The sequence below is a fragment of the Chelonoidis abingdonii genome, chromosome 13 (assembly GCF_003597395.2).
Source record: "Chelonoidis abingdonii isolate Lonesome George chromosome 13, CheloAbing_2.0, whole genome shotgun sequence".
Lineage (NCBI taxonomy): Eukaryota > Metazoa > Chordata > Testudines > Testudinidae > Chelonoidis > Chelonoidis abingdonii.
In genome coordinates, this window is record NC_133781.1 from 2678006 (window position 1) to 2749244 (window position 71239).

Here is a 71239-nt window from a genome sequence, read left to right on the forward strand (position 1 = left end):
CATCACTGGTTGTTCTTCACTCTCCCACTGCTGAACGGAGCTCCAAAAGAAAATGACTTGGAACAAGGGTAGGGAACCCAAGCTGCAAAGGAAGTGCAGCTTGTGCCTTTAACATCTGCAAGCCTGCTTGTATCATCAGTCAGGATGAAAATTGTTAATTCCTATCCAATCTTTCTAGGTTTTTAGGCTTAGTTTGTGGTTTTGTTTGTTTACTAGGTAATTTTGCTTTGAGCTATTTGATATCACTTATAATCACTTAACTTCAATTTTTCTGTAGTTGATAATCCTGTTTTATGTTTTAATCTGAACCAGTGTGCTTTTGAGTGAAGTGTCTGCGGAAACTCTGCAGCCAGAACCTGGGATAGGAGGATAAGGGAACAGATGGACACACACACAGAATTTTTCTGATTATCATCTCACTGACCCTCCCACCAGTCACTAGCTCAGTCTGTGCAGAGGCAGGTGATAATGGTGATGTCACCAGTCCTTGATGTGGTCTTTCAAGAGGGTCACTACTACTCCCAATTGGCTTTTCTCAGTTGGCCCCTGGGATCTGATTAGGCCTAGCAGTCTGCATCAGTTCCTTTGGGCTGTGTCTGTAGAGACAGCCCAATATAGAGAGGACTCCATTGTCCCAGCCCTTTCTGCCAGTGCCTCCTCAGCCTCTCTGTGCTCTCTCCTTTTATAGCTGGTTTTGTCTCCCTTACTGGTTGCAGCTGTGGGTGCCTGCTTCTGTTATTGGCAGTAGGGGCAGTGGGGGGTGGTCTGGCTGTTTGCTTGCAGGCAGGAGGGGCTCCCCTCCCCCTAAAAACCTTTGCGGGGCATGGGGTTTGTAGATTTCCCTTTACAAGTACACAGGAGTGAAAGTGTATCGTTTTTCAGGCCTGCTCTAAAATGCTACTTCTGAATATCCAGCACTTTCTGTGCTCACCTATTGGATACAGCTGCCCAGACTCCCATCTCCCTCCTGCTTCTGCAAGTCCCTAGCCCGGCTTCTCCACTAGAGAGCCCATTTCTAATCAGGTCCTTTGGAGGAAGGGATGAGGAAACAGACACACATCTCTCTCTCACCCACAATCTCTGTCAATCCTGGCTCCTTATCTGGTGGGGAACTAAGTAAAACCAGCCCATCAGGGCTGTGAGCAGAAAATCTCCTCCCTCCCACAGCAGCTCCCCCAGGGCAATGACTCAGTGCCTCCCCACTAGCACACAGAGGCTGAATGTCCATTTGATAGTGGCTCAGGGGCCAGGTTGGAATGTGCTGGGATCTCAGCCTGGGCCATAGTGGGGCAGGTGACCCCATCTCACAGAACCACACCCAGCAAGGCCCGCACTGATTTTTTCCCTTTTTGTCAGCCCAGCAGAGAGGCCAAGGACTCATTGGCCCACAGAGACCAAGCTCCTGTCCCCCGGGTGAGGGCTGGGGCCCAGTGGCCGAGGACAGCGGGAGTGAGGGGATCTTGCACTAGGGTTCCAGCACTGCGAAGGGTGTGGGATAAACAGAGAGCTCTAGGGGTCCCTGGTTCAGTGCTGGGTGTACTGGCCAAGAGGGCAGCTGTCACACCTGTTCTTAGCCTGGTGGATACTGCTCTATTTCCCTGCACTGTCTCCCCAGCTCTCAGGGACTCCTGGCTCTTTGCAGATGGCAGCAGGTGTGCAGGAAGCTGGGGCTGGGGCTCCTGCGCTGTATGAGGGATGGGCTAACCAAAGAACTGCAGGCCCCAAGGCTCTCAGGCCACTTGTCCAGTCTGGCTTCAGGAGGGGATCTGGGGACAGACAGCGGGGGCCTGGGTGACGCTGGGAAGCAGCCACCTGGGATCAGAAATGCAACTGCAGATGCGGTGAGACTAGCACTTGACAGGGATGTGGTTAGTTACAGGGTATAACTGGTACAATGGGTTACAGGGTACCGTATAACTGGTACAATGGTGCAGTTATTTAATTCATTGCACTGAGGAATTCATACATTCTTGCAGCTGGATGGTGTGAACCTAAATTATGTATCTGCTCCTGTTTTGCTGGATAATTTCTAGCCATCAGTCACACTTCTTCATTCTGCAGCTGTTCTGTGTGGCTGGGCACTGCATCCAAGAGTCTACTGCGGCAGAGTGGCTTTGAGATCAGATTCAACAGTGAATTTGGGTAGTGGCCTTCTGGAACCAGAACAGGAGCTGCCACTGCAATGGGAAAGGCCTGCTGAGCTGAGATGCTGCTGGGGAAGCAAGTGGTTACTTCATGAGCAGCCCGATACAATAGTGTTACAGAACCTGACTCCTACTGTGGTGAGATACATTGTCATGATTATGTAAGGCAAACTAGTTACCCAGTTGCAGATTTTCTTCTAACCAGTCAGTCTTCCTGCTTCTTGGCAGTCAGAGGCTGTCAGCTCTGGTGGATGGGCTCAGGGAGAGGATGTCAGTGCTCCTGGGTTTTTTTTTTGTTTGTTTGTTTGTTTTGCTTGTGAACGTATTGCCTGAGAATTGTAGCCATGTAGTCATGTGACATGCAGTTACTTTTGGCTAACAGAAGTGGCCTCCAGGAACTTTGAGGAAGAGGCTGGAGAGATGAATCCCTCAGTCCATGTGACCTGCAGCTGACCGTCTCCTGCGAATTCCCAGACTGCTGAGTGGAACTGGGGAAGGGGGGATGCTCTCCAATGACAAGGACAAAGCACCTGGGCTGGGGTATAGTGAAACAAGCCAGAAGCCACGCGCACAAATCGTCTCACTTCTACTGAGTGCTGTTTGTGGGTGCAGGCACGTCCCATCTCTTATGGCTAACCATGACTGTGTATCCCCAGCCCTAGAATGCAATCTGGTATTGGACACCTTTGCAGCCCATTGTGCTAATAAGTTAACAGAGAAGTTGCACAAGGTCAAAACGGGGACTAGAACTAAGGTCTCTAGTGTGGAAGCCCCAGGTATTGGCTACTCATCCCCACTGGCTTTAGTCTAAACGTGTCAAATAATCTGTTCTTTGGATCCTGTTAACGATTACGCCACACCAGGGGTACCAGAATAGGGTGGGCAGGGGGCCATGGCCCCACCACTTTTAAAAGTGAGAGGGTTATGCCTGCCCTCTTTTTAGTGGCCATAAGGGGGTGGGACAGTGGGAGGGGCAGAGAGTGAGCAGGGGATGAGGCCTTGTGGGGAAGGGGCAGGCAAGAGTGGGGCCTTGTGGAGAAGGGGCATTGCAAGAGTGGGAGCTTGAGGGGAAGGGGTGGCACAGAGACATCAGGAAAGGGGCAGTGCAGGGGGCGGGATGATGGTTCAGGTATTGATATCATTCCCCCTTCCTCCCACACACACTTTTAAGGAGCTTTCCTTACCCCTCCACCACAGTGAAGCCAGCAAAGGTGAGTCCTGATCACAAATGTTGTGCTGATGACTAGCAAATACTTGTGTAACCCACTAGAAAAGCATGTGTCCTGTCCCGGCTGGTCCATACGCAGTACAGCAATTATTCCCAGAGCTGAAGTGGTGGGGTGTGCATTGGGGATCTGAAGAGACATGATTCAAATCCTGTAGCAGATCCAGAGGGAGGGGAACTTTGTAGTTCTGTGTGTTTTGTATTTGTTTCTATATTGCTTTAAAAAAAAAAAGCATTAATGGTTTATTTTAGGGTTGTCGATTAATCATAGAAAACTCATGCAATTAACTACAAAAATCATTGTGATTAATCATACTGTGAAACAATAGAATACCAATTGACATGTATTAAATATTTTTGGATGGTTTATCTACATTTTCAAATATATTGATTTCATTTACAACACAGAATACAAAGTACAGTGTTCAGATTATATTTTTATTATAAATATTTGCACTATAAAAATGATTAAATAGTATTTTTCAGGTCCCTCATTACAAGTACTGTAGTGCAATCTCTTTATCATGAGTGTTGCACTTACAAATGTAGATTTTGGGGGGGGGTTACATAACTTCACTCAAAACCAAAACAATATAAAACTTTAGAGTCTGCAAGTCCACTCAGTCTTACTTCTTGTTCAGCCAATCGTTAAGATAAACACATTTGTTTACATTTACAGCAGCTAGTCTAAGCCACCCCCTTGCTGCTGCAGCCTCATTGCTATTGGTAGTGTGCTAGCTTCAGCAGTGTCCGCATGTTTACATTACCCAAGAATCAAACCGCCCAGGTGCTGTTGAGACATACCCTCAATTGAACTGGGACATTCTTAATATAGGCAGGGTCTGGATGAGCTCTCCCCAACACGTAGTGATGGGCTGGGGAAGGGGACTTTGTCTTTGGTTGCTGAGGCACCCACCCTGCCTAGGTGCTCAGCATGATCGGGCTGATTTGCCCAAATGGTCACTTTTGGCTGGTGTTGGCTCACAAGTCACTTTGTTATTGGGGGCTGGGGTACTAAAGGTTTGTTATCCTTGTGTGAATCAAGGCCAGCAGAACTGTGCTTGGCATACCCTGACTGAGGGACTTATCTTCAACTAACTGCACTCGGTAGCCAGGGGACATGGGTGCCAAAACCCAGTGGAGTCATGAGAGTATGGTTATGTATTTGTGCCTGCGGGTGTTGGCCCCTGACACAATTTGATCTTTACTGTGTAATAACAGAGCAGATTAAGACTCAACTGGGAGTCTTGTTACACACCAACAGAGCTGAAATCACTGATAATCAGGACTCACCATTAGGCCTACTGTGAGACGGTCATGAAAGCTTATGCTCAAATAAATTTGTTAGTCTCTAAGATGCCACAAGTACTCCTGTTCTTTTTTCCCCTGATACAATAGACTGCCCTGACGTTGCTAGCAATGAGGCTTTCTGCCTAACAGCTGAAATCATTGACAGCTGTGCTAAGTGGTAGGACCCCAAGATGTCCCAGAGAGTATGGGATAGTGAGCAGACAGCTGACCAAGTGGCTGGTGAAGGGTGAGTGGCTGACCAGGCAAACCATGCCACAGCAAATGGCTGGACAGCTGAGTGAGCAAGGTGCACCACCCCAGCCCAACCCCCCGCCCCATGCCAGGGGGAGAGGTGAACTCTGCAGATGCACCTCTGAACTCTGGGTCTTCACTGTGACTGGGGTGGGGGGAGAAGGGAGGGGCACGTTAAAGGAACTTTTGGTTACTGGCCTAAAGACCCTGAGGCAAAAGGACACTGCCCAGTGACCTGTGAGGTAGGTGTATGCACTGAAGCCACAATAGGTGGGAACTAAACCCCCTTGAGTTATTTCAGTGACAATGTGTGTGCAGAGGAGCCTTGGCTTAGCTGTGTCTTGTTGTACATCTAGACACCGGCCTGGGACCAGCCGGACTACAGGGGTTATGTAGAACCATGGAACCACAGGCTCCATGGAACCATGGGTTAAGGTCAGAAGCACGTGGTTTGTGCTAGTGACAAGGCATGAAAACGTCAGCAACACATTAATCCAGAGCAACTCTTGAGCTGAAGGGTGATATTATGATAAATCTCCTAAGCTTTATGGCATCACAGTCTAAAGGTTACAGCCCAGCCAATCCAAAACACCAGCTAAGAGCTGGAAAGAAGATTTTAGGTTTAATTTTTGCAAAACTGTAGACCAAAGAAAAAGTAACAATCCCACCCCTACCCTGCCCCATTCCAGCTTCCCCAGGCTCCTCCAGTCATTCTCCTTGGGCCTATACTGAGCTCTTCGTCACTATGTGGACTGGTTCTGCTGGGGGGAGGAGGGGTGGAAAATACGGGCCAGGAATTCTAGTTTCATTTTTTTTCTGGCTCTGGGGAGAGGAGCGTCGGGAGAAGGGACGGGATTGTTCAGCACACAAAGCTGCATATGCTGAAGTCCACAATGAGCAGCAATCTGCTCCTCTGCACAGGCTCTTTCTTTGCTGCTGGAATGCCCAGGAAATGTTTCCCAACAATTCACTTACTGCTATAGGTCTAGATTCAGACTTGGATTGTACCATTGGTCCTTTGACCTCAGCAGTTAGCCAGTGCTTGGGGCCTTGCAGGTTCTTTCAGTGGGTGGAGAAGTTGATTATAGGAGTCAGGTATTTATCTTTGGTGCAACCTTTATTATTTACAAAGAATGCCCACACATTCCTGTGCCCTGAACATGGTAGAAACAAACAGCTGCAGGCAGTTTCCTTACTCAGAAATCCACATCTGCTGTTCCAAGGAACCCTGTGCTTGAAGCAAGCACTGCGTCGTAGTTTTCTGCCAGGATCCCATTCATGACTGCATCTCTTAGCTTTCCGCCTACACGTGCCAAGCTGCCAGTTCTCAGCTAGCTCCAGGGAAACCCCTCATAGGCTGGGTCTACACTTAAAACATAGATCAGCCTAGTGACATCATGCAGAGCTATGGAAAATTTTGTACCCTGAGTGCCACAGCTAGATTGACCTAATCCCCAGTGTAGACAATGGAATTCTTCCATTGACCTGGCTATTGCCTCTCAGAAAGGAGGATTAATGAGAAAGGAGGCGTTACATGGAGAAACCACTTCTGTTAGTGTTAGAAGCATCTACACTATGGCACTTCAGCGACACAGCTGTAGCTCTTCTGTAGTAGCAACTGTAGTGTAGCCATTCCCTTATTCTTCCTGAGGCCTGTCTATACTTAAAACTTAGGTCGGCCTAGCTACAGCGCTCAGAGCTGTGAAAACTTTCATACTCTGTGTGATGTAATTAGGTCAGTCTAACCTCGGATGTAGACGCAGATAGGTCAATAGAAGAATTCTTTGTTGCTCTAACTACTGCCTCTCCCAGAGATGGCTTAACTGCATCAATGGAAAACCTCCTTCTGTCGATGTAGGAAGTGTCTACACTAACCATTCATTTCTACTGGATATTGGGATGAATGCACAATCTCCAGTCCCTGGGTCTTCCTCTCCCAGGCTCCCTGCTGGTGTAGTGCCTACAGCTTCTCCCCAAAACCCATTAATTAATTCTGTGTCCCTGCCACCACCACATCTGCCTGTACTCAGCCCAGCTGTTAATTCTGCTCCCCAGCCTAGCATCACTTCTATTCACAGCCCCTCCACCAGTTGTAACCCTGCAGGCCCCACAACTGCCCCTCAGGACCCCTCTGCTCCTCCTGCAGTTCCCGGGGTTCTGCACTCCCTCCCATCCCTGGTGCTGCAGGGGTAGGGGTGGAGTCGGGGCAGGGGGGGGTGCAAGCACCCACCAGCACCAGAAGTTGGCACTTATGGTTGGGTAGACTGGAGCCTTCCAGGTCATAGGGGCAAGGTTTACTTGGCTAGAGAAGCTCATTTTTTCATTCTCAGTGGGCTGTTCCCACCATGTCTCAGTGACACCGTCTAACCCACGATCCCCAAAGTCCTCCTGGATCATAGAGGACAGTGGCAAACAGGCTGCACAATCCCTGGGGCAATGAAATTTGCTTCTCTGCCTCACTCACTGAATGCTCTCTATGGTTTGACACTCCAGAGGCTGCAGAGGTGAGACCTGATGCAACCTCCAGGATCACAGAGACTGCACGATAGAAAGTCCACAGGAGGAGGTCATGAAGACTACACTTTCTGAGGGTAGAGAGGCTGATTTCAGGGTCCCCAGTGAGATGTTCCTCTCCCTCTCCCTCCCCCCACCCCCGTGTCTCAGGGGCCTTGTCACCAGCATTGCTAAATGTCACCCGCCCCTGCTCACAGTCCAGACACACTGGGATCCTGCTGGGGACCCGGCTCAGGGGCGGGGGGGGGGGTCACAGGGGACGTGAGAGCCTGAAACTGACCCCTGCAGCACTGCACAGCCCAGATCCCCTCCCCCTCAGGGTTATGGCTGATCCGTCTCTTCCTCCTCACAGACTCTCTGGCAACCCTCACAACCCCATATCCCCCAACCCCCACCTCCCAGGAATGTCTCCCCAAGGTGAATCCCTCACAGCCCAGCACACAGGGCTCAGTGTCAAGTCTCTCAGGGGTGTCAGGCAGATCCTGCTGCCCATCTCACACTTTTCCGATCCTCAGACAGGATGTGTGGAACCAGAGTCACATTCACTGGGGGAGAGAGAGAATCAGACCGTTAAGGGCAGGTTTCATGCCTGGGGGAGCCTGGAACCATTTTGCATGCTTCCCAGCACCCCTGTTCTTCTGGCTGGGATAGTCCTGGATCCCAGGGAGCTGCCTCTGTCCTGGGCACCCGAGACTCAGCAGGGATGTCACTGTGATTCCTCTGGCTGTGTCATGAGCCCCCCCTTCATTAGTTTCTCCTTCATTGCAGAAGCTTCAGCTCAGCTCCTCCTGTTACGGACCTCATAGTCCTCCGGCAGCTGTCCCAAAATGCCCCATTCCCTGTGACTGACACAGATCTGGTCACAGTTGTAAACTCTACTGCCCAAGGGTCACAAAGACTGGAAGCCACCACCTCTATGTGTTTTTGAAATGCCTTTTCCTGATTGCCCTCCTTGACAAGGACAAGGAGCTTGCAATTGTGTGCAGCTAACCATGCAAATGCCATGCACTAAACGTGCTCCCGCCAGGAGTAGACTGGAGGTATTTGATCTCCTGGGCCAGTGGGGGAGAAGAGGCTGTGCAAGCCCAGGTATGGACCAGTTGTAGAAACATGGATATCTGCGAACAGACTGCATAAGGGCTGCAGGTGAAGGGATATGACAGGGATCAGCAGGAATGCCACATGGAATCAAAGGAACTGCATCAGCTGGCCCACAAGGCAAGGGAGAGCAACAACCAATCTGGTGCTGAGCTGTTACACCGAGCTGCATGCCAGCCTTGGAAAAGACCCCGCAAAACCACTGTGGATACCTCAGATGAGCCCAAGACAGAGACCCCTGCTATGAACAGTGAGGAGGAGGAAGTGCAGGGATGAGGGAGGAAATGCAGCAGGAGGCTCCAGCCAAGCCGCAAGCCAGGACCTGTTGAAGACACCACCAGCAGTCTAGCCAGTCTGCCAGGCAAGCATGGATGGGCCCAAGGAATGCGAAGGTACCTTGGGAAAGTGTGACCATGCATTTTTCCTTGTAATGTTTACATTTAAAGATGGTGCCTGGCCCATCCCCAAGATAACAAGCCACAGGTACCGACTTTTCGTTGTTTTAGTCATACAAGAAGTAAAAGTACAACAAGCAGAGGTAGAATTGACACATGCTTTTTATTCCCCTGCTAGGTTAAGGATAGGGGAAGGAGGGGCACTTTGTTTATGTACATAGGGATGTCCTTTGTAGCCTCCTGAGACATCTTGATTAAACTTTTATGGAGATACTCTGAAATCCTCTCCCAAAAGCTTCTAGGGAGGGCTGCCTTATTTCTTCCTCCATGGTAGAATACTTTGCCATGCCAGTCCTTGATGAGTTCAGCTGGCACCATTGCAGAAAACAGGCTAGTGGCATACAGGCCCACGCAACTTCAGGACATCAGTAGGAGCTATGCTTTCTGTTCCTTTGTTACCCTCAGGAGTGAGAGATCAGCTAAAACCACCACCACCTGTGGAACATCGTGTCAGTCTTCAGTGGCATTGCCTTGCACTTGTTCCCATGGAATAGGGACTGAAATGTTATTCCTCCTCCTCCTACCTCCTCACTCACCACTCGTGGGGCCATACACACTATGACTGGGGCTGCAGAATGGTGCAGTGCGGAGGCGCTCCACAGCTGATGTCAAACTTTCTTCTTGGGAATAAGGGATGGGAGTTTTGAGCCTTCTCTCTCTCTTTCCATTGTGACTGTAAATCCAGTGACATATCTGTGTTTAATCATCTGTTCTGCCGTTGCAGTCTTAAGGGGTCTCCTCTCTACCCCCCCAGAATGCGTGACACTGATGAGGAGAAAGCAGACGACTAGGGAGGGCATAGTCAGTAAGGTCCTGCAAAGCCAGTGCTGCAATGGCCTGTGAGCAAAGGGCCTGGAGGGCCAATATGACCAAGACTGGGGAGAAATAAAGAGAGGAGAGGAGAGAGAAGTCCCAACAGGACAAGGAGAGGGAGTTGCACCTGGACAACATAGATCTTCTCAAACAGCAGACCCAAATGCTGCAGACACCAGTTGACCTACAGGTCCAAAAATCCCAGACTCCCCACCCTTCGCAGTCCTTGGAGAACTCCATACTAGCAGCTCCCTACATCCTCAGTCTTCCGTGTAGCATCTCAGGCGACATCCTAACCCCGACCACTCCATGCTGGGGGACAGCAAGGAAAACCACAGCTTCAGGTACACTGACCTGTGCAAAGCATGGTTTGCCCATGTGTAGCCACAACAGCCTGCATTTGCCTGCTGAAATGAACAGAAATATTTGCTGCCTTTCCAATTTTAAAGTTCCGCTCTGTTAATTGATGTTAAAGCTTTGTTTACATTGCCTGCATTTTTTTGAACGTCCTTTTTCTGCACTGCTTTTTGCCACTTAATACATTCCTATGTTTAGAAAATAAAATTATCTTTATTAGTTCCCAATACATAGTGCAGAATGCATAGAGGTACTAGGAATTGTCTAGCAATACCCAATTGATGTGGGTCTCTCGTGTAGAAATTGTTTCCATTTAATTAAATAACTGAATATTAACCAGTCCTGATAAAGAATAACTCTATAATCCAGTGGTTGGTGTAGTCACCGGAAAGGTGAGAAACCCCTAAACAGATCTCTTCACCTCCCCAGACAGAGGGGAGAATCGACCAGGTTCTCTTACATACCAGGTGTGCAACCTAACCCCTGGGTGAAAGGTGATAGTTCTGCTCCCACTTTGTTGGGAGATAGGCATTCTCAGAGAACAGTTCCTGGATCAGGCAGGAGATGCAGAGGAGCACCTATCTTCCCTCAATTTGAGGATGGGCTTGGAGCTTCAGCATGAGATAAGCATCTGAGCAGCTAGAGCTAAGCAGCAGGGTGCCTGCTCTTAGGCATCAAAGGAACTTTTACAGCAGTAACCTAGGAGCCCAGGCATTTTTGTGCATTGCAGAGGAATCTAAAAGTCCCCTGATGTGGGCAGGACAAGTGAAGCAATTATGATGTTTAATACCAATACAGGACACTGTAGGAGATGGGGAGGCGGAGGGTTCCCTGCTGGGCTATGAGGGTCTTCCCTTCCCTGTAGACTTGGTGACTAGGTGGGCCTGACTTCAGGGCTACACAGGCATGTTGAAAATCCCCATTTTCTTCCCACCTCTGCCCAGCTTCATCCCAGGAATTGGTAACCCCTTGCCCTCCCCCACCACACCCTTGTTCACCTCTCATGTTACTTACACTCTTTGCATTTCAGTGATGGCTTCACCCCACAAGGATATTTCCTGTCTCTCTGTCCCGTGTAATGAGTTCCAAGTTCTCAGCATCAGCTGTACAAATGCTGCATTATCCCACAGCTGTATCTCCCACACCTGGCTCCATCCCATGTCACTGCAGGGATCATGCAGTCATCTCCTGCTCTGTTTCATTCTTTGCCTTTCGGATGGGGACTGACATTTGCCCATCAGTGTTTGTGCCAATGATTATTTATTATTCCCATGGTTCAAAAAACACTAAAATCTCATAGCAAAAGGTTGGAGCAAGGAAAAACACAGAATAAATGACTTTTCTCACCAATGGTAATTTGTCTTAAGACGACTATAATAAGTATCAGCGATAGCCTGTCAAAGAAAACTAATATCCACTTATGTGACCAAATGGAAAGACAGAGAAACCCACATTACAGGGGAAGGGTATGAAGTTCACATAAAATTTAACCCCAGAGCATGTTACATCTGATGACTCTAAATCAAAATTGCTTATGCCCAAATAAATCTGTTCGTCTTTAAGGTGCCACCGGACTCCTTGTTGTTTAAATCAAAATAGATTTTCACATCATGTTCCCTTGTGACCCTTTGGGAGGTGAAGGGGTAGTACTGAGAGAAGATAGCTCCCGTCTGAGCCATAGAAGTTAATGCTGCTGGGGGAAAAAGGGGATCACAATGCCACTGGGGGAAGAATGGAATCCCTTTGACTCACCCCATCACCTTCAAGTACCACAGATTCTGAAAAAAACACATTTATGTAGCCCTGCTCCTGCTCTGTGTTATATTGAAACATCTTGGAAATAGAAGGAAGGGTACAAAAAGTAATGTTCTTCAGTACAATTCAGATCAGTGTGAGAATAACTGGAAATGAGTCACTCTGTCCTGAAAGAGCATACTTAATCTTAAGAGTGACTCAATCACTCTGCTAACGAAGCAACAATATACAGAAGATGTTCAGCGATGGTCTAGGATAGGGAAAGTGCTGGAGATTTGGTCAGGATCAGAGCGAAACATGCTAGCTAACCCTCACCACTTTTCTTACTCTAGACAAACCTCTGGAGGCTAAAGCTGAGGTGGGCCTGGCCCACATGTCCCTTTGGAAATCATATAAGAATGGTCATAATGGATCAGACCAAAGGTCCATCTAGCCCAGTATCCTGTCTTCTGACAGTGGCCAATGCCAGGTGCCCCAGAGGGAATGAACAGAACAGGTGATCATCACGTGATCTATTCCCTGTCGCCCATTCCCAGCTTCTGGCAAACAGAGGCTAGGGACACCGTCCCTGCGCATCCTGGCTAATAGCCATTGATGGACCTATCCTCCATGAACTTATCTAGTTCTGTTTTGAACCCTGTTATAGCCTTGGCCTTCACAACATCCGCTGGCAAACAGTTCCATAGGCTTTGTGTGAAGAAATACTTCCTTTTGTATGTTTTAAACTTACTGCCTATTAATTTCATTTGGTGACCCTTAGTTCTTGTGTCCCTTCAGTGATGCTTTCTTAATACTGAGAGGACAGGGAAAAGGGCAGAGGGGCTGAAATATAGAAGTACCTTCCTAATCCCATCCCTTTCCACCCTTGTTATTCCATGATCCCCACACACTGGAAACCTCAACACTCTGCATCTGACTGCTTCTGGTTCCCATCTCCATCAGCTCCAAACATTAAATTTCTCCATTACCTGCCCAACACCCATCCCTCCTGGTCAGTTAATATCTGATCCTCTGAAAACCAAGCACCCTGGGGGATTTGGGGAGAGAAGGAGTTACTAGCCCTCAGGGACACCCCACTGCAGGGAACAACTCCAGTTAAGTGTGAGAGCCCAGCCCATGGGCTGGTGGAAGAAGAGAGATGGAAACAGGTCTCTAGAGTGAATACTGGGCCCAAGTTTTCTTCTGCTAATCTCCATGAAAGGGCAGGGAAGGGGAGAGGGAATTTCCAGAGGAGTTCTTTTCTCTTCCTTTGCCCAACAGGTAGAAGGCGGAAAGGCACATTACCTCAGCAGCCAGGCCTGCAGCAATGAGGCAAAGTGGATCAGGTATTCTGCTCTGCCTGGGGTGTTCCAGACAGACAGAACCAGAGTCACTCATCAGTTCAGGTTTGTCTGCTGCTGTATCCTAACCCCAGAGAGGGGCAGCCACATATTTGGGAACCAAACGTCACTAATGTCGGAGGGAAATCAAGAAATGGTTTATTTTTACTATGGCTATTGACTGGGGCATTTATAGGAGTCTCTGCTATGTGGATTCTCTGATGTTTAATAAGGTATGAGCTCTGAGTGAAGCTTTTCTCACAGTTGGTGCATTTATAGGGTCTCTCTTCTGTGTGCATTCTCTGATGTTTAATCAGGGATGAGCTAATATTAAAGCTTTTCCTACAGCTGGAGCATTTATAGGGTCTCTCTTCCATATGGATTCTTTGATGTGTGATAAGGGATGAACTAATATTGAAGCTTTTCCCACAGTCGGGGCATTTATATGGTTTCTCTCCCACGTGAATTTTCCGATGTGTACAAAGGGATGAAATCACATTGAAGCTTTTCCCACATTCAAGGCATTTATATGGTTTCTCGCCTGTGTGAATTCTCTGATGTCTAATGAGGGCTGATCTCACACGGAAGTTGTTCCCACAATCGGGGCATTTATAGGGTCTCTCTTCTGTGTGGAGTCTCTGATGTAGAAGAAGGGCTGAGATCTGGTTGAAGCTTTTCCCACAGTCAAGGCATTTAAAGGGTCTCTCCCCCGTGTGGATTCTCTCATGGTTGATAAGGCTTGATCTCTCCTTGAAGCTTTTCCCACAGCCAGGGCATCTATAGGGTCTCTCGCCCGTATGGATTCTCCGATGTGTTTTAAGTGACGAACTCACATTGAATCTTTTATCACAGTCTGGGCATTTATAAGGCTTTTCTCCTGTGTGCACTCTCTGATGTCTAATGAGGGCTGAGTTAACACTGAAACTTTTCCCGCAGTCAAGGCATTTATAGGGTTTCTCTCCTGTGTGGACTCTCTGATGTTCAATGAGGAGTGAGCTGCGAGTGAAGTTTTTCCCACAGTTGAGGCACTTACACAGTCTCTCTCCTGTGTGGGTTTTCTGATGTAAAGTAAGGGCTGAGCTATCGTTGAAGCTTTTCCCACAGTTAGGACAGTTATAGGGTCTCTCTCTTGTGTGGATTCTCTCATGTCTAATTAGGTCTGATCTCCGTTTGAAGTTTTTCCCGCAATTGGTGCATGTGGTTTTTCTCTCTCCCATGGAGATTCTCTGCTGGACTGTTGTTCTCTCAAGGTCCTTGCAACCTCCCCCATAATGAACAGATTTACCTACTTCCTGCACTGGGAGTTTATCCTGATGGTTCTCTGGCCTGTGCTCATTCTCACAAGCTGCATCCTGCTCAGGACTTGAGGACACATTCCCTTGAGATCTTCCCAGTAATGTCCAGTGTTGTTCCACTTGCTCAGGTCTTTCCTGCTGGGGATTCTCCTCCTCATACTTTCTCATCATCCCATCACCTGGTGAGATAGAAAGAGAATCTAGATGCGAGTCATTCCCTGTGCCAGGAGGGTGGGGAAAGGGAGGAAGGGAAACCTCAGAAAGGGGCAGAGCAAATGTGTTGGTGGATCTGTTGGGGAAGACACAAATGAAATTAACTGTCGGGAGATAAAAAAAAAAAAATCAGAATCTCCAAAAATTTTTTCCCAGAGAATAGAGAGGATGGAACCTCTACGTCCCATCTCAGGTGGCAAGGAGGTGCTGCCAGGTGACAGTGATGGTGGATGTGAAGACATCAGTGACATCTGCCAGGAGGATACAACACCTGCTCGGTACAATCCAGAAGTGGGGCAGGCAACAACACGTTTTTGGGACCCCAAGCTGTTTCTGTCATTCAAGAATCGTTTCTGAGTCAGTTTAAAGGACTCCTGCACAGGTACCTCTCAAGACCTCCCTCTCCTTGGAGCCCTGGAGATCTGGGACCCACAGCATTTCCCCTTGTTCCACCTTGGAAATCATGTCAGGTTTGGGAAGAAGAAATCCTGTTCCAGAAGAAAGTAAACAAGTGAGATGAGGGTGAATTATGAATGCAAATAATATTCCAGAGGTTAAAATTGGTTCCTTATTCCCAATTTCTTATTCAAAAGGCCAAGATTTAAAAAAGCAAACAAACAAAACCTTCATCAATGCAAGTTTAACTTTTAAAAAATGTCAACAAAATAAGTGGGATTGAATTTTCTAACAATTTATAGTAAACAAAACCCACTCTCACATGGTGTATCTGCCTCTTAATTTGAATAAATTATTGATAGGGCCCTGCAAAATTGGTAAATTTCACGTTTTCAAATGTTTAAATCTGAAATTTCATGGTGGTGTAACCGTGGGGGTCGTGACCCAAAAGAGGATTGTAGGGGGAATCACAAACCTGTTGTAGGGGGTTCACAGGACTGCCACCCTCAGCTGAACTCTGAAGGCAGAAACCGTGGCACTTCCTGCAACCGCAGGAGGTTCCCGGAGGTGGAGGTGGGTATGAGCTCCCCCTGAGAGCAGCTGTGCAGGGGATGAACAGGGTCCTAGCTCCTGTCCCTCCCCAGCCCAGCTGGAGCTAGGACCCCCTGGTTGGAGTGCTCCAAGCAGCAGGGAGAGATTGGATTTCACAGGGAAGGGCTTATTTCACAGCCTGTGTTACTCGTTTTTCACAATCGTGAAATTGGTAGGGCCCTAGTTATTGATATTTGAAGATGTGTATGTAGTCACAGGCCTTGTTAATGTGACTCTTGGATGGTTCTGAAGTAGCTGAGACATGCCACTGCCCAACGCAAAAGTTTATTCCTGTGGAATGTGCTGGCACATGTCATCCCCTGTTGTGATGATTTACCCTAATTGTGAGCTTAACGGTCAAAAGTGAGTGAAAGTTCATAAAAATGTCACAGTAACCTACAACAACAAACATGGACAGGAAAAGATGCAAAAGAGACAGGAAGACTGAATTAGTCCAAACAAAAAAGGCTACTGATATAACTCAAGGACTGTGTTAAAATCATGCCCAGCAAACAACAACTGTGTGAGACCAAAAATCAATGAACCAAAACCAGGGCATCAGAAATTAGGTCTAATGTAAATCTAGCCTTCATTTATAACGTTAATTCTAGCAATTTTTCCTGTGTGCTGCATTGTTTGGATGGTGAGAAAGCATTCAAGTGGCTGGAGGGGAATACATCAGACATATTTTGGTAAGTACTGGTTTTGGAAATGTTTTCTACAGGCATATTGGCCCTGTATACTCATCCTCGTGCGTCTGCCTTGGCTAAAAAGGTCATCAATCCCCAACTTTTAATTTGTCTAGGGGTAAGGGACAGAATTGTCCCTTATTCACCCTGTTTGCTCTGGCAATGGAGCCATTTGCCATAAATGTAAGAAACAGTCTCTTGGTAAAGAGCATCAAAATGTCTTCTGGATTAGAACACGAAAATAGCTTTCTATTCTGATAATATCTTGTTATACTTGCAGGATCCAGAAGCATCATTAAAAATGATAGAAAAGAATTGACTCTGGAATTTGGGCAGGCATTGGGCTTCAAAATACACTATGATAAATCTGAAATTTTAGGAATTAATATTCCTGAAAGAGACAAAACAAACTGCTGTCAGCGACATAAATTTAAATGGGTAAAGACATTTTTTAAATATTTAGGAATAAATATTGTAAAATCTTTTTTTTAAGGCAAATAACCCTCCACTGTGGGAAAAAACAACAACACAAGAGTTGGAGAAATTGAACAAATATTAAATTTCTTGGCTAGGTAGGGTAGACTCATAAAAGACGAATGTCCTCTCAAAGTTGTTATTTTTGTTTCAGTACATCCCTGTTGGTATGCCTGAAATGACATTAAAAAGATGGCAGGGTGCACTATTAAAATTCATATGGAATCATACAAGACAAAGGGGGAGTTCTAAAGTACTGAATAAACCTATACAATTGGGTGGACTAGCTTTCCCTAATTTGGCTTATTATTATTATGCATCACAATTGAAAGACGTGTGGATAAATGTAAAGTAACGCACACTGGAAAAAATAACCCCAACTATACATACAATATGATGGGGGCTAATTTAGCTATAATAAATCAGGAAAAAGATCTTAGAGTCATCGTGGATAGTTCTCTGAAGATGTCCACGCAGTGTGCAGTGGCGGTCATAAAAGCAAACAGGATGATAGGAATCATTAAAAAGGGGATAGAGAATAAGACAGAGAATATATTATTGCCCTTATATAAATCGATGGTATGCCCACATCTTGAATACTGCGTACAGATGTGGTTGCCTCATCTCAAAAAAGATATACTGGCATTAGAAAAGGTTCAGAGAAGGGCAACTAAAATGATTAGGGGTTTGGAGAGGGTCCCACATGAGGAGAGATTAAAAAGGCTAGGACTTTTCAGCTTGGAAAAGAGGAGACTAAGGGGGGATATGACAGAGGTATATAAAATCATGAGCGATGTGGAGAAAGTGAATAAGGAAAAGTTATTTACTTATTCCCATAATATAAGAACTAGAGGCCACCAAATGAAATTAATGAGTATCAGGTTTAAAACAAATAAAAGGAAGTTCTTCTTCACGCAGCGCACAGTCAACTTGTGGAACTCCTTGTCTGAAGAGGTTGTGAAGGCTAGAACTATAAGAGGGTTTAAAAAAGAACTGGATGAATTCATGGAGGATAAGTCCATTAATGGCTATTAGCCAGGATGGGGTAAGGAATGGTGTCCCTACCTCAGTTTGTCAGAGGGTGGAGCTGGATGGCAGGAGAGAGATCACTTGATCATTGCCTGTTGGGTTCACTCCCTCTGGGGCACCTGGCTTTGGCTGCTGTCAGTGGACCTTTGATCCACTGCATTAACGGCCGTTCTTATGATCAATTGCATTACCAACAGACTATCCAAACGCTAGGTAGAACTCGAACAAGACAAGAGCCCAAATATAGCTATTGATAGTAACTGTTCGATTACAAAGAAATGTAGGTCACCAAAAATAAAAAAAATTACCCATTCATCCAGGCCACTTAGCAGCTTTAGGCAACTTTTTAAAAATTCCTTTACCTGAGGCCCTCTCCCGTCGCTACTTTCATTACTAGTCACAAATTTATCACTAGGAAATATCAAAGTGACTACGCATTGTGAATAAGAGCTGAGACAACTTAGTTTGGACAGCTGTTCCTGGGTCCTGATTTGAAATCATACCAAGAGATAGCTAATAATAATTAAGAGCCCATATTTTCAGTATTTACAAATCAAACATTCTATTGTGAAATCTGGATATAAGATGTCTCTGTCTAGACCTCTGACCACATTTGAGGAGTTTATCCAGGAGGAACCTGGAACAAAAGGTTTAATTTCTAAGATATATACAATTTTGATTGAAAAAGATGTTGATAGGAAAACAACCAAGATGAAAAGATTGGAGAGGGGTATGGGCAAAAATATTGATATTGATTGAGTGGGAAAGGGGATATACATATACATCTTCAACTTCTATAGCTCACAAAGATGTTTTATAAATTACTGTATAGATGGCATTTGACTCAAGTTAAGATCAATCATATTTTTACTGCTAGGGATGCACTGTGGTGAGGAAAAGGGAACGTACTTGCACATATGGTGGTTGTGTCCAGGAACTAGACAGTTTGGGGAGGCAATTATTACATAGAATCATCTTATAACAAAATGACAGCTTCCCAGAGATCTCCTGACCTGTTTCCTTAAAGTCCATTAAAGGATGTACATTTTAAAAAGAATGACAAATTAATTTCTTTTTTTTATGGTTAGTAGCAAGGCTAAGTGTTGCTTATTACTAGAAAAATATGACTTCTCATCCTATGGAATTGTGGTATTGTAAAATATGGACTCTTCTTGTAATGGAACAGCTTTCACACCAAGTACGTACACAAGAGAAGTGCCAAAAAGAGGACAGGTGTTTAGAAATGTGGTCATCCTTTGTAGCGTACTCAGAGGAGGAGGGCTTGCCAGTTGACGAGTCAGAATCTTTAGCCAGGTTCTTTGAATATTAACATGATCCTGAATAAGTCATGTATGATATAGGAAGCTAACATTTTATTGTATATTTGCCTTAATAAAAAGTTTCAGAAAAGAAATGCTGTGTATTATCATTACAGTGGCACAGTCTCACCTGTACGAATTGGCTCAGTGGCTCCTATCCATTCTCTCCTCTCATTTCACTGAGCAGGAAAATCTCCAGGGACAGTTCAGAGATCCTCTCATCCCCTCTCGTGACAATTGCTCTGTCTAGCTCTTCCAGCTAGGAAAGCAGGAAGCTGCTCCTCCAGAAATCCACATAGCTTCTTCCATTCCCAGATGATTTTCTGCCTCTTGGCTTCTGTCTGTTTCTGCAGTTACAGGGAGAGGGTGGCAAGGTAACCAGGGGAATATCCTACATGTGCCTCCCAGCAGATGGGCGAGATATTGGCTAAAACCCAGGGTCCCTAGTGCTGTATGATGGGAAGTTCATTTAGAACAGGAAGGATGGAGGGCCCAGGGCAGGGACAAATGGCAACAGGACAAAAACCTCAACAACTTGCCCTGAGCCAAAAATCTCCATCCAGTCAGCCCACATTTTCTCTCCTCTTTTCATCTTCCCTAGACACTCCAGAGAAATCCCAGCCACTATAATATCTGAGCAGCCTCTGGGCAGGGTCCCTCTGGGCCAGTTCACAGACAAGGCCCATACACTGGCAAATGTTCCCCAAGAGCATCATGGTATCCTCCACATGCTTGACCCCACCCTCCTCCCTGGATTCCAGTGGGGATGGTTTCCTGGCTGAGGCCGGCAGGAGGGTCCTTGCGGTTGCCACATCACTCCAGGCGCTCTGATCCCAGGCAAACCTCGGTGCCAGGGTGGGGAGAACGACTCTGAGCACCCACCGGCCATTCTGCTCTTTGCCTCTCCTTGTCATCTTTGGCTTCTCTTTGCTCGTTTCTGGCACAGCACAGATGCTCTTGCAGCCCCTCCTGGAAGAATCAGGGAAGGGAAAGATTTTATATATATATTTACAAATGACTACAAACGCTCTCACAGCTTGCAGATTTCCTGTGTTGCAGTTGCCCATGCAGCATTCCTGGGATTCATACCCAGAGCAAGATGTGGCCCTTAGACTTTGTCTCCATTGCAGTCCAACCTTAGCAAGGCAGGTGTGAAAAGAGAAATGAATAAAAACAGAACTTACCTTGTTGCCAGAGGCCCAACCCCCAGCTGCAAATATTCCCCACACTATAGGGCAGTGGTTCTCAACCAGGGGTGCACATACCTCTGGGGATATGCAGAGGTCTTCCAGGAGGTACATCAACTTATCTAGATATTTGCCTAGTTTCACAACAGACTATATAATAAGCCCTAGTAAAGTCAGTACAAACTCAAATTTCATACAGTCAGTGACTCGTTTATATTGCTCTATGTACTATACACAGAAAAGTATGTACAATATTTAAATTCCAAATTGATTTATTTTTAAGTTACCTGGTCAAAAAGAGAAAAGAAGCAATTTTTCAGTAACCATGTGCTGTGTGACACTTTCATATTTTTAGGTCTGATTCTGTAAGCAAGTTGTTTTTAAGTGAGGTGACATTTGGGGGTACCCGAGACAAATCAGACTCCTGAAAAGGGTACAGTAGCCTGGAAAGGTTGAGAACCACTTCTATAGACGTACACAAAATATTAAAATTCAGACATTGCCCCCAGCTTCCCCAGCTCCAGTCACAACATACCCAGAGTGCCAGCTCTGAACCTGGACCCCCCAAACCCCAGCTCTGAACCACCCCCCCACAAAAACCCATTAGTTTCAGTCATGGATTAACTACATGAGGAGGGCGTTGTTATAGCAGATTGACCCTAGCGATTGTTAATTTATATTCATTCCACTTTAAAAAAAAATCTTTCCCTTCCATCAGAATCCCAGCTGTGCGATTAAGCATAGTGCATGTTGGGTACCGTAACCCTTACAATGCCATGTCTGTATCATAGCTAGAGAAACTGGTCCCCCCCAACACACTCCCAAAGACTAGGGGGCAGAAAATTTGGATCCAAATAAGGCGGCCAGATATCCCAATTTTATAGGGACGGTCCTGATACTTGAGGCTTTGTCTTATATAGGTTCCTATTGTACCCTCTCCCCCCCCCCCCCTTAATCACAAATTTTCACACTTGTTATCCGGTCACACTAGATCCAAATGGCATTTGTTACCAATACCAGGAGCAGAAACCAATCCAGCTATGGGAAAGGAAACATCCCCAGGAATGGGACATCCCCAGGTCTCCCAGCCAGAAGGAGAGGGTAGAGGGGGACGACAAGGACAGAGAGATTGGAAGGGGCAGCAGGAGCTATCGGGGGCGGGGAACAGGATGTTCCTGGCTCACAGCCCTGCCCAGCTCTATTCCTGCAGCACCCCGGGGCATATTGACTTTCCTGGGAAGACGGAGAGGAGCCGGGAGAGGAAAAGCCAGTTCCTGCCTCTGCCTAGTTCTCGTGCTCCTGGGGGGACACACTACCTTTCCTCCTTTGACTCCTGCTATCACAGGCTGCTCCCTTGCCCCAAGTGTTCTCCTGGTGCGTCCCCAGATGCTCTCCCTCTGGGCAGAGTGTGTGTGTGTGGGGCGGGGGCGGAATGTTGTAGGTCAAGCTGCTTGCTGCCTCTGTTGTGGGGCTGGGGTGATTTCAGTCAGTCCTCGCTGGGGACCCCCCACTAGTCACCCTGAGGCCCCTAATCCTGCATAGGGGCAAGCCCTTCTGCTGCTTCCTTACAGCTGCTAAACCAAGGCAGACCCATGAGGAGCAGCGATGGCGCAAAGTGCAGAACCACTTTCCTGCCCAGCTCCAGCCCTTTCCCTGGGTCTCTCTCCTCACCTGCAGGGTCCGGCTCAGGGGCTGGTGTCAGCAGAGCCTGGGCCTCCCTCAGGGGCTGGTTACAGCCACCACAGAAAGTCCCCCCTGGCTGGGCAGAGAGGGAGGTTAATGCAGGTCTCTCCCCAAACAGATCTCACTGGGGAGCAACAGTGGCTCAGCCTGGGCTCCTGGATGACCAGAAATGGAGCAGAATCCAGCAGCAGCATCTCAGTATCTGACCCAGGAAGTAAAGACCCCAGAAAACCTGCGTCTCTCCTCCCTGTATAATAACCAGAGCCCTCCAGTGGCAAAAGCAAATGCAATAGCCTCCTTCCTCTTCCCCACCTCCGAACGGACACAGATCTCATCTCATCTCCTCCAGATGTGGAGTCAGCCTCTGTCCTTCCTTGCCATGAATCTGGACTGACACCAGAATTTAACTGAGATCAGAATGTGACCTGGACGTGTGGCCCAGGAGGGATGAGGCCAAGACCTTTTTTAATGTTGCCCACCCCGGATATTCAGCATTCAGGCGTCAGTCCTCAAAATCACAAATTTGGCTTAAACCATAATCATTTGGAGGAGAGGCCAGGGGAGGGGGTGGCAATTTGCCTTCTAGTTTTTGAGACTTTGGAGGGAAGCTGCCCACCCGCAAAGCATGTTTGAGCATGTCAGGTTCAAAATTTCCCAGTGGTTGTTTGCAGGGGACATCCCTTAGCCCACAAGTCCCCAAACTGTGGGACATGCCCCTCGAGGGGGGCATGGAGGAATATTCAGGGGGATGCAGCAGGGCCTGAGCCAGCCCACACAGGGGGTGGGGCAGGAGCACCACCCAGTCCCACTCCGCCACCAGCTCTGTTCCGGCCCCAGCCCTGGCTCCCAGCCCAGCCTCAGCCCCCAACAGTGGCCCAGCTAAGGCTTCCGCTCCTCCTCGTCCCAACCTCACCCCCAGCCACGGCTCTGCTCACTGCCCCAGCTCTGCCCACAGCTGTGGCCTCAGCCTCTGTGTCCTTACCCCTGTCTGTGCCCCCCACCCCCAGACATGTCCCAGCTCCCTGGGGGGGGGGCAGGTTGCAGACAGGAGTAAGGGGGTGCAACTGTGAAAAGTTTGGGGACCACTGCCTTAGCTTCTATCCCCTGGGGTGGGGGAGCTGCCATGGTATCCCTCCCCACTTTCTTCACTTATCACTACCCTATCCCTCTACCTTTCCCAACTGGCTTCCTTCCATGCTTAGTCTCCTCTCCCCCCATTTCCCTTCACAGCATCCTACCCCTCATTTTCTGCCAATCTTCCCCTGCTCCACCCCCACACATTCATGTTGCTCCACCTTATCCTCCTGCATTGATTCCCTTTATCCAGTCAGTGTCCCTTCTGTATCCTCTACTTCCCCAGGCCTCTCTCAGCCTCTTCCTGCCTGACATCTTTATATGGCCCCTCAGTCTCCTGCAGCTCTTCAGTTTTCTTCCTGCTCTCCATCCTTACATACAGAAATGCAGCCACCTCTCCTTGGGGCAGCTTGGCTTCAGCTTTCATAAAAGGAATGGGAAATGAAGAGCACCTTGAATAGGGGGAAATTTACAAGTTAGTTTCCAGGCAATGTGAGATCGTGGGGTGCTCACAGCCATCAGAAATAAGAACATAAGAATGGCCATACTGGGTCAGACCTACAATCCAGCTAGCCCAGTATCCTGTCTTCTAACAGTGGCCAATGCCAGGTGCCCCAGAGGGAATGAACAGAACAGGTAATCATCAAGTGATCCATCCCCTGTTGCCCATTCCCAGCTTCTGGCAAACAGAGGTTAGGGACACCATCCCTGTGCATCTTGGCTAATAGTCATTGATGGACCTATCCTCCATGAATTTATCTAGTTCTTTTCTGTTATAGTCCTGGCCTTCATAACATCCACTAGCAAAGAGTTCCACAGGTTGACTTTTGTTTGTTTTAACCTTGCTGCCTATTCATTTCACTCTGTAATTTTTGCTCCATGCATCAGAAGAAGTGAGGCTTTTTACCCACAAAAGCTTATGCTCAAATAAATCTGTTAGTTTTTAAGGTGCCATCAGACTCCTTGTAGTTTTCAAATGGTTATTTATAGGAGTCTGTGGCCTTTTGTATTTCTCTGGGGTCTAGAGTGGAGGCCAAGCTGCACCTCACAATCTGTAATGTAGTTATCCTCACAACTCTTTCTCTCCTAAAAAACAAAAATTCTGCTTGCTTTCTCCATCAAATACGTATGGTTTCCCTGAAACCCCTCTGCCATCTCTCTGGTTTAGTTCCTGGAGCAGACAGTACTGCCAACCTCAAACTTTGAAAAATCACTAGTTGGGACAAAAATAATAATAAAATAAATAATAACAAATAATAAGATAGGCTTATAAACATGGGAGAGGGGTGTTTAATAATAAATTTGTTTTGCTTTCTGCCTTCTGACCCCTCAGGTCAAACCTGAGGGCTAGAAACATTTTTTTTCAGTGAAAGCTGAGATGTTCACCTAACCAATGGCTTTAAGAAAAAGCACCAATTACCTAAAGACTCCCAATAAAATCACAAGAGCTGGCAGCAACGAGAAGCAGATTCTGAGAGGAGCAAAGGAAATTGGCTCCCTTCCTGTTAAGGCAGCTCCAATCCCTCCCTCAGGTGCATTCACAGCCAGGGAGCAGATTCCCAGGGGCTGCAAGATCTGAGGCTCCCCGGGGATCCTTTGTACAGAGAGTCACTTTCCGGCCCGCCCCCGCCCCCATCACCTGCAGACTCCAGCTCCGGATGTCGGCAGAGCCTGGGGCTGCCCGTTGAGGGGCTAGTTCCAGCCACTGGAGAAAGTCTTCATCTCTGCTAGGCACAGAGGGGGCTGTAAGGCAGGTCTCTCCCGGGCCCAGACCCCACGTGGGAGCAGCTGCTGCTCAGCCCCGGCTTCCAAGAGCCCTGATTGCTGAGCACTCAAATCCAGGGGCAGCAGCTGCTGCACAAGATCTGACTCCGCTTTTCCCATCGCCCACTTCCTTCCTCCCAGCACCACCAGCCGTCAGCTGATCCAGCCCCTTCCCGTGCCCCTCAACACCAACCCCGCCTGCAACAACACTCTCTGTGGGACCCGGGACTTTCCGAGCTGGAGCTCGCCTGTGGCTAGAAGAACCCAGGCGTCCGGACTCCCAGCTCCTCCACTTCGCCCCCGCGCCCCAGTCCTGCTCTCTCACCGCCCACCCCGACCCTGCTGGGTGTAACCCCCTCACACCCAGGGATCTGCATTTCTTTACTTCCATCCAAGCCGAGGAGGGCTTTTTCCCTCCCCATCCAGAGTCGCATTCACCGACTGTCACAAACACCCTAGAAGGGGCCCTGGTACATTCACGGAGAAGCTTCTCTGTGTTCCCCCCAACGCAGGGAGCCTCATCCTGGTTGCAGAGGAGCCATGGGGGCGCTTACAAACTGCCCCCCTTCTGACCCAATTTGTTACTTCTTGCTTTTGCTGCCCCCTGTCAAAATTCGCTGCCACTGTCTGTTGTCCCATCGTGTAGTGCAGCGGAAGCAAATCGAGACAGATAGTCATGTCGAAATTTGCTACTCTACCATCTCATCTCCTGCTCCCGGAGTAGCAAATTGTGCCAGATGGCGATCATACGTGTAATAATTTGCTATCTCTGCCATTCCCGCCTTCTGGGCAAGGGGTAGCAAATCCCGAAGGGCGGTCACTCCTGGCACATTTTGCTACCAATGTGAACTCCCTCTTTTTAATTTGGACACAAAGAAAGAAAGGTTGAGGTTTTTTTGGAAAAGCAGTCTACAGCATGAAACCTCAGGGCTGTGGTATGTAAAGCCCTTAGGGAAGGCATAGTTATTTCTTCATTGGTCTCTTTCAATTGTAGATTAGGCCATACAGTTTCTATGGCAAACACACATTTAATGCACACAGAACTCCAAAAACGGTGCAAAGCATTGTAAACAGTATTTGAAATACTTACAATTCTCCTTTGAAAGACAAGCTGTCCAGGCAGAAACTCCACCACTGTTCCTTGTGCAGTCTTCCCCACATTGTCTCTGTTACAAGTGAACAAATTTTCAACACAGAATTTGTGGTTCTGTACAAAACAAAACAATTACCTTACTTAGCAGTGAGGAAAAGACTAAGGGCTAGATTCACCAAGGGATTTAGAAGTTGTGATGCTGAGTGTTGCAATACCAAATTTTTTGATGGCTAGAAAGTCACAGGAACAGTGATGATGTTGTGGGCAGATAGACTGCTGAGGCGAACAACAGTGGTAGTGGTCCGTTGCCCGGAGTGCTTCAGCTCCAATAAGCACACCGAGTGGGAGAAATCAGCAAGGTTTATTTGAGATCTCAAAGTGGTGCTGAGAGACTTGACATGCCTCAAATCCAGCACACCTAAAACAAGCAGTCTGTTCCTTTATATCCATGAGAACTTTTCTCACTGACTAGCAAGCCCCCGTTTCCCCTCCCTCTTCTGTCCGGCTACAGCATTATTTTCTCACACACTTCTTTGTCTTTCTTCCCCCTCCTCCCCCCTTGTAGAATTACATTGAACAGTTGATTAAAGCTGGCGTGAATTACGACCTTGTCTTTGTAAACCATTATCTCCCCTCCCTTGACCAAAAAGTATGCAGGCCTTCATTATTTCTGCTCCATACCAGTCTGAGCAGCCTTACAACAGATAAGGCTGCAGACACCTGGCCTTTTGTTTATTTATTGGCCTGCTAAGTCAATTAGAGTTTAACATGGACGGACTGTTGCTCATGAGAGGCCTAAGGGAAAACTCCATATTCTTATAGCCTTTACCTTTTAAAATTACTTAGAATAATGCTTAGTGACACTTAGTGGCCTCAACAGTGAGACCCATAAAGCCTGATTCAAATGCCTAAGACAGAGGTGGGCAAAATTTTGGGCCGAGGCCCACATCTAGGTGGGGAAATTGTATGCAGAGCCGGGGCAGGGGGCTGGGGTGCGGGAGGGAGTGCAGGGTTTGGGAGGGAGTGCAGTGTGCAGGTAGGGGCTCAGGGCAAGGGATTTTGGCAGAGGAGGGGTGCAGGGTGTATAAGGGGGCTGAGGACAGGGGGTTGGGGTGCAGGAGCGGTGCAGAGTGCAGAAAGGGGCTCAGGGCAGGGGTTGGGGTGCAGGAGGAATGCGGGCTGCTGCAGGGGGCTCCAGGTAGCACCTTGGGGTGTACAGGAGTGCAGGGTGCCGCAGGGGGCTCGGGGCAGGGAGTTGGGGTGCAGGAGGGGTGCGCAGTGCAGCAGGGGGCTTAGGGCAGGGAGTTGGGGGGCAGGGTGCAGGAGGGGTTCAGGCTTTGGGGTGGCAGCAGCATACACTGGGGCCAGGGCAGGCTTCCTGCATGCTTGCCTTGTCCCCGGCCCCGCACCGCTCCAGGAAAAGCTGCAGCCCCTGGGAGGGCAGGGCAGAGGAATCCATGTGCGCTGCTCTTGCTGGGCCTCCAGGTACCTCCCCCGAAGCTCCCATCGGCTGTGATTCCCTGTTCCCGGCCAATTGGAGCTGCAGGAGGCGGTGCCTGAAGGCAAGGGCCCGTGGGTCACAGGGACGTGGTGCCGGCCGCTTCTGAGAGCAGCACAGGGCCCGCAGCTCCGCAGGGGGCAATCCCACAGGCCGGATCCAAAGCCGGATTTGGCCTGCGGGCCATAGTTTGCCCACCCCTGGGCTAGGACCTAGTCTATACTATAAATGAGGAGAGAGAGGATCCTTAGAATTCAGAGCACAAAAGCCAATGAGCTAAGCGAGGAGAAGCCTATGCTTGCCAATGGGAAATGCTGATGAGAAGGGTCTGTGCTAAGCACATGGGCAACCCTGTCATTGCGGGAGGCACTATTGTTCAGGGCATGACAAATGCAGGCCAAACCTTCCTCTGGTATTTGCAAAACCACAGAAAGAACCAGTGCAATATTGCCTTCCCTTACCTCTGCCTTAGTTCCAGAGACCACTGTGATGAAAGCTTTTTTCTGGTTTTTTTTACCCAAGTTTTTTTGTCTACACACAAAATATTTTTTTTCTTAAGTATGTGGCATTTCATTCCACATTAAGCATAAGAACATAAGAATGGCCCTACTGAGTCGGACAAATAGTCCATCTAGCCCAGTGTCTTGTCTTCCCACAGTGGCCAATGCCAGGTGCCCCGGAGGGAATGAACAGAATGGATAATCATCAAGTGATCCATCCCCTGTTGCCCATTCCCAGCTTCTGGCAAACAGAAGCTAGGGACATCATCCCTGCCCATCCTGGCTAATAGCCATTGATGGACCTATCCTCCATGAACTTATCTAGTTCCTTTTTGAATCCTGTTATAGTCTTGGCCTTCACAACATCCTCTGGCAAAGCATTCCACAGACCGACTGCATTGTGTGAAGAAATACTTCCTTTGTTTGTTTTAAACCTGATTCCTATTAATTTCATTGGATGACCCCTAGGTCCTGTGTTATGAGAAGTAAATAACACTTCCTTATTTACTTTCTCCACACCAGTCATGATTTTATAGACCTCAATCATATCCCCCCCTTAGTTGTCTCTTTTCCAAGCTGAAAAGTCCCAGTCTTGTTAATCTCTCCTCATACGGCAGCCGTTCCATACCCCTAATCATTTTTGTTTCCCATTTCTGAACCTTTTCCAAATCCAATATATCTTTTTTGAGATGGGGCAACCACATCTGCACACAGTAGTTAAGATGTGAACGTACCATGGATTTATATAGAGACTTTGGAAGCAGAGTAACTGTATTTTGGAATGAATTATCCTGGAATAAGGTTTGTGTTGACACATCTCCATTTCAAATGAACTATTCTGCTTCTAGCAGGCCTGCCACTGATATGTCACAGCACATTGCTGTACCCTTGGATCAGTCTGTCTGTTTATGTACTGCTCTGGGTTCATCTTGACCGGATGTCACCTCCCCCATTTAAATGCTGGTGTGCAGCCATGTACATCCCTCTGCAATTGCAACTCAGGGGAGTTCGCACACCTGGAATCACCAACTAGTTATAGCAACCATTCCCTGTGCCTCTGGGATGGGGGGGGGGCAAACCTTTTGGCCGAAGGGCCACATTTGAGTATAGAAATTGTATGGCGGGCCATGAAAGCTCATGAAATTGGGGGTTGGGGTGTGGGGGGGAGGGAGGAGGGCTCTAAGGGGGCAGAAATTAGGAGTTCAGAGAGTGGGAAGGGGCTCTGGACTGGGGCAGGAGGTTGGGGTGTGGAAGGAGGGGTGAGGGCTCCAGCTGAGGGTGCGGGCTCTGAGGTGGAGCTGGGAATGAGGGGTTGTGGGTGCAGAAGGGTGCTCTGGGCTGGCACTGAGGGCTCAGAGAGCAGGAGGGGGATCAGGGCTAGGGCAGGGAGTTGGATGCAGGAGCGAGTCAGGGGTGCAGGCTTCGGGTGGCGCTTACCTCAAGCAGTTCCCTGAAGCAGCGGCATGTCCCCCCTCCAGCTCTTACACATAGGGGCAGCCAGGGGGCTCCGCATGCTGCCCCTACAGCTCCCATTGACCATCCTGGCCAATGGAAGCTGCAGGGGTGGCGCATGGGGCAGGGGCAGCATGTGGACCCCCTGGCTGCCCCTATGCCTAGGAGCTGGAATGGGGACATGCTGCTGCTTCTGGGAGCTGCGTGGAGCCACAGCACAGAGCAGGGAACCTTCCAGACCCTGCTCCCCAGTGGGAGTTTGAGGACCAGATTAAAACATCTGAAGGGCCAGATGTGGACCCTGGACTGTAGTTCAACCACCCCTGCTCTGGGAGGTCCCATGCCAAGGTCCTAGATTTTCTTTCCCTTTGGGGAGGGGCATGTGTCCCGTCCCATCAGAAGTAACCAGAATGCCAAGACCTACAAGCAGATATTAGACCGTACGGAGACAGGGCATTCATAGGACTTGGCCCGGTGTCCCAACAAAGGAAAGGAGTTCTGGCAGTTATAAAAACACCAGGCACAGAAACAAGACTTCCAGTCATTTTTGTCGTACCTATTCCAACTATGCAGACCTGGACTGGGTTTATGCTGAGGACACCACTGAGCGCTGGCACATTCTGGACTGCACCAAAGGCACCCAAGCGACCAATGACCCCAGATAGGAGGAGACTGTCACAGCCAGCCAGGATTTTTTTGGCACTCAAAACTCCAAGGCAGAGACAGAGCAGGAGATGGCCCTGGAAACCCAGGCAGATACCCAGGCTGACAATGCTGGGGAAGGGACCTCTTCTAGTCAATGTTATGTGCTACACTGTAATACAACTGTAAGGGTGATTTAAACAACTTGGTTCGGGAACCACTGGGCCACCATGTGGGTGGTTATGAGCTAGGAGGCTCTCAGCTTTTATCACAGGTTGTTAGTGCTGCACGGTGGCACGTGCCTGTAATCCCAGCTATCTGAAAGGCTGTGGCTGACAGATCGCTTGAGCCCAGAGGTTCTGGGCTGTGGTGTGCTATGCCAATCAGGTGTCCGGAGTGCCTGACAGTTCTTTTTTGAATCCTGTTATAATCTTGGCCTTCACATCATCTGGCAATGAGTTCCACGGGTAGGCTGTGCACTGTGCGCTAGTTCAAACAAAACATCCTCATCCATTATCCTGTCATCCCATTCTTATTTTACGAGGGGTCGGTGTCCTCCTGTTCAATCTCTTGGGAATTTGTTTACATTGTTACTTGAGAACTCTGTGTTCTTGTACCACACTGGAATGTGCTTACTTAGTTAGCCAATACCTGGTGTGTTACTATTTTGCCAAGGCCAGGTCTACTCTGGTTCACAGCCTTTTGTTCACAGTGCTAGTTATGCCTCGGGGTCTGGCAAGGCCTACAACACACTACTCAAACCTGCATCCTCACTAGAAAATTTAAGCTCCAAAGCATTTATTGCTCTGAAATATCAAATTCCACTATCATCAGTTAAATGTGCTATGTGTCCACCCCGGTTCCCAGGCTGCTTAATGTTCCTTCTCCCTCTTGAGCCTGCCCTGTACTCAAGATGTTTTAACTTGTGGTTAAAAACAAAAGAAAAAACAAAACAAAACAAAAAACTCATTGCATGGCAGTNACCATGTGGGTGGTTATGAGCTAGGAGGCTCTCAGCTTTTATCACAGGTTGTTAGTGCTGCATGGTGGCACGTGCCTGTAATCCCAGCTATCTGAAAGGCTGTGGCTGACAGATCGCTTGAGCCCAGAGGTTCTGGGCTGTGGTGTGCTATGCCAATCAGGTGTCCGGAGTGCCTGACAGTTCTTTTTTGAATCCTGTTATAATCTTGGCCTTCACATCATCTGGCAATGAGTTCCACGGGTAGGCTGTGCACTGTGCGCTAGTTCAAACAAAACATCCTCATCCATTATCCTGTCATCCCATTCTTATTTTACGAGGGGTCGGTGTCCTCCTGTTCAATCTCTTGGGAATTTGTTTACATTGTTACTTGAGAACTCTGTGTTCTTGTACCACACTGGAATGTGCTTACTTAGTTAGCCAATACCTGGTGTGTTACTATTTTGCCAAGGCCAGGTCTACTCTGGTTCACAGCCTTTTGTTCACAGTGCTAGTTATGCCTCGGGGTCTGGCAAGGCCTACAACACACTACTCAAACCTGCATCCTCACTAGAAAATTTAAGCTCCAAAGCATTTATTGCTCTGAAATATCAAATTCCACTATCATCAGTTAAATGTGCTATGTGTCCACCCCGGTTCCCAGGCTGCTTAATGTTCCTTCTCCCTCTTGAGCCTGCCCTGTACTCAAGATGTTTTAACTTGTGGTTAAAAACAAAAGAAAAAACAAAACAAAACAAAAAACTCATTGCATGGCAGTCATGTTTATTGTAGTGGCAGATATAGAATGAGAAAAGGCCACAGAAAAAAGTACTCTAGCTCCCAGTTGGATCAATGCCTTGAGCTTCTCACTACCGTTACATATTATTAGGTAAATTGCCCAAATTAAGCTACAGAGTCATTTAAAAATGCATAGATATTTTAAGGCATTTGTGGCTATTTCGACTCATACCCTCAGCATGGTTAACCCCTTGGGGCACAGAGCAATTACTGCAAAAAGTGTATTTTGCAGCACACTTTGTGCTGATCTGCAATCGCTATACAAGAGATTTTAAGGCAAAGAGAGGGCTCTATTTTTGCATGCATGTTGTGAGGCAATGCAGCTTTCTCAGGGTTACCCATATCAGTGGTGGTTCCTTTCCACTCCTGCTCCAGGTGTGGGGGCACCATCCCGGCAAACTGCATGGTAGCAGAATGTCCCAGTTTATACACTGCCTTTTTGAACAACCTCCTCTGCCTCTAGGGGGACACACATTAGGAGATCGTCTTCCAACCTAAGGGCCTCCTACAGAGTCACACATGCAATTAAAAACCCACCCTCTGCCACCCCCACCCAAACACCCACCCAGCCAGCTCCCCTCCCCAGCCCACAACCAAGATTGATATAGGGGTCCTACAGAGCAACAGTTCTCAACCAGGGGTCCGAGGGCCCCTGGGGGGCCAGAAGTAGGTTTCAGAGGGTCTGCCAAGCAGGGCCAGAGTTAGACTCGCCGAGACCCAGGGCAGAAAGGTGAAGCCCTGCCGCCCCAAGCCCCATCATCTGGGGCTGAAGGTGAAGCCTAAGCAGCTTAGCTTCCTGGGGGCCCCTGTAGCATGGGGCCATGCGGAACTTCCCTGCTTGCTGCCCCCTAATGCTGGCCCTGGCTTTTATATGCAAAAAAACAGTTGTTGTGGCACGGGGGGGGGGAGGGGAGGCATGCAGTTTTTATAGCATGTTCAGGGGAGCTCAGAAAGAAAAAGGTTGAGAACCCCTGCTACAGAAGGTGGAAAACGTCTCACCGTCCCTAGGGTCACCCCCGACTTTGAGAAGCCCACGGAAATGGAATTCCGAAATGGAGTAAAAAGCAACATTTGATCTTTGTTGCCATGGAGACTATAACTGGGACAATACTTGCGCTGTTGATCAGCCCCACCCCCCACCTTACACCTTGACACCACAGATGCTACGGAAAAGAGAGTGGTCAGTTGCTGAAGTTCTGGGAAATCTCTAAGCCAAGGGGAAGAGACAGAAGACATGCTCAGTGACTTTGTGGCTACATCCCAGCACAGGCAGAAGGCTGAAAAGTGGAGGGACAGTTGCCTTCACCATAGTATCGAGGACTGGAAGAGGTAGAGGGACCTGCTGAGAGAACACACTGACAAAGACAACCCGCCCATGCAGGCATAGATGCTGGAGATGACGCAGCGGTAGATAGCTCTGCTGGAGAACAGTGGGGCTAAAGTTCACAGCCACCACCTCAACCTAGCCATGTGCTGTGGCCCCTTGAGAACTCAGCAGTGGGAACACTCCTTTGCTTCTCCACCTACACAGGACAGGACTTTCCTTTGCCATCTCACACCACGAGACACGTAGAATGGTTCCCCCCCATCTCCAAACATATTTATGACCCCATCGGCACAAAGTCGTGCACTCAGTACTTTCAGCATGTCTGCCGCAGTTTTATTGTTTCAAAGTTTGTGCCGGGCTGTTTTCAACAAAGGTTTTTATTTACAGCTATTTGTTATTTATTTACAACTGAAAAGTTTCATAAAATCCTTGCACAAAGCACAATAAAATCCTGCACAAAGCACAATAAAATCCTACATAAAGCAAATTAAAATCCTACTACAAAGTTAATATATTTTTCCCCACTACCCCTTCACCTGAAAGGAGGAGAACAACACATCCCTGACCATGTGTCCCTGACCAGTTGTGGCATTTAGCTGAGGCAGCCTCTCTGGCTGTTCATAACATTCACAGAGTCTCTTCACTTCCACCTCTCGCCAACATCAGATATTGTGGAAAATGCAGCAAGCGCCACAAGCACAAGAAGCAGATATTGCTCAGCAGCCTCCAGCCTTGTCACAAGGAACCTCCACCTTCCCTTCAGTTTTCCAGATGCCCACTCCCCTGTCATTCTGCAGCTACTCAGAGTGTAAGTTAAAGAGCTCCTTTCTCCTCTCCAAATGTTCAGGAAAAGGATTAATCAGCCAGGGAAGCAGAGAGCAAGCTGGGTCTCCCAGAGTGACAGGAGGAATCACATGATGAATGTCTGTAGCAGCACCTGGCACCAGTTCTGGCCTCATTGTCGAAAAGAAGGCCTGAGTGTTGAACAACGTTGGCATCGTGGAACTTTCCAGACCACCCCACATTAATACTGGTTGAACCTTCCCACCAGTGATCAACCAGGCCTTGCAGCACTGTGCCCAAATATCCTTTTCTGTTGACGAACTCTGAGATCTGGTACAGGGAGGCAAACAATAGGCATATGGGTACCCTTAGTGGCCCCAATACAATTCAGGAGCCCCAGCCTTTCAAATTATTCAATAACTTCCTGTGTACTGCCAAGTTTTAGGATCTGGCCTAGCAGCACTCTCTGAATAGTAGAACATGGAAATGCCGTCATTGGAGCTTTTTAAGAGCAGGTTAGACAAACACCTTCAGGAATGGGCTAGATAATACTTGCCATGAGTGAGGTGGACTGGACTAGATGACCTCTTGAGGTCCCTTCCAGTCCTACAATTCTGATTCTATGACAGCCCCAACAGTTGATCTACCAACACCAGACTGGTGAGCTGTTGCCCAGAAGCCATTGGGAGAGTAGCAAGCTTCCAGACAGTGAAGACCACAACACTTTATGCTGAAGGGAACTCTCCAACTGGTGACATGCCACTTCTGCTCATGGGCCAGCTCTGCACAGTATTCTAGGTATGGGGCCTTTGTCATTCTGAAGTTCTGCCACCATTGCTAGTCATCCTTGGTCTGCATGACTATCCTGTCCCACAAACTACTGCTTGCTGGTCAGCCCAGAGAAAATCCACTGAGGAAATGTTCCAGAAAATGGTCTTGCAGAAATAACTGCTTATTTTTGTCCTCCTCCCCTTCTATTTGCGTCACTCATATTGGTGCAGCACCACCATGGCTGTCTCTCAAGGCATCCAACGGCACCCACCCAGCTGCTTGACTGCCAATACCTGTGCATCGGCCTGTTCATGTTAATGATTGTCAGGGTCACATGTTCCGTTCATGCTGTGTGCCAGAGGCTTGAAAATGGTGCTGGCTCACAAAAGCTAGATGAATGATGGGATGACACGAGAGTAATCCTGAAATGTGTTAGTTTGACCCAAGTTCCAGAATTCCAGTGGCTTTGGGTCACTATCCCACAATTCAACAGGAGAAAATACCAGAACACACGGAGCCAAGCGGCAGAACATAGTAGCATGATACATCTGCCCAGAATGCAGCGCTGTGTGGACTCAATTATTCAAAAGGGGAGGATCTTAAACCAGCATAACAAAGCAGTGTGTTAGTACTGCTTTAAGAATAGTTATTCCGGATTAAGGTGGATAAACATAATCCAAAATATATTTCAGGTGTCGACAAGTTCTTAGCTAGCTTTAGTCATGGCAATTATTCAGTTCTCCTCCTAATGCATAATAAGGGGTGAGCTTTCTGTGCAGCTTTTCCCACACTCAGGGTTTTTACAAGGCATTTCTCTTTTGTGGATTCTCTGATGAGAATTAAGATGTGAACGACTGCTAAAGGTCTTCCCACAGTCAGGGCACTTATAGGGTCTCTCTCCTGTGTGGATTCTCTGGTGTATAATAAGGGCTGATTTTACACGACACCTTTGCCTACAGTAAGGACATTTATATGGTTTTTCTCCCGTGTGGGTTCTCTGATGCGTTATCAGGTGTGAAGAGCAAGTGAAGCCTTTTCCACAGACAGGGCATCGATAGGGTCTCTCTCCTGTGTGGATTCTCTGATGTACAATAAGGGCTGAGCTGTCACTGGATTTTTTCCCACAGTCGGGGCAGCTAAAGGGCTTCTCTCCTGTATGGAGTCTCTGATGTCTAATAAGATCTGAGCTCTGATTGAAGCTTCTACCACAGTCGGGGCATTTATAGGGTTTTTCTCCTGTGTGGATTCTCTGGTGTTTAATAAAGGTGGAGTTTGCAGTGAAGCTTTTCCCGCATTCCTGGCATTTATAAGGTCGCTCTCCAGTGTGGATTCTTAGATGTGTAACCAGGTTTGGGCTCTGGTTGAAGCTCTTCCCACACTGGGGGCATTTATAGGGCTTTTCTCCTGTGTGGATTCTTTGATGTATAAGAAGGTGTGAATGACTACTGAAGCTTTTCCCACACTCACTGCATGTGCTTGGTCTCTCTCCCAGGTGGATCCTCTGGACTCTGGTGTTCTTGAGGTGCTTCAGACCTCTCCCACAATTAGTGGATTTATCCACTTTCTTCACCGATTGGTTTCCCAACAGCTTCTCTGTGCTACACTGACTCTCACAGGTTTTACCTTGCTCAACACTCCAACAGATGTTTCCTTTGGATCTTCCTAATAGTGTACCATGCTGTTCCACTTGCTCAGGACCTCCCAGCTGAGGATTTACCTCTTCATGCTCAATCTTGATCCCATCATCTGTTAGGATAAAGAGAAAATCCAGAGATGAATCATTCTCTGTGCTGAGAAGTAAAGAAAACTCAGAATGGAGAAATGCAAAGGTGGGGGTGGGAATAAACCAAATTAATTGTTGGGTAAATGGAAAAATTCAGGAGCTGAATTTCCCCAAGTCCTTTCCCAGAGTTGAGAGAAAGGAGGGAACCAACTGAGCCACCATATCCCACCTGAACATGCAGCAGGGAGGAAGTTAATGTCAGGTGTAAGTCAGGGTGCATGGGAAGTCATGAATGACATATTTTGTGGATATGACACCTACTGGGGACAATCCAGAATTAGGAGTGTACCTAAGGACTTTGTGAGAATCCCAGCTGTTCCTTCATTCAGCAATGTTTTCCAAGTTGGTTTTAACTAATACCATTACCTGCGTGGCTGTATCTCAGGATTCCCCTTTCCTCTGAGCCCTGGAGATCCGTGAACCATGGCTCTTCTCCCCTTTCCAGCTGGGAGATCACTTCAGGTTTGGGAATTGGAAATCCTGCTTAAGGGGAAAGTAAACAGGTGAGAAGTCCTATGGCTTGTGTTATACTGGAGGTCAGACTATGCAAGTACAGTGTCCCTTCCAGTCTTATCCTCTACGATTCTATGAGATCAAGGTGAATAACATGTGTGGAGAATGGTTCCACATAAAAAGTTTAATAATTTTGACCCAGTCACTGTTTGTGCTGGTGGAACATGCATGGGAACATAGTCACAGAGATCCTTTGGGAGTCACATGTATGTGTGTGAGGTGAGAGGGCTATTGCACCTTTTGGACTTTCAGACACTGGGGAATTGGATTGCTGAGACATGGCCTTGATGCTAAGTCCTTTGCTTCCTTCTAAATCTCCAGAGACCTCTCTCTGGATAGAGCCAGTGCCAAGAAGGGAAGGGAAACAGAGAGTCTGTATGCACATGGGGGTGTGACTACGTGTAACCCACACACCTTCTGGGTATGGTGTTCTGTCCCCTCTAGTGGCACCGTGACCACTTAGAGAGATTAATGAGTTTGTTACAGCCTTAGCTAAGAGCCATGTGGCTATTAGCTCATGCTGTAGAGGCTCATGCATTTAGCTTCAGAGGTTCCCAGGTTCGATCCTGCCTGCTAACAAGCGGGATCTGTCGATGTTACAAATGGACAGGCAAATTCCACCTTTCTGGCCTTTGAAAGCTCTGGGGTTGGAGGAATTAGCATCTCCAATATGTATCTGGAGCCCCTAACCCCCAGTGCGGAGGAAGCCAGTCTCTCTCACCCAATTCTAGGCACATCCCCTCAGAGCCGACAAAGGGGAAACAGACCCATACCAGCCACGTCCCAGAGATTCAGCCAGCAGTGGAGACTTGCAAAATGGGCTGAGTCTTGGTTGCTTTGGGTAAATTTAAAAGGGCCAGCCTCAGGAAAGCATGCTGGGAAAAAATAAAAGTTTCTCAAATGAGGGTGTAATTCTGTGCTGGAGCAAGTTAGCAGGAAGCAGACAGTCACCAAAGAAGTTGCCCTGGTAAGAGTTCCTCTGTGCTGTGCCTTGCACTGCTATCAGATAGGCAGGCTGGGTGGGGGTGTAGCCTGATCCCCTTTAAATCTAAGGGACCAGGAAAGAACCTTGAGCAGAAGCCAACCAGGGACTTCAGAGACAGCCCCCAGCTTCTTCTTCCCAAGGGGACAGGAATTCTTACCCAGCGAGGTCACATTCTCATAATTCTCCTGCATGACGTCCCTGTAGAGGGTTCTCTGACCCGGGTCCAGCAGAGCCCACTCCTCCTCCGTGAAATACACAGCCACCTCCTCAAAGGTCACCGGCTCCTGAAAATGACAATTGTCCCCCATTCAGTAACTGCTGCCCCAGCCCCAATCCCACTAGAGACGGGGAAGGAGGGCCAAAATACGTAAAAGTTCTGGGAGGAGCACAGTAGAACAATCCCATCGCATGCAGAGCAACCCGGAAGTTTCCTGGCGTGAGGAGAAAGAGAGTCCTTGTCACGCCTAGCCCAGAGGGAAAGGGTCATTCGCATTTATCACACACCTACTGATAAAGATGGAGACCCACAGCAGGGTCCAGGGATAGAGCCCTAGTAGGAACCCAAACACCTCCCCCATGCCCAGCAGTGGGATGTGAGGAGACAGGGGGAGGATTAGGAACTAAGGATGTAGGCCATACTTACAGGATGGGGGACTCTGCCCTGGGAAACAGTGACTCTGAAACAAAGATTTCAGGGTCATGATGGATAATCAGCTGAACACAAACTCCATATGCAATGCTGTGGCCAAAAGAGCTAATGTGATCCTTGGATGCATGAACCGGGGAATCTCGAGTAGGATCAGAGAGATTATTTTACCTCTGTATTTGGCACTAGTGCACCACTACTAGAATCCTATGTCCAGTTCTGATGTCCACAATTCAAAGAAGCTGATAAATTGGAGGGGGTTCAGAAAAGAACCATAAGAATGATTGAAGGATTAGAAAACCTGTCTTAAAGTGAAAGACTCAAGGAGCTCAATCTATTTAGCTTAACAAAGAGAAGGTTAAGAGGTGACTTGATTACGGTCTATAAATGCCTACATGGGGAACAGAAATGTGATAATTGGCTCTTCATTCTGGCAGACAAAGGTATAACATGATCCAATGGCTGGAAGTTGGAACTAAACAAATTTAGACTGGAAATATGGCATACATTTTTAACAGTCAGAGTAAATAACCATTGGAATTATTTACGGAGGGTCATGGTGGATTCTCCATCACTGGCAATTTTAAAATCAAGATTGGATGTTTTTTCTAAAAGATCGTCTCTAGGAATTATTTTCGGGAAATTTGGCCTGTGTTATACAGGAGGTCACGGTGGATGATTACAATAGTTTCTTCTGGCCCTGGAATCTATGAATTCTGACTAACAGGCGGAAATTGGTTGCAAATCTGAAGTTTTGAAGGCAATTTGTGGGAAAGTGGTCATGAAATGGTAGATTTCATGATTCTAAGGACAATAGACTTCAAACGAACCGACTTTAACAATTTCAGAGAATAGGTAGGTAAGGTCCCCTGGGAAAAAATATAAAGGAAAAAGGAGTTCAGGAGAGCTGGCAGTCTCTCAAAGAGACAGTATCTAAGGCACAACAGCAAACTATTCCTATGTGAAGGAAAGATAGGAAGAACAGTAAGAGGCCAATATAGTTCCACTAGGAACTCTTTAATGACCTGAAAATCAAAAAGGAATCCGACAAAAAGTGGAACCATCGACAAATGGCTAAGGATGAGTACAAAATAGCACAACCATGAAGTGACAAAAATCAGAAAGACTAAGGCACAAAATGAATGACACTAAGCAAAGGTCATGAAAAACAATTAAGAAAAGGTTCTATAAATACATTAGGAACAAGAGAAAAATAAAGGAAAGTGTAGGTACTCTGCTTAGCTGGGAAGGAGAGCTAATAACAGATGACACCAAGAAGGCTGATGCATTTAAGGCATATTTTGTTTTAGTCTTCACTAAAAAGGTTAACTGTGACCAGATACTAACACAATTAATATTAACAACAAGGGGGAAGGAATGTTAGCCAAAATATGGGAAGAACAGGTTAAAAAATATTTAGATAAATTAGCTGTTTTCAAGTTGGTAGGGCCTGATAAAATTAATTGTAGTACACTAGCTGAAGCAATTTCTGAACCATTAGTGATTATCTTCAAGCACTCATGGAGGACAGATAAGGTCCCAGAGGACTGGAGAAAGGTAAACGTTGTATCTAACTTTAAAAAGGGGGAAAACCTGGGCCTGGAAAATTATTGATCAGTCATCCTAACTTCAATGCCTGGAAAGATACTGGAATAAATAATTAAACAATTAATTTGTAAGCACCAAGAAGATAATAGGGTTATAAGCCAACATGGATTTGTCAAGAACAAATCATGCCAAACTAACCTAAATTTCTTCTTTGACAGGGATATTGGCCTAGCTGATATGGGAAAAGCTGTAAACATGATATATCTAGATTTTAGTAAGGCTTTTGACACAGTCCCACATGACAGTGTCATAAGCAGATTAGGGAAATGTGGTCTAGGGAGGTTGTGGAATCCCCATCATTGGAGGTTTTGAAGAACAGGTTGGACAAACACCTGTCAGGGATAGTCTAGGTCTGGGGTAGGCAACCTATGGCACGCTTGCCGAAGGAGGCACACAAGCTGATTTTCAGTGGCACTCACACTGCCCGGGTCCTGACCACCAGTCCAGGTGGCTCTGCATTTTAATTTAATTTTAAATGAAGCTTCTTAAACATTTTAAAAACCTTATTTACTTTAAATACAACAATAGTTTAGTTATATATTATAGACTTATAGAAAGAGACCTTCTAAAAACATTAAAATGTATGACTGGCACACAAAATCTTAAATTAGAGTGACTAAATGAAGACTCGGCACAGCACTTCTGAAAGGTTGCCGACCCCTGGTCTAGGTTGACTTGGTCCTGCCTCAGTGCAGGAAGCTGGACTAAATGATTTGTCACGGTCCCTTCCAGCCCGACATTTCTGTGATTCTACGATCTCTCCTGAGGTGGCAGGTGTGGGTGTCCCTTTCACATTCCTCACCCTTGTGTATTTACTGCCTTCGCCTCCTTCCCAGCACATACTCCTACCTGAGCCGCTGCTACTGCAGTCATTTCCCTTTCCCGTCCCCCAAGAGGATGGGACGATCCGGAGTGAAACACGGACATTATTCTGCAGCCTGTCAGGGCGAGAGGGAGGTTTCAGAAGGGACTCTAGTCCATTTCACTCCCCTAGTCTCCACAAGGTCTTTCCCTGCAGACAGACTGTGATTCAGGAAAAACTCTGGGTCACTTTACTACTGCACACACCTGGACCTCTCACCAGGACTAAACCCACCAAGACATTTTTAAACCAACCCCCCTCCCTCCCCAGGAATAGAGTCTCTGAAGCAAATGCTAGTAAAGAGCAGAATCAAAGAGGGATCCCCCTGACATTGTCTTTGAGGGGATTTTATATCAATATTCAATAATTTGAGAGAAAAGTGCAAAATCTGAGATTTTATATAAATATTTGGCAAATAAACAGCAAGTGCTTATTCCCAATTGACACAGGCAGCAGGGAGCCCTGGCCCCCACCACTTTACTAGAGGCTGAGGGGAGGAGGATGGAGACGGAAGTGATGGTTGGAGGGGGCAGCAGTGGGGCAGAGGCAGGTGGCCGACTGGCAGCTCAAAGTTGGGAGGAGATGAGTTGGGCTGGCAGGAGCCAAGAGAGGGAAAACTGGGGCTGGACAATCTCAGCTGAAGGCACTTACCCCCATTTGCCCTGCTTGCCCCTCCAATCTGGGTTACTGACTCAGGGCAAGTTTCTCTCAAAAATGAAGAGAAGGTGCTAAAGTCAAAAAAAAAGCCTGGGAAAAGTACCCAATCTGAGCAGATTTTTAAATCAGTGTCCCATAAATGGAGAAAAAGAACAGCAAAATTTGAATGGATTTTATGTCAACATTCAATCATTAGAGGGAAAATGGCAAAATTTGATGAGATTTGATATTCATGTTTAACAGTTAAGGAGCAATGAGAGGTGTTAAGAGTGATATTCAATAATTAGATGAGAGAGTGGGGAAGTTTGAGAGATTTTATATCAGTATTTGATAATAGGTGATGGGTCAAAATCGGAGTGCATTTTATATCAATATTCAAAACTTGGAGAGAAAGGTGCAAAATCTGAAGAGATTTAATTTGAATATCAGGTAGTTAGAGAGACAAGGCAAAATCAGAGGGATGTTAAATCATTAATAGCAAACTAGTAAATGGGGCATAATTTTAGAGGATGATATGTTAATATTTGAGCACTCGGGAGAAAATTGGCTAAAATCTAAACATTCAATAATATGAGGAAAAAAGCAGCAGCAATCTCCAATTGTGTGAGAGAAAAGGAGAAAAATCGGAGGGGATTTTATATGAATATTCAATAAATAAAGAGAACGGCCACCATGTTCCCACAGTCAAATGCATCCCAGTGCTCTCCCAAACTCCAACCACTTGCCACACACTGACACACCCCATCCCACCTGGTGAATGACACAGAGCAACAGTTTTCCTTCAAATTAAAATCAGGGGAATTTGCTGCATTTCAAAAAGGAAAGACCCGCCCCCCCCCAAATCTGAGTGAGGGGGTTATATCAGGATTTGAGAATTAGAGGAGAAATAGCAAAATTGGAGGGGATTTGACATTAATCTTCATAATGAGAGAGAAAAAAAAAGGCAAAACCTGGGGGATTTTTTTTTTTTTTGGTAATCAGAGAAAGAAAAAGGGGAAAACTGAATCGCTTTTTTCTATCAATATTCAACAATTATCTGAATAATGGCAAAATCTAAAGGCAATTTTATGTCAATATTCGATCATTAGAGATTAAAAAGAGCAAAATGAGGAGCGTTTGTGTCCCTACTGAATAATTAAGAGAGGGGAAGAGAGAGATCTGCGGAGATTTCTCACCCATATTTGATAGTGAGAGAAGGACAAAATCTGAGGGGATTTTATATGAGTAGTCAATAAGTAGTTAGAAAGTGCTGGTTCTCCTCACCTCCTGCATCCTTCTGCCATTCACATGGACAGCCAGGAGTCCTGGATGATGATGTTTTCACAGGAGAAGCAGGCGTAAGGGGTGGGAGAATGGAAGGTCCCAGGCAATTGGGAGTGGGGAAGGAACCAGAAGGTGGCGTTGCAGTGGGAGGTGGAGGTAGCAGGGTAGGAGCACTTGGTGTGTTAATAATATTCAATACGTTTGTGAAAATGGAGAAAAATCTGTAGAGGACTTTTATATCTGTGCAGTAGAACTTAGAGTCTATCAACCCCCGTCTTAAGAACGTCCAGTTACATGAAATCATTTTTCTGATAGAAAATAAATGTATATAATGAAAGTGATATTAATGAAGAACACGTTGACATCGCTTCCCATTCTGATGCTTTGTAAATTGCTTTGCAGTAGTTTGAAGGACAAGAACAATGCAATGTAATGTTAAGACATTCGCTTCTATGAACTCCTCAATAAAAATTACATCATGAAATAGCAGTTCTATTCTATTTAATAATTAGTAGGAAGTTTAACCCCAGTCAGCCGGGGTCCAGCCAGCTGCCTCATAAGCAGCTGGGTGGTGCCATTCCCCCATGTTCTACAGCGCCCTCTTCCCCACAGGGTCCCAGAACTGTCTATCCAGGCCCCAGATTCACAACTTGCATTTGTTAGGAGTGATTTTCTCTTCCTCCCCAATGAGAAGAGTGTGTGTGGGTGGGGGAGGAGGTTAAATTTAGTAAAAGTAGCAAAAAGAATCCTGTGGCACCTTATAGACTAACAGACATTTTGGAGAACGAGCTTTTGTGAGTGAATACCCACTTCGTCATGCATCCAACGAAGTGAGTATTCACCCACGAAAGCTCATACAGACTAACAGACATTTTGGAGCAAGGTGCCACAGGATTCTTTGCTGCTTTTACAGATCCAGACTAACACGGCTACCCTTCTGTTAAATTTAGTGTTTATTTATTTATTTAGGCCTGGATCCACCCAAGTCTCAATTTTAGGTACCACTGCAATCCACGAAACCTCTGCTCAGCTGCTGCCTCATCCTGTGGGTGTCTAAACTCACTCTCAACCTAAGATTTTGCAGTAAAAAGTCCCCTAGGCACCTACCGTATGTTTCTGTCTCTGAACGTGTGCACTGCTGCCTCATTCTAGGTGTCTAGACCCTTATCTCCCACCCTGAGTGATCCATGAATTGGGGAAAAAGAGACTTTTGGCTGCCTAAGTCATAAGTAGGTCCTGTATACAGAGGTCGCCTATATCTACACGAAAGAGCTCAGTAGGGACAAGGGTGGACACTCTCACTTATAATATTTAGCCTGCTGGTAAGAGTACTCATCTGGGATATGGGAGACCAGTAGTTCAAGCATCCTGTCTGCCTGATGAAAAAGGGGTTGAACAACGGTCTTCTGTGTCCCTGGAGAGTGTGCTAACTTCTGATTCTCACTCTCTTTCTCTGGGTCAATTAATATTGATTATTTAATTAAAGTGGAACAACTTCATTAGGAGAGATGGAGGGGGGGCCCACATCAGAATGTCCCCTAGCTCAGTCATTACAGCACTCTCCATAGGGGTAACAGACTTGAACTTGGGACTCCCAAGTACTCCCAGTGGGCTAAAGATTGTTAGGGATGTCTACACTACCTGCTGGATCAGCGGATAGTGATTGATCTATTGGGGATCAATTTATCGTGTCTAGTGTAGATGCGATAAATTGATCCCTGATCACTCTGCCATCAACTCCTGTACTCCACCGCGCTGAGATGCGGAAACCGGGTCGACGAGGGAGCGGCAGCAGTTGACCCTGTGCCATGAGGACACTAGGTAAGTCGACCTAAGATACGTCGACTTCAGCTATGCTATTCTCGTAGGTGAAGTTGCGTATCTTAGGTCATTCCCCCCAGTGTACACCAGGCTTAAGAGAGGCAATCCTCCTTTCCTGGCTGTTCTGGGTGGTGTTGTTTGCCTCTGTGCACACTATCAGATCTGGTCTATGCAAACGGAGAAGCCCTGATTTCTCTCTAGTTTGTGGATCACAAGCAGGTTGGCGCCTCCATGCAGCTGGGACTTAGGTGCTGAACCCCAAGCGAGGTATGGTGTTTAGGACACATCCCTCTCATCAGCTTCTCCCATAGGCTAACTTAGGTGGCTCCAGTCTGGCTTTTGTGGAGCCCATTCTAAGAACCTATCACTCCCCATTCATTGGATAGGGAGCCTAAGGGGCAAATGCAGGCTTTGTCCATCACAGTGTTGTTACCTAAGCCCTTTTGTGGATCCAAGCCTCAGATGCCAGCTGCAGTTTGTGGGCTGGTTACTGAAAGCAGGTCTAAGAAGACTGCTGGCACTGGGAATGCAGATGGGGGATGTTTGTAGTGTTTTGAGCTTCTGTGGGAGTTTGTCCCATGGCTGGAGAAAGCCGTTTCCTGCACAGAAGAGCTTTCCCTCTGCCACAGACAGCTCCTTTTGCCTGAGGAGTTGAGTTGTTGCCGATGGTCATTATCCCAGAGCGTCAGGGAATCTTTAGGATTCCTGGTTCTAGACCGAGTGCCTTGAAGATAAAGGGCAGACTATGAATAGGGGGAGGCTCCTGGCTTTTATGTTCATTAAATTATGGGCAAGACAACAAATATGTCAATTGTAATGTATGTAAATGGGAAAACAGTTTCCTGCTGAAACAAGGGTAAGTGGCTGTAGATAAAAAGAGTAAAACCTCCTCTACCATCTGAGATTTTATATTGAGAATTATTAGTGAGAAAATAGAGCAAAATCTGAGAAGGATAATTGGCCAAGCAAAACCAGGCCCCCTCTCAACATGATGGTATTTCTCTGTTTGGATGTAATAATAACTTTTGAACACTGCAGCCGATCAATTCCAAAATGTCAGGAAATATTCCAGCCATCAGTGGGTAGGATATGGATCATGATGAAAATCAGAAAATAGAAAGAGAGGAAGAAGAGACACATAATTGGAGCCCAGGACATCTGGCTGGCAGACACATCACCTTTAACCAGGACTGTAATTGTCTATAAATCATTGTCACCTTTCACTAAAACAACAACCCCAACTCAGCTCTGCCCTTTGCCCAAATAGAGTTTAAAATGTTGCTAGGAGTCTTTGAAATAGAGGCGGAAGGGGAGGGGAACTGAGGTATGCAAGGAGCTCTAGATATGTGCAATCAGTTCCTATGACAGAAGCAAGATACCATGTGTCCCCTTTTTTAAACTGAATTCATTTTTTTAGCACCCATCATTGTAGTATCTTGGGGCTGTATTTTCAGAGGTGCTGAACAGCACCACCACTCCAGCTGAAGTCAATGTGAGTTGTGGAGGCTCAGCACCTCTGAAAAATCAGGCCCCCTGTGACTTGATTGAAAAGGGAAATGATTTTTATTGGGATAGTTTGAACAGTTTTACATTAGTTTATTTCTGTAATATTTAGCCCCAAACACTTTGAGGAAAAAATCTGTTTGTCCGAAAGCTCCCACTACCCTTGGGAATCATCCAAACAGCTCCCACTGACAACAGGAGAAACAAGACTTACCCGCCATTATATGTCTCTGGAGGAAAACAAACAAACAGAATTATTGTTTTCACTTTTAAATAAAGATCCTCCTCCTCGCCCACAACTGACCATTTATTTACCAGAGGGTTACGCTTTTTGGTGCTTCTTAGACCAAGTTCATTGCACACCCGCATTTCCTTGCTTTTACCCATTCTCTCCCACAACTGCCCTGCGTTCTACACTCCCATCCCCTTCTATTTCAGTGACTCCCTAGAACCCCAGTGCCAGGGGTTCTGTGTGTCACAGAGAGGATAATGGGGACATGCCAGGGATTCCTTGTGTCCCCAGTTTCACTCTTTTGGTTTTCCAGATTTCACCCAAATCAATAGGGTTCTGTCCTTTGAGTCCTAGAACATTCTCTGAAATCCTGGAATTGATCAGATGTGGCATTCAAATCTTAACATGTTACAGACAGACTGGAAAATGATATCAAGCTGAATGCAGGACCTCACATGCTCAGCCAAAGATCCTGGGCAAGAACCAGGTGTCATTTGCCATATTCTTGAATGTTATAAACTTCCTAATGCCCCAATCCTCCACAGAGTCTTTTAGGCTTAAGACTCTTTTGTAATACTAAAAAAAGAAGAAGAAAATCCCATCCAGGTCTTTTTTAATGTACACAAGGAAGCAAAAATCAAGAGAAAACCAATTTTGTTTTGTTTTCTTTTGTTTTATAAAGTCATTCTTAAAAACCCTGGGTGCAGCCTCTCACCAGCTCATCTAAGTTGCAGTTGAGCAGCTATAAGTGTTAGGCTGAAGGCAGCAGGATCTGGCTAAAGATCTCTTTCCCACAACAGTCTAATCACACCTTTCTGCTACCAGTTTATTATAGTAATGAACAACATGCTGATGGGAACATAACATGCTAACACTGGGGTCTGAAATGTAGCCCTTTGGGGACAAAATTTGGCAGCTCTTTTCTCCCTGGCAAAGCATCCTTACTTGTAGAGCTGTGGTGAAGTCCTGTGAGTGTCAAACGGAGATTTATAATTGGAAATTACAGGCTTTTTTTGAAACACAATATATTCCCTGAAGAGTTGGCTATTCAGAATCCCCTCACTCCGCCTTTGGCCATTAGAAAGGAATAGCCAATTTCCTCCGATTAGCAAAACCATTAAGGGCCTGATTCTTCCAAGAAAACCATATGCATCATTTTAGAAGATGTCACATGATTTGCAGGAAGGAACCCTCAATCCAAGCCAGGTTACATATGATGTGTCGGATGGAGCAAACATATCCCATTCAGCACTTTAACACTGGGGAGTTCTACTGGCTTCTGTGGAATCGGAATGAACCCCATGGTTATTTCTCAGGGGCTTGATAATGTGGAGAGATTTTTAAAACTATGAATAATCTCTCTCCTCTCTTCTCTGTGCCACCCACTCCTCTCTCCCTGTTACTTCCCTAAATGTGCAGAGATGGTTAAAATCTGACACTTTTCTTGTTGTCCCCCCCATTCCCTCCCTCCTTTTTTCTGTCCATTCCTGTCTGATTTTTCACCCCTTTCCTTCCTGACATCCCTGCCTGCCACCCAGAGACACAAAAGAGAATCCCCCAGGGGAGCCCATTCATGACCCCACTGCAGCCCCTCTGAACCACTGTGGTCCCCTTTCCGCCCCTGGTTTTGCTCCTGGAGCAGACCCCAGGCAGAGGAGAGCAGTGTCTTCATTGTTAAGGCCGGTGAGCTCCCACCCCGAGCTGCATTAACAAACAGGGCTCAGGCGTGGGTGCTGGAACTAGGAGTGCAGCCGCACCCCATCTTGAAGTGATGTCCATCACATGCAGGGTTCACAGTTTGGTTCAATAGTTTTCAGCACCCCCACTACACAAATCGTACCATATCCTTGGCAGGGTTGTCATTTCCTAGACACTACTGTGCTAATAAGAGATGGTCACATAAACACCACCCTATACCGGAAACCCACTGACTGCTATACTTACCTACATGCCTCCAGCTTCCATCCAAGACACACCACACGATCCATTGTCTACAGCCAAGCTCTAAGATACAACCGTATTTGCTCCAATCCCTCAGACTGATAAACACCTTCAAGATCTCTATCAAGCATTCTTAAAACTACAATACCCATCTGCTGAAGTGAAAAAACAGACTGACAGAGCCAGAAGAGTACCCAGAAGCCACCTACTACAGGACAGGCCTAACAAAGAGAATGCCACTAGCCATCACCTACAGCCCCCAACTAAAACCTCTCCAGCGCATCATCAAAGATCTACAACCTATCCTTAAAGATGATCCCTCACTCTCACAGATCTTAGGAGACAGGCCAGTCCTTGCTTATAGACAGCCTCCCAAACTGAAGCAAATACTCACCAGCAACTGCACACCATACAACATAAACACTAACACAGGAACCTATCCTTGCAACAAAGCCTGGTGCCAACTCTGTCCACATATCTATTCAGGGGACATGATCATAGGACCTAATCACAACAGCCACACCATCAGGGGCTCGTTCACCTGCACGTCTACCAACGTGATATATGCCATCATGTGCCAGCAATGCCCCTCTGCCATGTACATTGGCCAAACCGGACAGTCTCTATGCAAAAAATAAATGGACACAAATTTGACATTAGGAATCATAACATAAAAACCCGTGGGAGAACACTTCAACCTCTCTACCCACTCAGCGATCAGATTTGAAGGTGGCAATTTTGCAACAAAAAAACATCAAAAACAGACTCCAAAGAGAGGCTGCCGAAACTCGAATTAATATGCAAATTAGATACAATTAACTCAGGCCTAAACAGAGACTGGGAATGGTTGGGTCATTACACTAATTGAATCCATTTCCCTATGTTATGTTCTCCTCACACCTTCTATGAGTCATCTTAATTATCACTTCAAAAGTTTTTTTTCTCCTGCTGATGATAGCTCATCTCAATTGATTACACCCTTCCTGTTGGTATGCATACTTCCACTTTTTCATGTTCTCTGTATGTATAAATATCTCCGGTCTGCGTGTCCCATTCTATGCATCCAAAGAAGTGAGCTATAGCTCACGAAAGCTCATGCTCAAATAAATTTGTGAGTCTCTAAGGTGCCACAAGTACTCCTGTTCTCTTTGTGCAGAGAGTCATTTTCCTGCCCAGTCCCCTCCCCTTCCCCCAGTTCTCTCCCAGTCACCTGGCATCTCCCCTGCAGGGGCTGGTGTCGGCAGGCGCAGCAAGAGCAGCAGAAACATCTTGCAACAAACTGCAGGGCCTTTGATTGCTGCTGCTGCTCTGTCGTCTTCCTGTGCTCTTAGATAGCAACCCGGGCTGCAGCACGTCCCAGGCAGGGACTGGAGTTATCTTTTCCAGAGCTGGGAAAAACTCAGGCATGCTGATATCCCCCCTTCCCCGGCCACACACACAGCCCTCCCCTCCTTCTTCCCCCACTGCCCAGCCCTACTCTCCTTCCGCCTCCCTGCCCAGGATCAGGGGGCTCTTGTCTGAGGAGGAGTTTCCTAGCCAGAGCTAAATTCACCGAGTGTCACAAACACCCCATGAGCGGCCCCACAGCTCTAGCAGATTTGTTCTCCTCTCCTCCCGCACACGCCCACGGATCTGGCCAAGTGCTGGCCCTTGTGTTTGCAGAGGCGCCGTGGCCCAGCCTGCAGGATGCGGTCAGCTGCCCTGGGGGCCCTCACCTGCCTTCCCCGAACTGCTGAGATGAGTGCCTTTGCTGCCCAACTACAGTGTGAGAAACTGCTTCCCCGGCACACTGTGCTACATATCAGAAACGGTCACCGAAGATGCCCTTTTTTGCATCTCTATTAAAAAAAAAAGAAACCAGCATCAAGGTAGCAAATTCTGCCAGAAGAGGAAAGTCTCCCTTTCAGAATTTGCCACCTCTCACCTTTTTCGGCATGGTTCTGACCCCCCACCCCACCCCTGCAATGTTCTGAGAACTTCTGGCCACCCCTTTCCCCTAGAAGTAGCAGCATGGGGGGGGGGGGGGGGGCGGGGAGGATGAGCCTGCAGAACCTTCCCCACTTCTGCAAGCAGCGTAATCCAGTGTGGTTCTCAACCTGTTTTCCATTGTGGGCCAGATATGCAGCTCTGTGTGTTACGTGGGCTGCATCCATGCAATATATATGCTATCTTTGTGGCCCTTAGGATGTCACATAGCCTGTAGCCATGTGCTGATTGGGCTGCAAGTAGCGGAACCATTGATTTAACCCATGATGTAAGCCCATTATTGACATCCAGTCTTTGGTACTTAAATGGTCAAATGCTTAGGAAATAGTTAAAGTTTTGATCTGTAAGGCTATGCAATTTTGGCTAAGGGTGGATAAGTTGCTATAATTTTAAATCATTGCTTGAAAACTCATTCGCCATAAAGTATCAATGACAACTTAATTTTTCCACACTGTCCACTTTGCTGTGGTGTGACTATGTTGTTGCAGCTCCAGTAAAGAATTTATCTTGTCTACGCATCAGAATAAACTAGTTAGTAGGTCTGTGTTTCTGGATGTATGTTTGGTATACCCGTGGAAAGCCATAAGAAATGTAAATCTTGACTTGCTCTATTTCAGCCTGTCTGTTGATAGAGGTCACAATGATTATCAATAAGGCAGCACAAAGACACCAAAAGTTTGCAGTAACGCTGTGACAGGTGTGTACACATTTGTACAGGGAAAAAAGTGGGACTAAAACTAAGAGAATGTGATAGGTTTGGATGGATTCGATTTTTATTGATAAATGTTAGTAAATAATTTCACTGCACACACAGAAACCAATTCAAATATTTCTACCAATAATTATTTACATGTACAGCTAGGCAAGGTAAGAAAAATTCTTCTTGATAATTTATAGCATGTGGTTTAAGGATACTTACTTTGTATATTTTGATATGTGATGTGTTTTAATTGTTAATAAAGCTTTAACTTTGTAATCACAATATCTACTGTCATTTAATAATTATTGTCTGACCGCCCCATAATTCTGAACTGTGAAAATTTAAATCTATAAAAATCCAAAAGTACATTTAAAAAAATCTATATTATCAGTTGAAATTTAAAAAAAATTGAATTCTGCCAAGCCTATATATAACTTAAATACTAAGTGTTAAATTCCCAAAAGCTCATAAGTGACTTAGTAGCCAAAGTGCCACTGGAAGTCGATAATACATGCTCCAAAATCATGTAGGCATTGATGGAAATTTCATAAAAGTATATGTGAAACAATTCCACTGGCAATAAAGCTTAATGCTCTTTTGTTGTCATTAGGTTTTGTTTTCTGTTTTTTCATTTTGTTACTCATTTAAATGGGAGTGTCGCACACAGAGGAAATTTCATTGTCACCAACTATTCTGCCCATGGTCCAGGGTTAGATTGCTAACCTGGGATGCAGGAGATCTGGGGTTACTTTCCTTGTTGTGCCACGGACTGTGTGACTGTGGGCTATTGACTCAGGCCCAGACCTACAAAGTGAGTTAGGCACTGACACCCCAGATTTAGAAGCCTAAATCCCAATGTTAGATGGCATCCCACAAAACCCCTGCTCAGCTGCTGCCTAACCCAGTAGGTACCTAAACTCACTCAGCACCTAAGTTTTTGGAGTAAAAGTTCCCTTGGCACTTAAGTCACTGTCTCTGAGCGTGCATGCTCCTGCCTCACTCCAGGACCTGGTCTATACTACAAAGTTAGGTTGACATATGCCACCTTGCATTGACCTGATTGTGCAGGTGTCTACACTTGGTCTCCCACCAATGTAAGCTGTAAAAGCAGAAGAGAATCCTGTGGTACCTTATAGACTAACAGACGTTTTGGAGCATGAGCTTTCATGGGTGAATACCCACTCCGACGAAGTGGATATTCACCCATGAAAGCTCATTGCTCCAAAACGTCTGTTAGTCTATAAGGTGCCACAGGATTCTCTGCTGCTTTTACAGATCCAGACTAACACGGCTACCCCTCTGATACTTGACACAATGTAAATTGAGCTCTCCTTTACACTGACATAGTAACACCACCTCCCTGAGCAGCGTTGAGCCATGGTCGATGTCCAGAGGCCAACGCAATGGGAATGTAGACACTGTGTTACCTATGTAAACCCAAACGCTCCTCCAGCAGCGGTCCCACAATGCCCAGTGCTGACCTCTTTGGTCACAATTGTGAACTCCACTGTCTGGGGGTCACAGAGACAGGAAGCCACCTGCCCCTTTAAAGCCCAGCAAATTTTTGAAATACCTTTATCTGATTGTCCATCTTGATGAACACACCTAGGAGCTCTCAGTTGTTGTGTGTAACTGCCCAGCTGACCATGCCGGCTATGTGTTCCAGGCGCACTCCAGCCTGGAGTAGACAGGAGAGACTGGATCTCCCGGGCCTACAGGCAGAAGAGGCTTTGCAAGCACAGCTATGGACCAGCCAGAGAAATGTGGACATCTCTGAGAAGATTGCATGGGGCATATAGGAAAATGGGCATGACAGGAACTGGCAGCAGTGCCGTGTGAAAGCAAAGGAGCTGCGGCAGACATATCAGAAAGCCAGAGAGGCCAATAATCGATCCAGTGCCAAGCCACAGACCTGCTCCTTTTACAATGAGCTGCATGCCATACTTGGCAGATACCCCACCACAACCTCACACACCACTGTGGATCCTCGGAGCTTCCTGAGTCCCAGGTCCCAGGTGTGCACAGCAAGGAGGAGGAAGAGGAGGATAGGGGACATGCCACAAGCCAAGATCTCTTTGAGACTCCACTGAAGTCCAGTGAGTCCCAGCAGTCGAGCAGAGTTGAGCCTGATGCAGGGGAATGAACTTCAGGTGTGTAAATTTATTGTCCAATATGGTGATAGCACCCTCAATTTGGCAGGATACAGCTATTGACTTTTCATTAATTTACTTGTGCTAGAAGACATAGCTGGGTACAGGAGTGGCAAAAGCACCCTAAAAGTGTGGGAGGGGCCACAAGCACCCAAACTGTGCCCCGCCCTCTGCATCACGCTGTCCCTGAGGCTCCGCCTTCGCACCACCCATTCCCCCAAGCCTCTGCCCTCACAATGCCCCTTCCCCCAAGATCCCACCCCCGCACCATATGTTCCCCCAACTCTGCCCTTGCCCTACCTCTTCCCCGAAGGCCCCACTCCTGCGTCGCCTTTTCCCATCAAGAGCCCGCCTCCCGCTCACTCCTCTCTCCACCTCCTGTCCCCTTCACTCACCCTTATCACCGGTAAAAAGTGGGAGGGTCATGGCCCCCCGGCCCCCCCGTTCCAGCAGCCCTGGGTGGTAAGCAGAGCAGTTTGTTTATGTACACAGAGAGCTCCCTTGAATTCCTCCTGAGAGACCTTGAGTAAACTTTCACGGGGCGGTCTGCAGTCCTCTCCCCAAGGTTTCTAGAGATGTCGTCTTATCTCTTCCTCCAATGATAGGACACTTTCGCCCTACTGTGGTAAATTGGCTAGTGGCCTACAGGCCCAGGTGGTTTTGTTACCCTCAGGAGATACCTGGTGAGATACCAGCTAAAAATCACACTCGCCTGTGGGAAACGGTGCCAGTATTGACTGCCAGTGCCCTATACTCAGTTTCATGCTACCAAGCAATTCCCTCGTTTCCCTCTTCCCAGGTGGGTCATACACACCATGGCTGGTGCTGTGAGAAGCGTGGTGCACAAGCACTCCCAAGCGGAACTGCCAATAAGCATGTCTTGTTTAAAATGTCAGGGGAGCGAAGGGAGTTCTGAATCTCAGCTTCCACTTTCTGTTGTGACAATCATGCCTCTGTGTGTTTTATCCAGACCTACTGCTCCCCTTGAAGGGTTCCCCTCTCACACCTGCGGAACACCTGAGCCAGAGAAGTAGGAGAAAGAAGTGAACTCAGGATGACATGTTCAGTGAGATCCTGCAAGCCAGCGCTGCATCCGATGGTGAAACTCTGTAGGTTGGATGGATGGATGAATATTGTAGACTGTGTAGAGAAGGAAAGAGCAGGCAGGAGAAAGGTGCAGGAAAAGCAGAGGGAGATGCACTAGGACATACTGGGGCTTCTCTAGCAGCAAGCACAGATGCTGCAGACTCTTGTGGACCTACAACTTCAACAAACACGGGCTCGCCTCCCTTTGCAGTCCATGGAGAACTCCAGGACAGCACCTCCCTACGCCCCCCCTCAACATTCCACATGACATCAGGGGCTGCACCCATAGCCCTACCACTCCGGGGGACATTAAGGACAGCCTCACCATCACATACATCAACCATGGCTCTCAACAGGTCAGTGTATGTGTAGCTAAAATGGACAAGAATGTTTCTTCCCCTTCTTTAAGCTCTGTTCTAGACATGTACTAAGGCTTTAACATATTTACTTTTAATTTGCAAATAAATTTTAGTGTTTTCATTGCTCAATAAAATTGTATTGTTTGGAAAACAATTCATCTTTATTAGTCCCCAGCCTATGTTGCACAATGCCTGACAGTAGTGAAAGCACCCACTTACATGTTGTCGTACACTGCAACACAACTCATAAGATCAGTGACACAGTGTATCATAAAGGTACAGCAAGCATCATAAAATTGCACTGTCAGTGTTATATTCATAGATGTAAACCAAGCACCACACAATGCCTAGTTGGCCCCAAAAGAGAAGGGCCAGGTACAGCACAGTACACCACAACACATTCCTGTGGCTCATGATTAAAATGCTCTTTCAAAGCCTTCCTGAGCTGTGCAGCTCTACGTTGAGATATTCTAATAGCATTAGTGTCTGGCTGTTCAAACACTGCAGACGGCCTCTCCACTTCTACACCTGCTGCAACTTTTCCTTCTTTACTTCACAAAAATTATGCAGAATACAGTTGGCAACTAACCATTAGGATATTTTTCTCACAGAGGTCCCATCTTGTGATTAAACAAAGCCAGTGCCCCCTTCAGTCTACCAATAGCACGTTCAATGGTCATTCTACATCTGCTGAGCATATCGTTGACTCTCTTCTTGGTGCTGTTGAGGTGGTAGTCGGGGGGTCACCTTGCTCATTCTGCTGTCTAGGTGCTCACTCTGCTCCACCAGCCGCCCACCACTCCACTCTGCCGGCTGCCCTGCCGGGGCGAGAGGTGAGCTCATGCAGATGCACCTCTGAACTCTGCGTCTTCTCTGACCAAGGACAACCACTGGGTGTAGGGTGCCCTGGAGGGAGAAGGGAGGGGAACGTTAAAGGAACTTTTGGTTGCTGGAATTAAGAACCTGAGGCCAAAGGACACAGCCCAGCATATTGCCTCTTAGAGGTGCCCAGGGATGTTATGTTATTGTCCCAGGTTACTGGGCGGGGGCTGGAGCCGCTTTTGTGTTGTATTGTTGAAAAGGAATGCCTAGCTATTCAACCCAGCCCTTGTTGCTGCTGACTCCACCTGGCAGAAGGGTTACATGTATCTGCTTAATATTACCTACTGTAACAGACCCAGACCAGCAGGGTACAGGAGTCTGGTCCTATTGGCATCCAGGAGGTGGGTGGGAAAAGCCCGCCCACGTCTAAAGGACCTCCCCCCAGCCTAAGGGGAGGATCCACAGGTCTGGGACACCAAATGATTTCGTGGGACAACTAATGAAAAAACAGGCATCGGAGTGAGGTCATAGGGCTAACGAAGGGAACCTGATGGGACACCGAGCAGAGAATCCCAGCCAACGCCCACTGCTTCTCGAAGGCATCAAGGAGCCAGTGGACGCTGCCAGAGAACTCTGCCCGGATGCGAGAACAGACGGAGGAACAGAAATAGGCCCTACAGTCGCAGGAAATCCGTCGGCCAACCTCCTCTCCCTGGTGTTGTAGATGGTAGTTTGACAGGGCTAAGAGGAGGTTGATAAGGAGATCCTGCAACTCGTGCTGGCCGAGATGGGAGGTGTATAGATGAACAGGTAGAGAGAAAAGTACAACCAAAACGCAATAGGAGGTCCAAGAGGAGCCGGAACAAGGGCTGCAACTGGCGCACTCTAAATAATGGGCGCCAGGGTCTCCTTCATGCCACAAAAGAGCAGGGTTAGGGACGGTGAAACCATGCCAGATACACGCCCATGCTCACGGCCGTGAAGAGCGCTAACTGACATCCCCGGCGGCCGCGGCCAGGCAGAGTACAAGCTGGCCCACGTGCTTCTCACCTCCAAGCGGTGGCAGGAGGTCCTGCCATTGGTTTCAGGCGGGACGCGAGGTGAAGTAGTGGAGAGTGTGGAGCACGAGCGTGTACAGATGTTCCGTGGCGCAGCCTGGAACAAACTGCTGCAGAGATGCAGCCGGCTTGCAGTGAAAGGGTGAGGCAGCCGATTGGGTCCACGGGGCAGAGGCCCTATAAAAATGTCCATGGGGCCCGGGGTGGAGGGTGGGCGGGGTATGCCTCTTGCAGGACCTGGTCGAGGTAAGCCTGAGCAGCAGGCAGTGAAGCAGCCTTCACCTCCTGAAGTACACGCCGGGGAGTATGAGGTCTGGAGAGCCCCATGCGCTGAGCGAGCATCAGGGGATCCAGCCAATCTCCCCGGTCACAGTCCAGGAAGTCTCCGACCCTGGTGACTCTGCCAAGACCAGCCTCTGGCGCACCACAGGGACTCCACACCTGCACACGAAGCTGGGGATTGTATAGCAGGGGCTCCGCGAGGTCGGCCCCACGGTGGCCACACGGACCTGGTTGTGAAAAGAGCTTCCAGGTCCGGAGGAGGTCTTGGTAGAAGACCAGCAGCCCGGAGAGGTCTCGCGGAAGACCTCTCGGAGGAGTAAAAAGCTGCTGGTCGTATCGGAGCCCTTGGAAGTGGCGGGAAGGCGTGCGCCAATACGCTCCACGCTAACTACTGAACCGTACAGAGCCTCTGCAGGCCTGGTAGCGGAAGACATGGACCTGAGTGCGTAGGCACTTCAGCCCTGCCCCACTCCTCAGGGGCAGGTGGACAACCCCTACAGAGACCCAGTGCATCCCTGGCCAAAAGAACTCCAGAATTGCCATCCGGAGGTTGGCCAGAAATCCGGGGTGACAGGGTGTTGAGCTGTACCAGAGCATGGACAGGACCAGTTGATTAAGCACCAGTGCCCTCCCCCGAAGGGGAGGCACCGGTAGTCCTGTCCATTCCGGAGCTGCTCCGTCACCTGCCCTCCAATCGTGCCAGTTCTCCGGCAGAGATGGATGCATGGCAGAAAGGTAAACGCCGAGATAGAGCAGCGGACCCGCGCTCCACCGGATGCCTGAAGCATGGGTGGGAGGGAGCTCGCCTGCCACCCGTCCCTGACCACCAGGCCACAGCTCTTGACCCAGTTGACCCGGGCGGAGGAGGCCGCCGAGTACACAGCCAGGCAAGCCTCCACCCGCGCCAAGTCTCCAGGTCCTGGACCCGAGGCAGCTCACTGGTCAGTATACGCTGACAGGACAGCCGCAGCTCCAGCTCCCGAAGCACCAACCCCATCAACCTCTTGTGGAGGAGCCGAGGAAGGGCTCGATCGCCAGAGCGTACAGCTGGCCCAAGAGGGCAGCCCTGCCGCACTCCCGCGCTGAAGCTGACTGGTCGGTCACGGTCCAGTTGAGCCTGACCAGACACTCTGCAGAAGTGTACAGCACTGGAGAAAACCCACAAACCGGGGTCCGAAGCCGAACGCTCGCAGAGTGCTCAGAGAGATACCGTGATCCACCCTGTCGAACGCCTTCTCCTGATCCAGGCACAAGAGGGCAAACGACAGACCACCCTACACTCAATTCCAGAAGGTCCGGACCAGATACAAGTTATCAAAGATCGCTGTGCCCGCAGACGGTGTAGGTCTGGTCTGGATGGACCACGTCCGCCAGGACGGACCCTAGCCGCATCGAGATGGCCTTCGCAACGATTTGTAGTCCGTGCTGAGGAGTGTGATGACGCCAATTTCCGTAAATCGTGGAAGTCCCGCCTCCTTCGCATAAGGCGAGCATGGCTCGCCTGCACGAGAGAGGGAGGACCCCGCTCTGCAAAGACTCAGCACAGATGGTGACCAGGTCTGGGCGGAAGACGTCCAGAACATGCGGAGACTGCCACGGTCCAGCCCGTCCATGCCCGGACTATTGGTGGATTTTATGGACGGGCAGTGACAGGAGGCTTCCGAACATGCGCCAGATGAGAGGCAGCTCTAGCCGGTCCCTGGTCCGCTGGTGCTGACCGTCGGGAGTCCGCCCAGAGCACTCTGCAACGATAGAGTGTCGTCGACATCCGGGGAAAAAGAGTCGCGTAGAAGGCGCAGGCCTCTCGCACATCTCCGCATGGATTGTGAGGCAGGTGACGCGCTTCTTGGCCCCCCTCCTTTTCTCCAGGGCGTAGCAAGAAGCAGGAGCGCATCCATCTCTCGAAGGAGGTGGATCGGGATCGAACAAAAGCACCCCTGGGCCCGATGGTCTTCGAGCCCGGAGCTCCTCCTGCTTTTCCCAGCACGCTCCGATAGGGATGGATCCTCGGGCTCGCGGCCAGATCCTCTCCAGCTCCAAGACCGCCCGCTCCAACTGCCTATCGCCGCATCCCTCCGTCAGCTGGACCCCGGGTGAGTCATGGCAGAAGAGCCGGGTGTGCACCTTCGCCAGATCCCACACCACCGCACCGAGGGAAAGGCGAGCCTCTGCCCTCGCCAGGCCCGCCAGAACTCCTGGAGGATCCACGAAGCCCGCATCCTCAGCAAACTATATTAAAGTGCCATAGGCTGGCCTCGGCCTGTCCGCACAAAAGAGAGGCCGTCACGGTGGCAAGGTGGTGATCCGAAAAGGGCGGCCGCGAACGCTGAGGAGTGGGCCCATGAAAGGTGGAAACGCGACAGGTAAATGGTCAGCCAGGAGTGGCGCGACCAGACAGGCCCTCCACCGGACGAAGGTGAACGGTCGAGACGTCGTCCGGGTTGGTAGTCCGGCCAGACGTCACCCAGGAGGTGGCATATAGACGATCTCCTGGAGACTTCTGCGGGCGGCTAGACACTGCTCGGTCCGAGCGGTCCATTCCTCGAGGGTGGTGTTAAAGTCCCTCCCAGGACCAGGCACTCACCGAAGGATCCAGCGGAGTCCGAGGAAGGAGGACGCCTGCTGATAAAAACGCACCTCTCGGCCCGATGTCGGGGCGTAAACATTGACAAGATTACCACAAGCCCTCTCCATGCGGACTGGAGGTGCAGCAGGCGGCCCGCACCCTCGGTGACACCCAGCACCTCGAGCCATTAGGTCGGGGGAGACAGGGTTGCCACCATCCAGCTGCGCGAACCGAGAGTGGCTAAGTACACCCGTCCCCCACTCCAGCCGCAGCTAGCTTCAGCCCGGCCGGATCCGTAGGGTCTCCTGCCAGGAAAACCACCTAGTACCCCCCCTTCCCAGGAGGAAGGAGAGCACCTGTCCTGGCGAACCCATCCTATAGCCCCGAGGTATTAATGTGGCAAAGATGATCGGTGCCATGAGGAGGACTGGGGGGATCTCGCAGCAGACTGTGCGATGGATGGGCAGTGCTGAATGGGCTCTTAGGCTCCCCCTAGGGCAGGTCTGGTCCACCCGAAAGGATCAGGTCCAGCATCTGTGTTTGTTTCTTAGCCCTGGTACCCTGACTCAGCATCTCAGCTCCTGTGGATGGGAAATCCAGTCTCTGGCCCTAGTGAGCAGAAACTGACCCATACGCATTGAGAAGAACTTAAAGCACCATATCACCGGACAGCTCCACTCCTGCCAGGCTGCAGATGTTGACGCAATGAGCCTGGAACTCAGGGAATTACAGGCAGCACAAAGAACACCCTCCCTCCACCTCCCAGGCTCCCAGCTCTCTCCCCACAAAACCCAAATAACTGATTCCCCGCCTCAAGCCCTCCACTGCAGCCCCCATTCCAAGCAGCCCAGCTCATTCCCCTCAAGTGTTCCGCTTGCCAGACCAAGCTCTCCACCACAATGCTCCAGTGAGGTTTACTGTAATTTTTTTTAATGCTGCAGAGTTTCAATCATGGTCTGTCATGGGTTCCCATCCCGCCTGGCTTCACTGGTGGTCTGAGCATTCTCTGTAAGGTCGACATTTACAGTGCTTCCCATGTGGAGTCTCCGATGTTTCACAAGGGCCGAGCTCTGCCTGAATCTTTTCCTGCATTCTGGACATTTATAGGGTCTTTCTCCAGTGTGGGCTGTCTGATGTCTAATAAGATGGGAGCTGTTGGTGAAGCTTTTCCTGCAGTCAGAACAGTTATAGGGTCTTTCTCCTGTGTGGATTCTCCGATACTCAGTAAAGGCTGAGCTCTGAATGAACCTTTTCCTGCAATCAGAGCAGTTATAGGGTCTCTCTCCCGTGTGCAGTCCCTGATGTGTAATAAGGGTTGACCTACCCGTGAAGCTTTTCCCACAGTCAGGGCATTTATAAGGTTTCTCTCCCCTGTGGATCCTTCTGTGGGCAGCAAGGTTGGTGCTCCAACAGAAGCTTTTTCCACAGTCTTTGCAATTGTAGAGTTTCTCTCCTGTGTGGATTCTCTGATGCTTGAGAAGATCAGCACTCACAATGAAGCTTTTCCCACAGTCGCATTTATAGGGTCTCTCTCCTGTGTGATGCTCCTGTGCGCAGACAGGGCCGAGCGCTGACTGAAACTCCTCCCACAATTGGGGCATTTATAGGGTTTCTCTCCCGTGTGGATCCTCTGGTGGGTGATAAGGGATGAGCTGTTCCTGAACCTTTTCCCACAGCCTTTGCATTAGTAAGGTCTCTCTCCTGTGTGGATCCTCCGATGAACAGTCAGGGCTGAGCTGACACAGAAGCTTTGCCCGCACTCAGGGCATTTATAGGGCCTCTCTTGCAAGTGTAGTCTCTGATGTTTAAGAAGGGTGGAGCTCTGCCGGAAGCTTTGCTCACATTTGGGGCATTTATAGGGTCTCTCTCCGGTGTGGATCCTCCGATGTGCCATGAGGTTTGAGCTCACTCTGAAGCTCTTCCCACAGTCGAGGAATTTATAGGGTCTCTCTCCCGTGTGCACTCTTCTATGTTTGCTAAGATCTGAGCTCACGCAGAAGCTTTTCCCACAATCTTTACATCGATAGGATTCCCCTTCCACGTGGATTCTCCTATGGTACAGCGAGGGCTGAGCTCCAGGCAAACCTTTTCCTGCAATAGTCACATTTGTAAGGTGTCTCTCCCGTGTGTATTCTCTTGTGTTCAGTAAGGATGGAGCTCTGCATGAAGCTTTTCCTGCAGTCTTCACATGTTAAGGGTTTCTCTCCCGTGTGGCATCTCCGATGAGTGACAAGCTGTGCCCGCCAATTGAAGCCTTTCCCACAGTCGGCACACTTATGTGGCTTCTCTCCCGTGTGGATTCGCCGATGAATGGCAAGGCGTGAGCTCCAGTGGAAGCTTTTCCCACAGTCAGGGCATTTATAAGACTGACTCTCACTGGCTTTTTCCTTTTCACGATTCTGGGAAAGTTCCCCTTTGGCGCTTCCTGGGTACAACAAAACAAAACAAACCAGATGATAAGCTCAATACCCAGCCAGTAAAGGAGAAGAAGCAGAGGGACCAATTCTGCCTCCTCAGCCCATCTGAACATGGAGGAGAGGTCACTACTGGCTGGTCCAGTCAGGATGGATGAGAGGCCATCAGTGACATCTGCCATGAGGGTATGACACCTGCTGGCTATTTTTCTGACTGAGCTAAGAGGAGGCAGGGGTCGGAGAGCTTATGGGGCATTGAAAGTTTTGGAGTTTGGTTTGACTTATTCCTCACCTGTGTGGGAATCGCTCAGTGTCTCCTTTTCTGAAGAATCTTGAGGGTCTGGGGCAATGGGTTCTTCCCCTTGGTCCATGTGGGAAATGAGGTCTAGTGAAGTGTTTGGGGAGCGGAGGGTCCTTCTCATAGGAATGGAAGGGTGTGATTATCAGAGTTTGTTATAGCTCCATTGATCATTTCCCAGAGACAACATCCTGCCTGGTCCCATCCAGCCTCTTTCTTTGCAGGAGGGACATTTCATCTTCAAAGAAGGGAAAATGTTCATGAAGACCCATGGGAAAGCTTAGTGACTGGATGGAAAAGTGCTGTGTCTCTCCTGGAATAAATTTAGGGATCCCCAAAGATGGGGAATTGATTACTTGGTCAGAGAACAGATAATAAGCCACTTGTCACAACACTGCAGAAGGCCAGAGAACCTCAGGGGAGGGAACCAGCCCAAGGCAGGGGACACAAGGAGTCTGACTACTGAAGCCCTGTGGATCTCCAGATACTCAAATGTGTAGGACAGATAGAAGGTATGGCAAGAGACCACCCTGGCTTCACCAGGAGATCTTCAATTATCCGAAACTCAAAAAAGAGTCCTACAAAGTGGAAACTAGGTCAAATTATAAAGCATGAATATAAACAAATAACACAAGCATGTAAGGACAAAATTAGGAAGGTGAGATTAAACTAACCAGAGACAAAGGGTGACGAGAACATTCTACAAATACATTAGAAGCAAGAGGAAGATGAAGGACAGTTTAGGCCCATTATTCAACAAGGGGGTAAAACAATAACGAGAAATGGGGAAATGGCCAAAAAGGTTAGTAGCAATTGGATGCCTAACATAGTGAGTGCCAGTGGAAATGAAGTAGGATCAGAGGCTAAAATAGGGAAAGAACAAGTTAAAAATGACTTAGACAAGTTAGATGTTTTCAAGTCATCAGGGCCTGATTAAATACATCCTAGAATACTCAAGCAGCTGACTGAGGAGATATCTGAGCCATTAGTGATTATCTTTGAAAAGTCATGGAAGACAGGAGAGATTCCAGAGGATTGGAAAAGGGCAATTAGAGTGCCAATCTATAAAAAGGGAAATTAGGACAACCCGGGGAATTACAGAGCAGTCAGCTGAACTTCAGATCCCAGAAAGATAATGGAGCAAATAATTAAGCAATCAATTTGCAAACACCTAGAATATAATGTGATAAGTAACAGTCAGCATGGGTTTATCAAGAACCAACCTGATAGCTTTCTTTGACAGGGTAACAAGCCTTGTGGATGGGGGGAAGCAGTAGATGTGGTATATCTTGACTGTAATACAGCTTTTGATACTCTCTTGCATGGCCTTTTCATAAACAAACTAGGGTAATACAACCTAGATGGAGCTACTATAAGGTGCTTGCATAATTGATTGGAAAACCATCACCAGAGAGTACTTATCAGTGGTTCACAGTAAAGCTGGAAGGGTGTATCAAGTAGGGTCCCACAGGGATCATATCTGGGTACAGTTCTCTTCAATATCTTCATCAATGATTTAGATAATGGCATAGACAATACACTTATAAAGTTTTTTGCGGACAATACCAAGCTGGGAGGGGTTGCAAGTTTTTTGGAGGGTAGGATTAAAATTCAAAATGATCTGGACAAACTGGAGAAATGGTCTGAAGTAAACAGGATGAAATTCAATAAGGACAAATGCAAAATACTCCACTTGGGAAGGAACAATCACTTGCACACATTCAAAATGGGAAATGACTGCTTAGGAAGGAGTACGTGGAAAGGATCGGAGGTCATAGTGGACCACAAACTAAATAATGAGTCAATGGATGTACCACTTCTTGCAAACAAGCAAACATCATTCTGGTAGTAATTAGCATGAGTGTTGAACAAAACAAGAATACTACTTCTTCTCTACTCCACGCTGATTAAGGCCTCAACTGGAATTTGTCCAGTCAAGGAGATAACAAATTTTGACATTTCTTCTGAGGGAAACAAATTAAAAATCACAGAATTTCCATTGAAAATTCCAGTTTCACACAGCTTTAACATACAGTGACTGATCTTAAAGAAAACAAAAACATGGGTAAAATCATGTTTCCTTTGTTATGTCCCTGATTTTGTAACCTAATAGTTCTTCAGTTGTTCATAAGCGTCTTTAGAATGGTTATGAGCTTGGTGTATTCTAATATATTAACAAAAAGAGAACCAAAGTCTCTTTCTTGTTTTTTTTGCTGTAGCACAGTGGCGGAGGTGTGTCAACACCCAATTTTTTTATGTACCTTTTAAATTGCTGTGGGTAAAGATAATTAACTGGAGGGACCTATGAGAGCGTCATCTACGGCCGAATCCCTGTACTCGTCAGTTGTATATCGGACCATCCCTGACATGATTACATCTAACCTGCTCGTTTAATTGGATTCTCCAATGAGGAGATTCCCAGGCCTCCTAGGCATTATTCCAGTGCTTAACCACCTGACATCAGGACGTTTGTTCCTAATGTCCAACCTAATGTCCCCTCATGTCTGTCTGATTATAGTCAGCAACTTGTCATGCAGATCTGTCACACTATGGTGCCTGCTAAAGCTTATTACATCCCTCTGCCACTTGGTGACACTAATAAATAAATACCAATGAGAAAGGAACATTGCACTTATGCCTGATTTAACATTTTGGGAGCTAATCTGACAGGCCTGTTCTCTCAGGAGAACATTGCCATTTTTCAGCAGTTATGACAGCACAGGTGTGTCAACAGACTTTTTAGAGAAACACAGGAGCTTCTCTTGAATGAGAGTCTGTGTTGATGTTGTCTCGTGTTCTCCCAGTCAACATGTTTTGAAGCTATTATGAAGTGAATCATGAATAATTTTTTTTTTTTAATACACCTATCTGCGCAGAGAATTATTCCTTAACAGCTAACAGGATTTCCTATATCCTGATGTATGCCCTTTATAAGGATATAACACTGAAGGGCCCATCCTTCCGAGGGATCTGTGCAGATCATTTCATGTGGGATGAGTGGGTAAATTTTCACATACGCTAAAAAGTCAACACATCCACGTCCTTTTACTCCTGATGTGCTATGACAGAGCAACACCTCCCTGCTGGCACTTCACAACAGGAGGTTTTATCTATCAACAGCAAATTTGAGTGGACCCACACAGCCTTCTCTCAAAGGTGGTATGGGGTTATATTGTAATGAGACTAAGAACATAGAACAGCCATCATAGGTCAGCCAAAGGTCCATCTAGCCCAGTATCCGTTTCCACCTGTACAATGCCAGGTGCCCAGAAGGAATGAACAGAAAAGTTAAGTGACCCATCCCCTGTCCTATTCCCGCTTCGGGCAAACAGAGGCTAGGGACACATCCTGCCATCCTGGCTATAGCCATTGATGGACATCCTCCAATTACTTTATCTAGTTCTTTTTGACCTTGTTACGTCTTGTCCTTCACAACTCCTCTGGCAAGTATGCCCAGGTGACTGTGCATTGTGTGAAGAATACTTCCTTTGTTTGTTTAAACCTGCGCTCAGTAATTTTATTTGCTAACCCTAGTTTCTTGTTATGAGGCGTAAATAACACTTCCTATTTCTTTCTCCACACCAGTCATTGATTTATAGACCTCAATCCTATCCTCCCTTAGTCATCTCTTTTCCAAGTCGAAGTCCATCTCATTAGCCTCTCCCTGTATGGAAGCTGTTCCATACCCCTAGATCATTTTTGTCTGCTCTTTTCTGAACCTTTTCCAATTCCAATATATCTTTTTTGAGATGGGGCGACCACATCTGCACACAGTATTCAAGACGTGGGCGTACCATGGATTTATATAAAGGCAATATATTTTCTGTCTTATTATCTATCCCTTTTTTTAATGATTCCCAACATTCTGTTTGCGGTTTTGACAGCAGATGCACATTGAATGGATGTTTTCAGAGAACTATCCACAATAACTCCAAGATCTCTCTCTTGAGTGGCAACAACTCATTTTGACCCCATCATTTTGTATGTACGGTTGGGATTATGTTTTCCAATGTGCATTACTTTGCATTTATCAACACTGAATTTCACCTGCCATTTTGTCGCCCAGTCACTCAGTTTTGTGAGATCCCTTTCCTAATGATTTGCAACATTCTGGTCATTCTTTTGACAATCACTGCACATTTAACCACCCTCCTACCCCATCCCCATCATCACTACCCCCCCCCCACTCTTCCTTCTCCTGTGTGTCACTCCTTTGCCTCTCCCCTGCTGTTCACCTAACTGCAGAGATGGTTAAATTGACCACATTTCACACTGTCTCCCTACTTCTCTGTCATATTTTTCACCCTTAATCTTCCTGACAACTCTACCCTCCCTCAGACAAAAAGGGAACACCCCCCCTTTGGGGGGGGTCTGTTGATATCGCCCCTTAAGCCCCTCATCTTCCTCCCAATTTCCCCATCTGAAGTCACCCCCACCCCAGCTTTGCCCCTGAGACAGATCCTTGCTATTAAGGCAGCTCCAATCCCTCCTGCAGGAGCATTAAACAAGGGATCAGATTCCCAGGGGCCCTTGATACAGAGTCACTTTCCTGCCCCGCCCCAGCCCTTCCCCCGGGTCTCTCCCCTCACCTGCAGGCTCCGGCTCAGAGGCTGGTGTCGGCAGAGCCCGGGGCTGCCCCAGGGGCTGGGTCCAGTCCCCGGAGAACGTTCCCCCGGGCTGGGGGCAGAGCGGGATTAGTGCAGGTCTCTCCCCAGCACAGACACAGCTTGGAGGGGAGCAGCAGCGGCTCAGCCCCAGCTCCCAAGGGAGGCGGCGGCAGCAGCAGTTTCTTCTAGGAGCCCAGCTGATGAGCAGCTCCCAGCAAGGGGACGATGCCCAGTCTCTGATCCCTCTCTTCTTTCCTTTCCCCCTCCTCACTTCCTCCCACACCTTCCTGTGCGTCCCTCCATATCAACTCGGGCTGCAACCGCCCCCTGGGGCTTTCCCGGGTTGGACCCGAACCCTCCCAGACCCTGGGGTTAGAACCCAGGCGTCCGGTGTCCCCAGCCCTGCTGCTCCCCTTCCAGACCCCCCAGCCTGGCTCTCTCCCCTCCCCAACGGCTCTGGAGACCTAGCTGCTTGGGATCTGGGTGTTTTCTCACCCTTCCAGACTGAATTTTGTCTCAATGCTCCCAGGGTCACAAAGACCCTGGCGGGGGCCCCCAGGGCATGAGCCAATCCCGCGCCAGGAGACGCCTCTCCATTTCCCACCACAACCTCGCCTCCCCCAACCCAAGCAGAAATTAGAGCCCTTTGTATGTGCGAGCGGCCATGGCGGGTAACGGGAGCCCAGTGCTGAGCCTGGAAGATACGTTCGCCTCCTGCCCCGTGTGCATGGAATATTTCATAGATGCCAGCTGCGGGCACAACATCTGCCCGCGGGCCTGCAACCCAGACCCCCTGCAGGAGCCGGAGTGGAGCCCTTGCTGTCCTAGATGCCAGAAGCCCGTCCTGCATGTGTCCTGTGCCACATACTGGGTAATAATTACGCGATCTGGACTCCAGGCTTGTAAAACTGAGCTAGCGCTTTGGCAGAGAAGTATTGACAGAAGTGCTGCAACTGTAGCTGGCGTGCTAGCCATGTGCACACAGACTGACTGCTGCCTGGCCCCTGCTTCCTCCATAGGCTTCCTTCCTGTGGAGCCCTGGCTCCTCCTTCAAAGTTCCTGTAGGATGCACTGTGGAGCATGGTGGAGATGATGCTATTGCCCACCAAAGCATTTGAGAATCAAGAGATTGATTTAAGAATCGTGAGATTTAAAAAAAAAAAAAAAAAAAAACACGTGGAGATCTCTTATTTTAGGGTGACCATATTTCCCAAAGGGGGAATGGGAGATGGCACAGGACTGGCTCCAGCCACTCGCCCGAGCCACCCTTGCCCCATGTGGGACTGGCTCCAGCTACCTGCCTGAGCCCTGCCCCTCCCTCCATCCCCCTGCGAGGCTGGCTTCGCTGCTCGCCCAACCCCTGCCTGCCTCCTGCCTGAGCCTTGCCTCTCCACCACACGTTCTGCTACATCCCACTTTTTTGACAAAGTGAGCATTTGTCCCATTTGCCCTTGCCATCTGATTAAACAGGCAAGAGCAAACAGGACAAATGCCCACTTTTGCCAAAGAAGTTGTGATGGGCGGGACACGGCTTAAAAAGGGACTGTCCTGGCCAAAACAGAACGTGTGGTCACCTTTTTTATTTTCTTTCTGGCTTTTGAGCCTTGAGGGTTCACCACGTTGATGCTTTTTAATTGCAATCATAAAGATGAGAAACTTAATTTTTATAGAAAGTGAAAGCTGAGAGTCTGGTATACTCACAAGGTTCTAGGGTCTTAGGGGAAAAATCACTATATATCATGAGACTCGAATAAATCAGAAGAGCTGGCCATACGGGAAACATCAGGCAGCGCAGTGCATGGGATGGGGGAGAGGAGCGAGCAGAGGTGGGACATGCGGTAGACCCAGGAAAGTGCTGACACTGTCCTGCCAAGGGGATCAGGAACCCATCTCCGTGGTATGCCCCAGGCACCCTGAGTTCCCCCCATGGGGCCCAGAACAGGGGATGACCCAAGACACTAAGGGGAGACGCGATGGGCGCATGTCACAAACTAGAAAGAACAGCCATTGCTGCAGGGTAGGTGTGACTGAACCAGGGAGAGACTGGAGCTGGGGTTGGGAGATGCAGGCGGGGAGCTATAGCCCAGTGCCTACTGCAGAGCATATTGCTAAGTCTTAGCCCTTTCCCTCCCACCTCTGAAAGTAAGCGGATATTCACGGTGGGTCATTTTATGTGGGGGTGTTTGCTTGGAGCCAGGATGTGAGTACAGGTGTGCGGGGGATTGAACATGTGGGGATTTTAAGAGCTGGGATTTTGGTTGCGGCGTATTTGGCTTCAGGGTGATGGGGATGTGAGGTACGTTGATGGTGTGCACCCACGGTCTCTGGAGAGTATTTGGGGTGTGTGGCAATATTTGGAGCTACGCTTGGGGGCAGGTCAGGGGGTTGGGAAGGATTTTGGAACGTGGGGGGGATGTTGAGGAGGGGAGGATTGGCAGGTTTTGGAGCTGTGCTTTTGTGCTGTATCATTACTATTTCCAGTTTTCTCTGTTTCTGTACGGACCATCCAGCCCCCTGATTGCCATCTCCTCCCATCTGCTGTAGCTTTAAAGCAGTGATAGTCAATGGTTTAGGAGCCAGATTAGGGATCACTGTTCGCCAAAAGAGCCACAGTTGTGTGAATTCATTGTTTCATTTACTGGAGTACTATATAGTCATATTTAAACAGCATGACAGGAGAAATATATATATCCCTATTTAATTTACGATTTTACGGAAATTGTGGATCCCACAATATTAGACTTCCACTACAATTTTAATGCTGAATTCATGTGTATGTATGTTACCTTTTAACAGTCAGCCTCACTGACAGCCCTGGGTGGCCGGGGTTCCAGCTGTCATCCCTACACATGGCAGGGCTCCAGCTGTCAGCCCCAGGCAGCCAGTACTCCCGCTTTTAGCTGTGGGTGGCTGGGGCTTCTGCTGTCAGCCGGCTTTTCCAAGTTACTGCAATTAATAAAGGTCCATTATTACTTTTCTGCGATTTTCCATGTCTTGTCTGCAACTGAGCCGCAATTATATGACAATCATCCTGCGATTCAAGGATATATATATATATAATTCTCAAAGCAAATAAGTTAATAACTTAGTGCAAGTTAATAACATGATTGATTAATAACATAATAAAAGCATCCTGATTGGTTAATTACTTAGATTGGTTAATAATGAAATCATGCAGTGTTTTACTATCATGTGCTGCAAAGAGCCACTTGAGCCTCAGTCTGAGTATCAGTGCTTTATAGAAAGCAAGCTAAGGGCCAAATCCTGCCCTAGGATCTGTGTGAGTGTGTGCCAGGGATACTGCGGGGCAGAGGGGTCCCTGAAATCTGGCAGCTGTGACACTGTCTGTAAAATCAAACCCTCTTACACCTGGCTCCCACCCACGCTTCTTCCAGGATATGTCAAAAGAGTGGCTGGCCTGTCTGATAAAAGAGAGAGAAGAAACCAAAGCTGATGAGGAGATGCAAAGTGAGAAGCTGCTGGTAGGTGCCCAGAAACCCTTCCCCAAGGCTTGCCTGGTATCAGAGTACCCTGAGTGACATGGCAACACAAGGCTTGTCCTGCCAGCCCAGCCAGGGAACCATCCCCATTGCAGCCCAGGGAGAAGGGCAGGATTGGGCAGGTGTTGGGTAATGTGATACCCTCAGAGTGTGAGTGGCTGCCATGCAGGAAAGCGTCTGTCTGTGTCTTGGCCCAGAAAGTCCCCTGCTCAAGCTGTTCAGATATTACAGGAACTAGGGTTCGTGTAAAAAGTGGCTCAGTGCCTCCATAGGAAGAAAATACTGGGTCCTGAAGGGCTCTTTCATCTGTCAGAGAAAAGCATAACAAGAGCCCATGGCTGGAAGCTGAAGTCAGACAAATTCAAATTAGAAATAAGACACTTATAAAAATGTGAGAGTGATTAACCAGTAGGACAAACTACCAAGGGAAGTGGTGGATTCTCCATGTTTTGATTCCTTCCAATCCAGAGTGGATGCCTTTCTGGAAGACCTGCTTTAGTCAGATACCGGTTGTTGGGTTCAATACAGGAGTCACTGGTTTGAAATTGGACAGTGTGTGACATACCAGAGATCAGCTAGATCAGTGGTTCTCAACCTATTTACCATTGTGGGCTGCATGTGCCGCTCTCAGTGTGGATGTGGCCCACATAACACATTATCTATCTGTCTGTCTATCTATTTATCTATCTATCTGTCCCTGAAGCCAGGGCTGGATTAATCTTTTGTGGGCCTTGGTGCCCGGACTGTGGCCCTGCCCCTCACTCCTCCTGTGCTCCGCCCTGAGGACCTGCCCTATCTTGGCCTCTTCCCCCCAAGGCTCTGCTCACTGCTCACACGGG

General features: G+C 47.9%; 3 protein-coding genes and 1 pseudogene across 5 annotated transcripts in view; 2 read left to right on the forward strand and 2 right to left on the reverse strand.

Moving 5' to 3' along the window:
* LOC116824949 (uncharacterized) overlaps positions 1–274 on the forward strand; it is a 10326-nt gene extending 10052 nt beyond the window's left edge. For all 3 annotated transcript variants that reach the window (XM_075071979.1, XM_032780593.2, XM_032780592.2), the window contains one exon: positions 1–274. This exon is cut by the window's left edge. The gene's annotated coding sequence lies outside the window, so the exon portion shown is untranslated.
* A 9402-nt stretch (positions 275–9676) lies between these two features.
* On the reverse strand, positions 9677–49969 carry LOC116824951 (uncharacterized). The gene is made up of 6 exons (XM_075072054.1): positions 49783–49969; positions 41143–41231; positions 38197–38323; positions 36908–37024; positions 35727–36504; positions 9677–14419 (listed from the first exon to the last, which is right to left on the reverse strand). The coding sequence occupies exons 1-6, from the start codon at positions 49838–49840 to the stop codon at positions 13285–13287; spliced, it is 2304 nt and encodes a 767-aa protein (XP_074928155.1). The 5' UTR covers positions 49841–49969; the 3' UTR covers positions 9677–13284.
* A 10486-nt stretch (positions 49970–60455) lies between these two features.
* Positions 60456–67497, reverse strand: LOC116824962 (uncharacterized; annotated as a pseudogene).
* Positions 67498–67513: 16 nt separating this feature from the next.
* The window catches only part of LOC116824946 (uncharacterized), a 37827-nt gene continuing 34101 nt past the window's right edge, over positions 67514–71239 (forward strand). Inside the window, exons 1-2 of the mRNA XM_075072071.1 lie at positions 67514–67771; positions 70296–70382. Coding sequence (XP_074928172.1) covers positions 67565–67771; positions 70296–70382 — 294 coding nt within the window. The 5' untranslated portion in view covers positions 67514–67564. The remainder of the gene's footprint in view (positions 67772–70295; positions 70383–71239) is intronic.

Bases quoted from the DNA above. Each gene is read 5' to 3' on its own strand.
- LOC116824951 (XM_075072054.1), bottom strand. From the start codon at position 49,840: ATGTTTCTGCTGCTCTTGCTGCGCCTGCCGACACCAGCCCCTGCAGGG. The intron at 41,232-49,782 runs GTGACTGGGAGA...TCGCCCTGACAG, and splicing joins CCCTGCAGGGGAGATGCCAG to GCTGCAGAATAATGTCCGTG. The intron at 37,025-38,196 runs GTAAGAATTCCT...TTTCCCCTTAAG, and splicing joins TGAGAATGTGACCTCGCTGG to CAGGATTTCCAATTCCCAAA.